Below are 60,948 nucleotides of genomic sequence, written 5' to 3'. Positions count from 1 at the left end.
GAATCGAACTTGCGATCCTCTGTTCCAAAGGCGTGTAGTTTAACCACTACGCTATCCAGCTGCTGGATATATATATATATATATATATATATATATATATATATATATATATATATATATATATATATATATATATATATATATATATATATATATATATATATATATATATATATATATATATATATATATATATATATATATATATATATATAAAAGACGGCCGTAGTGATCGATGTAGCGGTTCCCAATGACAGCAATATCAGGAAGAAGGAACACGAGAAGCTGGAGAAATACCAAGGGCTCAGAGAAGAGCTCGAGAGGATGTGGAGGGTGAAGGTAACGGTGGTCCCCGTGGTAATCGGAGCACTAGGTGCGGTGACTCCCAAGCTAGGCGAGTGGCTCCAGCAGATCCCGGGAACAACATCGGAGATCTCTGTCCAGAAGAGCGCAGTCCTGGGAACAGCTAAGATACTGCGCAGGACCCTCAAGCTCCCAGGCCTCTGGTAGAGGACCCGAGCTTGAAGGATAAACCGCCCGCAGGGGCGTGCTGGGTGTTTTATATATATATATATATATATATGGCATAAATTGTCTAGTCTGTGATATATCTTCATATCCCAACAGTTATTATTTTGATTTCCATTACCACTACAAAGAAGCTGACATTTGCTGTTTCAGATTAAATGTCTCATTATGAACAACAAAACACTGTCATTACTTATTTAATGAAAATTAAGCCAAAATGCTCCCCGTGCAGCTTTTTCGGTGTGGTTTCATCGGTCTCTCACATGATGAATTTTGTCTCACTCTTCTTTCCAGTGTTCCCTCAATTCTTTGTGGTTTGTGGGATTTCGTTTATCTACAGCTCTCCCAGCACAGCATTTCAGTCAAGTGGAAGTCTGGACTTTGGCTGGGTTATGGCAACATTGTAACATTGCTGCTGTTCTTGGGTTCATTGTCCTGATGCATGAAGAAGTTTCAACAAAACTTTAGCTGTCAGACAGATGGCTTCACATTTGACTCTAGAATACTATGTATACTGGTATGGAGAGGAGCTTATGGTCGACTCAAAGAGTACAAGGTGCCCAGGTCCTGTGGCTGCACACAAACCCAAATCAACCCCCCTCTACCACTGTGCTTCACATAAGATGTTTGTGATGATATGCTGTATATGGTTTTCTCCAAATGTGGTGCTGTGCTTTGTGTCCAGCTTCACTTTGGCCTTGTTTATCCAACAGACATTGTTCCAAAAATCTTGTGGTTTGCTCTTGTCTTGATTGTGCTTTCATGAGTCTCAGACCTATAGCTTTTGAGTTTTTTGCAGTTTCTCTGAATATTGCATGGTCTGACCTTAGGGTAAATTTGCTGAAAGGTCCAATCATAGCGTGATTGTGACATTGTCTTGAACATTTTCCTCTTGTTAATTCTCTTAAAAATTGTCTTCAAATTGTTTGGAAGCAACCTTATAACCTTTCCCATACTGATGAGGAAAAAAACAGTTGCGAGAAGGATTACTCTAAGATTACTGCTCCTTCCTTGGCATTGTGTTCACGAACACCTGAATGCTCCAGACCTGCAAACTGTCAAAACTTATGCTTTCATACAGGTAAATCAAGTGCATTTTGTTAGCAATATCTTGCTGCTACTTAACCTCTTAATTCATATGGAAACAGCAAGGGTAATACCTCAATTTCTTACATGCATTTTGGCTGAAGTTTTGTCAAATAAATGACCAGATCTTTTTTCTTTTCTTTTTTTTTATCATGTCCTTAAAACTTTAGAGGATTTACTTTACTCTTATTCATTTGATTTGCAGGCAAATTTTCAACAGTGACATCAAAATAACACACTTCATCCCGCTTGATGGCTGATTTAACTATATATTAACTCATGGGCAATCTAGATCCACTTATGAAGGCTGGGTGTAGGGCTTGCTGGAGGAGGAAGCTATGATAAATATAGACTGAGACAGTTCATATCCTGGTCGTGCTTGAATACTGGGTAGAATATGAGCCCTCAGCTTAGGATAATCTGTTTGCCCAGGTCCTGAAGTGAACACCTCATTGACCATTGTCTACCAACCCACTTGAAAGTCTTATGGGGAAAACACTGGATGAAAAATAAAATTTTCCTGTTGGCCTTTTCGAGTGTGTGTCCCTTTTACATTCTAAGCACACACAAAAAACAACAACAAAGATGCTTTTCTTTCTACCTTTGATGTTTTTTTCCCCCTTTTTGTTGTTGTCGTTGTTGTTTCAGACAGCCATGAATTAATAATTCTGAGAGTTCCACATGAGCAAAGATGGAGATGGAAGTCTAACTTTCAGTGGGGGGGAACAGCTTTTTTAAAACCTTATTCTGGGTCCAAATCAGCAAATCTTCAATCTATGCAAAGGATTCTGTAGAAAGTGAGTTACAGCATTTAGCTTCTAGCTCTCATATTGATCATCAGCACATTATCCTGGGATTAAACACTGTACATAGGCTTACAGGAATATTATTATTAATGTTTAATGTTGTTGTTTGTTATTGTATTATTATGTGTTGTAATTGTATGTATTTGTTGTTTGGACTACATTGTTGTACATTGTGTGCTAAATTGCTTATTTATCATTTTTGTCTGACCTGTCACGGGCTTCAGATGAAAAGTAGCCTTCTGGCTAAATCTAGCATATTTACATTGAGACATAGCTCTGTCCCCTTTAAATACATGTATTCAAGTTCCAAAATACAGATGTTCATCACCCGAACTGCTGCCTGACTCTGTGCATTTCATTCTGTGAGATACTGTGAGAACCAAACAGAAAATTTTGCTTCATTTTTTCTTTTCAGCACAACCTTCAAATGCCCCTCATAAAATCAAACGCAAACATTTAGAGCACTTCACTTGGCAGTGGTCTCAGGCTTAGCTACAAAAACTGGATCCCTAAACTATGTCCTCCCTTAAATAGCCTGCTGCCCTAATTATGAAGGGCAACATCTTAGTTGTTGTCCATCCAAAGATGAGATTTAATTGTAAAATAAAATAAAATGTAAAAAAATTCCCTAGATCAGGGGTCTCAAACAGGTCCCATGTCCTACTGATTAACCCTTCCCCCACAGTTGTTCATAGTATAGTAATAAAGTCAAAGATAAACAATTAAATGGCAGAGTGGTTCCTGTCCCCCCCCCCCCCCCCCCCCCCCCCCCCACTATCTACTATATAAATGTGTGTTTTTCTGTTTATAAAATGTCCAGGATAAAAATAAATTAAAAACGTAATAAATAAAAAGGGGGATTTTTCATGAATTAACACAAACTTTCCACTTTATAACTACAGTGTAAGCAATGAACCACTAAATCTTTTTCTGTAAGTTTACACATTTCTTATCATTTAAACCCAAAGAATCACACCGACAGCTGTAGCTCATTTACTACAGCAAAATCTTTATGATGTAGGAAAACTGAGATGTAATGTTGAAATTGCTCTTCTTATATTGAGATATCTCAGGGGTAAAATGTGCAGCTAGGGGTCTTCCACAAGCCAGGGCCACTTAAGATAGGGGGCTGTATGTGGCCCACGATGTAAAATGAGTTTGACATCCCTGCCCAAGACCCTTGCCCTCAACGTGACCATCACAGACATAAATAAAAGCCTTATACTACCCCCAGACCTAATTTCAACATTAAGCCCCACAGCGGAAAAGCAGCAGCTGCGTTAAATTTCCGCACACCCTATTTAAACTTAAATAGGTCCTCAGAAAGATATATGTACAAACAGACACGCATATAAAGCCCCCCTCACCCCCCACCACCACCCGTGGATCCAAGCATCCCACTACCCTGTGATGTAAGACTCGCCCTGCCTTTAAAAGTCCTGGCGCAGAGCCCAAATCGCATAACACCACTGGTGGCACAAGAGTCTCCGCTACGAGCGCGGATTACAGCCAGTCTAAAAGTGGTAACTTGAAGACGAGAGAAATAAACTGCTGTGGAAAGTAACTTGATAACTGGGATGAATTTTGTTAGATTGCCCAAATTATATGTAATAGCGCGTACTGTCAAGCTGGTTCGCGGAGAGACGCGGTGAAAGCGGAGGAGGCGTTGTGTTAAAGTCACGTTAAGGTGACACTTTTTGGTTACAATGTATTTTTTAACATTCCTGCCAGTTCTCTAAGAGTCGGCAGCCAGGTGATCGCTCTCAGGATCAGCGGAGGAATACGCGTTTGTTGCACATGAGCATGGAGTAAGATGGAAGCTACACGCGCAAACTTTACAGATGCGCGATGTGACCAGCGCTGCCGAGTGAAGCAAGCTCCAGAGTGAAGAGAAACTGATGGACTGAATGGACGGCGGCATGTTTTCTGGTCAGGTTGGTCTGAATTACAGCTTCAACCTGAGCGATGACCGAGATTTGCTGGACGCGCCGGCGGGCTCGGCGAAGCTCTCCCCGGCGGGCTTTGTGGTGCTGTCCGTGGTGCTGGGCTTCATCATGACTTTCGGCTTCCTGAACAACTTCATTGTGTTGCTGCTGTTTTGCAAATTCAAAAAGCTGCGGACACCGGTGAACATGCTGCTGCTGAACATCAGCGTGAGCGACATGCTGGTGTGTTTGTTCGGCACCACTCTCAGCTTCGCCTCCAGCATCCGCGGAAAGTGGCTGCTGGGGCGCAGCGGCTGCAGCTGGTACGGCTTCATCAACTCTTGCTTTGGTAAGTTCTGCTTTTTTGAACAGCTCAAAGTTTGGGATGTTGTGGTATTTGTCAACTCATGCACCGTTTTACATTTCTGGAAATAAAACTGTGCGAAATATCTGCTGTTTTTGCAAAATGTATTATAATAAGTCACTGAGACACTGAAGTCAAAGTTGTGGCAAATATGCTTTATTTCACATCGTCAAATTTAATTAGTTATTAGTTCGCTCTGTTGTGTTTGTCTGCGTAAGAGTCATCGGGGCTGATGGGGATGGATTAATAATATTTTCAATAGACCATGATACTCCCTCTTTAAATTACTTCGCTTTAATAAAGCCATTGGTATTCATTAACTTGGATTGTTTGCACAATGGTTAGTTTCTGTCATTATTCCAAGTAGCAGCTTTCACAATAATAATGCATAATAATAAGAATCTGTACATATAATGATAGCTGAGCCTGATAGATAATCAAACAAGCGCTCTTTGGATGGATCCAGATTCTTCTTCTTTTTTTTTTTCTTATCAAAGAATTGTGACCCAAAGTCTGTCCACTGAACAAAGAGAAGTACATTTGACGGTTGATGTCTTTCGGTAAACAAATTATGTAACGGTGACACTGGTTCTGACCTCAGACCTGCGGGTTTCATGTCTGTACAGCCCATCGCGTTTCTTTTTAAGTCTGCTTATCGACAGACACTGCCCGCTCCGTATCTCCAATCACACTGGCCAGTTGGTCCAGCGCTGCACTCTGACCTTCTCTTCCTCTGTCTCCAGAGGGAACGGGGATTGCAGTCAGATTTGAGTATTATTGTACTACATTGTTCATGAGCCCTCCATCCCCTCTCGTATTAAACTAAAACATCATGAGCTTTCCAGCGTTTCTTAACATCTGGCTGGTTTGAGCTCAAGGAAGAGTGAAAAAACGAGTTTGTATTTTACAGTTTGTCACACAATGCATTGCATACTGATTTATTTAATGACGTTTAAGTCCGTGCCCCCACACGGACTTATTTTTTATTTTTTGCACTTTTACTGTGTAGTTCATCCACCAGGAGGTGGCAGTGTCACAACCTGGATGCACTGACCCTCATCGCATTTATCAGAGGATATGAACTCTGGAACTGTAGCCATTTGTATTTATTTCTGTCTGACAGATTTAGGGCAATCTCGTGTTTTCATGTTAGGAGGGGAAACGTTTTTCCTACATTTGGCTTGCCCAGTGTTGATTGCTTTTTGGGGTCAGGCTCATGTCTTTGCCACAGTTTGGTAAGGAAAGTTAATTCTGACACAATTGCTGGAACGTAACTCACCCACTTTAGTCTTTTACAGTGTGGTTAATAAACTCAAATCAAAGTGCAAACTGCTTGTGCTATGCTAATAAGCATGATCCATTGTATGTGATTCGTTTCCTGTTTATCACAATGGAAACACAAAGCCTATAAATGTCACTGGACTCTCATGCTACTATAGCTGTGTGTAGGAAAAAGGAAATGATCATTTATGAGACTCCTATAACTCAGGTTGAGTTATAGGAGTCTCATAAATGATCAGACTTCAGTACACACTCAGTAGCTGCCGAGACCTTGTACAGTGTAGGTCTCATTTTCATTCTTGTTGTGGCTTTTTAGATGATCTAGTGCTTTTATGCGTTTACTTTATGCTTGTTGATATTCAAACTTTTGTCATTACACATTCTTGACCCTGATGAAGGCCACAAGCTGAAACGCGTTGATCAATTATTAAAGTTGTTCATCTTCCCTCAAGTGTTGACTTCCTGCTTTGTGATTTCATTACACATTCACAGTTGAATTAATAAAATTATATACACCGAGTTGTTCTCATGCTAGTAAAATTACTTTTCATTTCAGTTGCATTTTTTTTTATTATACTTTTACAGATTTTCATCTGACCTCACAAATGATATTTAGACTCTTATCATGAATACAGAAATATGTATTATTTTAACTTATCTCTGTTTCCATATCCTCTGACGGTGGTGTTTTCCTTCTGCCGGTGCTTGTGTGCTGGTTTACATCTGTTCATTTACCTTCTGTGTATTGTAAAACCGGATATGTCAGCAGGATATGTTGAGGCGGTGAATTTTCATTTGTCTTCACGCTATGTTTTAAAGTCAGCAGCGTGCTTTGACTTTATTCTCCCCTGGGCTTCTGCATTTTTAAAACTTGAACCAGCATGGTAACAGCTCACTGCTTATTTTACTGGTGTCAAGAGAGAAGATGCTGGAAAGCTGACAGAAGTCGGTAGATACAAAATATTTGCCACATAAAGTTTGCCAATATGAATGCAAAGAGCAGCCATACTGTTAGTCAAACTCCCAGCACCCCCCACCCCACCTACCCACCCACTCACCTCTACACAGACACATGCATGCATGCAAGCACGCACAGATAGAGGAATTACAATTTTGTAAACACATTTTAACACGGGGAGCATAGAGAAAGTTGGTTTAAATGACTTTAAACATGGCGTGGTTGTTTGTTCGAGATGACTCGGAGTATTTCTGATCTACTGGGAGTTTCCCACAAAACCATTTCTATGCAGAGATGAACTGAGACAAAGAAGATGTCCAGTGAAAACACGCGTCTCACTCCTGTCAGCTAAGAACAGGAAACTGAGGCTACAGTTCACATGGATTCAGCAAAAGGGGGCAATAGATGATTGAAAAACACTGCCTGTTCTAAGCATTTCTGCTGCAGCGTTCGGATAGTGGGGCCAAAAATTTGTATAAACAATATCAAAGCATGGATCCATCCTGACTTCTATCAGTGGTTCAGCCTGGTAGGGTAATGCTATTTTCTTAGCACACTTGGGTCCCTTAATACCAACTGATGGTTTAAACCCCACAGTCTGCCTGAGCATTGTTGCTGACCGTGGTCATCCCTTTATGACTAAAGTGTATCCATCTTCTGATGGCTGCTTCCAGCAGGTTAATGCACCATGTCACAAAGTTCAAGTTATCTCCAACAGGTTTCTTGAACATAACAGCGAGTTCACTATACTCAAATGGCCTCCACAGTCATCAGATCCCAATCCAATAGAGCCCCTCTGGGATGAGGTGTAACAGAAGATTCATATCATGAAGGTGCAGCTAGCAAATCTGCAGCAACTGTGTGATGCAGTCATGTCACAATGAACCAACATCTCAGGAATGTTTCCAACACCTTGTTAAAATCTATGCCACAAATAAATAGGGTAGTTGTGAAGGCAAAATTAGGTCCAACCTGGTACAAGTTGTACCTAATAAAGTCTCTGATGTGGGTCTTATGCTTCTTTGTTAAACATTTCTTAATATGTTGTTGTAAGAAATCGTATTCACAAGCAACCTGTATGCTCTTTCACACCATACATTGTTCCTATACTTATATGACATGTGTGCAGGATGTTAATATGTTTGTACCAATGATCAAACACTCTTACCTCGTCCAGTACATCCTGTTCTCCCAAGTCGCTGTTTTGTTAAAAGACCATTACCGTCAGTGTCACATAGTGTGCGCTTGAAGATGGTAGAACGCTTTGAGTGTCAGCAACCATAATACACTGATTGTTCATTTCTCTCTTTCTATATATATCGTTGCCATTATCATCTCCCTGTTATTCCTTCATCATATGAGGCAGCATAAGGGCTGATTCAATATATATAACTGCCAGAGAGTCGCACAACATAACAGATCACAGTTTTTCTTGGCCTGAGGCTAGTTTCAAACACGGGTAAAATTAAAAACAGGGCTAGGCAAACCATCATATACAGATAGAGAAAGCAATCAAGACATAGACAGTCATGCTGTCTTTTTGTACAGAAAGTATAAAGAAAACAGAAATGTTGAAATAATACATTTTATTATTTTTTCCAAAGCATCATTATGACCACATTACAAGAACTTACAGTATTCCTAAAGACTTTTGAAGTATAGTTGTTTCGGTGTTCTGACTCCTGTCTTGTACTTACGCTACACGAGTGGGAAGGTGGGTGACAACAAAGAGTAGGAAGAATGTTTTACTTTTAAAAGTCCGGTGATCTGCACACACTCAAGTAAACAGCTGATAAGAAGAAAGGACAATACACAGGGTGTAGTCTGTTTATTGTTCAAGGGCCTGACATTCACTTAACCTGACTTCTTAAAGCTTTTAAGCGACCCTACAAATCACTGGCTTACACCACTTGAGTAAGAACCTTGTAAGAATAATGATGTTACTGATGCTTTTGTTGCAAGCTGTAAGTGCTGTATATCATGATTAGGTATATGCTGCATGTGTGTGTGTGTGTGTGTGTGTGTGTGCAAATGCATCACATGGGAGTAAATGAGGCAGTGTGTTTAAGAAAACAATGGCTGTAATGAAGATCAACGATCTACATCCCAGAATGAAGATAAAGCAACTTGTGTCAAGAGACACCCAAACATAAAGATTTTGATAGTCAAAGTCAAATTTATTTCTATGGCACATTTAAAGACAAGCTCTATATATAAAATAATCAAATGACACAAAAATGTAGAACAAAATGACAGAATTTAATGAAGGAAAAAAAAAGAGAAAACCCGAAGAAGAAGTAGCACTAAGAAAAATAGTCAAAACTAATTTGGATTTAAAAGCCAGAGAATAAAAGTTTTATTCTGAGTTTTAGAGTTAAATCAAGAGTTAAAGGAGTTTTGCTTTTCGTAATCATTGTTTTCTTTTTAGCTTAAAAGCAGTAAGTGGGGATTGATGTTTCCTTCTCTCTACACATTGTAAAGTAGCTAACAAAGTCATATAACTTACTAACAGTTTTACCTCAAAACTACTGCATTTTCTTTGATTTTAATCACATGTGAACAGAATTTTCCGGAAAAATAAATACATTTATGACAGAAAACAGCATGTTTGGGAGGATCATTAATGAATTATTAACTGGGATTTACATATTGGTTTATCAAGTGAAAGATCTCTGCTCTGATATAAAGAGGAGACACAAATCCCTTTCGGGAAGAGCATCCAGTGTACAAATCTGCCAAATTAAACATGTGGTGACCTGCCGTCAATAAGAGAGCAGCTGAAAGTAGCTCTATTAATTTCATGACCTTTCTTTCATGACTAATGAAAGGAAGATTCTTTTTTTTAAACAAGACTATTATCTCAAAAACCTGGTGGTAGATATCCTTGTAGATGCCAGGGAGGGAACAGAAATAGGAAAAAACAGAAATGGGAAAAACAACAACGGAAATAGGAAGAAACAGATTTCCTAAAGCACAAGGAAAGTGTTTCTGGGGAGACAATAACCTGACGGACCAGTTGCAGGAACCCAAAACATGGTAGGTGTGTTTTTATCATGATTCATATATTACTGATGACGGATTTTAAGGCTAATAGTTAGACTAACACACTTCTCATCTTTTCTTTCCTCACAAAACCGATAAATCCTCCACTTTTAAGTGTCTTTTAAGTGCAATTCTTAGCATATTTTGGTTTCTGCAACTGGTCCGTCGGGTTATTGTCTCCTCAGAAACACTTCCCTTGTGCTTTTGGAAATCTGTTTTTTCCCATTTCTGTTTTTGTTTTTCCTATTTCCGTTGTGTTTTGTGTGCTTTTGCAGCGTTTTTCTTATTGCTGGTGTTTTCTTAAGTTGCAGTCTGTTTGGCTTCTCAGGGCCACCGTACTAATCACGGTAAACACATAAAAGTTAGCTGAACTTAAAAGTTCATTAGAAAAGTGTTTTCTTGGATTCCAGCAATAACACATTGCACTGTTAATATTCATGAAATACTAAAAAGAATTCATTTTAAAATAAATGTTAATACCTAAGGGCAATATGTACTTTTGAATATCTGAATATCAGATTTGATTAATTATCCTGCAAACTGTTGAAACTCTAAAATGCTAAAATGTGCAAACACTGTACCACTGATTGGATTCTATTAGTTTTTCTGTATATGTTTGGTTAACATTCACATTGAAAACAGTGACTGGCAGGAACTAAGTTGACATATGTTACGGAAATTTTAACAGTAACCTGCAACACAGCCAGTGAGCGTTTTGAAACGGTTTAATAACATATTGCAATATGGAGAGAAACCTCCCAGCCAAAACACTAGCATCATCTCTGAAATTTGACGTCTTATATACACCATCACAGACACTCTCAACCAAAGAACATTCCACAGCACATCACGTCTCCCTATAGCTTCAGTCCAGCTCAACCTGGACCCTTTCCCACCCTAAGAAAAGTTACGACCACCCATCACCTCCCTTAAAGCAAGATGTCTGGAGATCTTCCAGTCTACAATGGGTCCTCTGTGAAGGTGCAATAAAACTTGGGGCCTTGTGATAACATTCTACATGCATGCAAACTGTCGACAGTACTCTTACAATACTAAAGAGAGAAAGTGATATTACTATTACTATGTGATATGATTAAAATATGTGATTAATACATGAGAAAAGAAATCTGCCACCACACATGATTTTTATTCCAAAAAGAATCAAATAAACCTGAAATATTAATCATTAAATATGGTATTTATTTTTTGCAACCATCTACTATGCCTAAAGGAGACACTTAACCACCGCAGCGCTGTCTTTCTGTGTTACTTTTGTGGATGTTAGCAAGTTTTACAGGGACTGACACTGACCCAAACATTATTTGATGTCCTCATAACAGAAGGGGCTATGGCTGTCTTATACTTTATAGTAGCTAAAGCCTGTAAGCTGCAGAACCTTAATAACAGAAGATATCAGTGAGGATGAGGTCAGAACAACAGATTGATTGCATGTCTGTTGTATTTCTTTTTTACTTAGCCTTAGCAAGAGTGACACAAAAAGGCAGGGAAAAAAGCCACAGTTGGAGGGTGGCAGTGCATCTGTTATATTTGGGTTTTTCATCTGAAGGTGATGGTTCAGCCACAAAAAAAGCTAAAAACAACACGATAGAATGAGGGGTTGCTTAATGGATGTCTTAACGTTGTTTTAATTGCACTGGCAATTGAAAATATTTGTATTTTCCCAGGAAAATGAGACATCCAAATATACATGGAATACAGTATATAAGGCAGAAAGAGTGCAACTGTATTATTGTAGGGTCAGTACCTTATGCGCCTTGAGGCAACTCTAATTGTGATTTGGCACTATGTTAATCAAATTGAATTCAATTGTACAAGCTTGGATGTCAATATTTGATATGACACTTATTCTTCAACACAGCCTGAAACCTCTTAGGCAAGCTGACTGATTTCGTCTTCTTCTTCTTAGCCTTCAGAGAGACTTTATCCAAGGACAAATCTCAAAGCTGTTCTTTAGATTTTGACTGCCTTTTGTTCTGTTTTCTGCCAAGATGATCTGACTTCACTGAGGTGTGGGGAGGTGAGTCTATGACAGATAATTGCAGGTCTCTCTGGGAAATGAGATTTAAATCTCAATAGATGAATAAAGGATAATAATCAAAATCTTACAGTACTTTTCTGTGTTTACAATTCCCTTAATTTTGACAAGATCCCAAACGTCACTGGCTGAAATGACGTCCCAAATCATGAAGAGCCTCCACCGTTTTTTACTGATGTCTATACATGTTCACTGTTCCTCCAAACACACTAATGGTTTGGATTCATCATTCCACAAGACCCCTTGCCACTGAATTTCAGTGCAATTCTTGTGTAATTTGCCATAAATCAGGCTGTTTCCCTTCCTTAATAATGGCATCTTGACATCCATCTTTCTACCAGAACATATCTGTTGAGGCTTCAGTGGATAATTGAAAAGCCATATGCATCCCCCAGGTCCTATGTCAGGTCTTTGCTAGTTGTTTTCCTGTTTAAGGACAGGACTTTCAGATATTGTTCAACAGCTATAGATTCATAGTCCTTACACTTCTTTTGTCCTCCACTTGTTCACTTTTGCCAGTTTTTGAACGATACGCTGCACAAAATGCTGAGCTATACTCCTTGGGAATCGCCTTGTTGTTGCAGAAATGCTATTTTATGCCTTTCAAGCCGTGTTATCTTTGGCATTTTTTCATATATTCAGGTAAAGAAAGTGGAACTAATTGTGTTTCTGTGCAAGCAATGTAAAGTCCTATCCCATTTCTTTAATATGAGATTACAGAAGCTCATTTTGTCAGTCTGGTACTAATAAGTGGAGCAGGACTTCATTGGTTTTTAAGCATAAGGTCTGGCAAGGATCTTATCCCCTTACCTAATGGCAGTAAGGGTGTCGTTGCCTAGCCTGTAGAGGACCATCCATGGATATGCCTCCATGGTTTGCCACTAAACATGTTGAATGCTGTTAGAGGCAGCATAATGTTCTCCACGGTTCTTCTAGACCAGGGCTGCCCAATCCCAGTCCTCAAGAGCTACTATCCTGCAGCTTTTAGATGCATCCCTATCCAACACAGCTGAATCAAATGGTTTGATTACCTCTTCAGCATGCCATCATGTTTGGCAAAGGGCTGATAACAAGCCATTCATTTGATTCGGGTGTGTGGGAACAAGGATGCATCTAAAAGCTGCAGGACGGTAGCTCTCGAGGACTGGGATTGGGCACCCCTGTTCTAGACCATAGGTGTCAAACTCTGGCCCGCGGGCCAAATTTGGCCCGCAGCCTAATTACATTTGGCCCGCGAAGCCATACCAAATTACTATTAGCGCTGGCCTACTGGTATTATACAGCTAATATATATATTGTTTAGTATTAAGCTTTGCTTGTTCCATATTCAGTTTTTCAGCAAAACTTGTTTGAGTCCATAAGAAAAGATTAATTCTTATATATAGAGGAAAAATTTTTTTTTCAATAAATATTAGCGTTAGCCCGCGACTTTGTTCCAGTTTTGAATTTTGGCCCACTGTGTATTTGAGTTTGACACCCCTGTTCTAGACCCTTTGACATCTTTCACATGTGCTCTTTCACAATTGCAAAAACTGGTGAAAAAAAAAAACAGTCAGAAAAGCATTTCCCATGTCACCGACTTGCAAGTGTTGCAATTGCATAAGTATAAATTTGGATGTGTTAGGATTAAAATACAGTGTACTGAAAATATAACACATGCATTTAATATGGGTTTATAAGTGTAATTACAGAAAATAGTTTGCCCAGGCAGAGGATGAGATGACATCTCCTAATTTGTTCAGTTTTTGGGGGCTCGATTAAGTGTTAATATTAAGTGTCATGTTCAATATACAAGTAAGAGGCTGACATGAATTCTAATTACACCAGACACTTATAATTACATTATCTCTGACATGACATAAACACAGCCTTGGGGTGAATGTTGGAGACTTCAGTAGCAGTCCTGTAACTTGCAGCTTCATAATGGTTTAAGCATTAAAGGACTGATATGAATAGAAGATATTAACATATTGTACTTTAAAAAGGAATTTCCACAAACGTGCCACTCTATAATTTTTGGCACACACAATAGTAGAAGGTACTGAGATAAAGTGGCAGTTGAGAAACTCAAGAAAATCATTATATGTGATAACCAAATCTGCCAGACTGAAGCTTTGTTGACCACGTTTAAATCTGTAATGGTAGATTGATAAGCATCTGCACCATTTATTCAAAAATGGAATGGTTTGACTGAAAAAAAGGTTTCAAATATTTGATTTATCAGCTGGTATGTCTTTCTGGTTTCAGTGCTGCATATTTTGCATCTCTGGAATTTCAAGAGAAAATGTCTCCTAACAGTTCATTTCTTAAATGCCAGGTTTGTTTGAGCAATGAGGTCTTGCATGGTAGCTTTATTCAGCTAGCTACATAAACTTTATTAAGTGGATGTAGTTGCGTTACTTCCCTGATGTTGCTTGCTTTTAAAATTCAACCAAAATGTGTTTATGTATTTGTAGAGCACTATACAAATACATAAGCCGAAGCTATGCAGAGGGATAGAAAGATGGAGAGAGATAGAACATGTAAAACATATGAATACATATCATTGTGTATGGCATTTACACATAATTATTATGGAAATGGAACAAACAACAATTAGAAGCAAAAAACAAACAAGAGAAGAGTTGTTTCCCATGTTCACAGCTGTGTTGTTACATACAGTGGCTTGCAAAAGTATTCGACCCCCTTGAACTGGCAAGCTTTAATTGCAGCAAAGTATTGACTCAGGGGGCTGAATAATTACGCACACCCCACTTTTTAGTTATTTATTTGTAAAAAATGTTTGGAAACATGTATGATTTTCGTTCCACTTCTCACGTGTACACCACTTTGTGTTGGTCTTTCACGTGAAATTCCAATAAAATTGATTCATGGACCAGACTTTGTCAAAACAGAGGTAAAACTGTGGGAGTGAACTCTTTTATTCTGTTCTGCAATGACTAATCTTTAGACAATATGTTAAACCAGGGAACAACCCACTTGAAATATAAATAAACAAAAGGTTAAGAGGATCCTGCAGACATTGTTTGTTGATAATAAAAAGTTTTAGGCACTGTAATTTAAAGGAAATAACAGATGTGTCTCATCTTGGCACAGCTGTCCAGGAAGCTTGTTCCACAGGTGAGTACCATAAAAACTGCTTCACTTTTGTTTCGTTCTAAATATGGGAATGTACATAAATGGTACGTTCCCTTTAACCTGAGCGTTCTGGGTGTTTTGTGAGGCACGAGTAGATTAAATGCTTCGTAAACTTGTACCAGTATTTTTAGGATCTGTCCTTTGACACACAAAAAAACCAGTGCAGAGATTTGAAAATAGAGTAATGTGCTCAAGATCAATAAAGATACTCTTATAATATTCTCATCTGTATCTACTTCAAACATGCATCCATTTTAAAAAAATATTTTTTAATTTTTTTTATCTAGCTGTGAAAATCTAGGCCATAGTCCAGAATTATGCTAAGATTTCTGGTCTGGATTTAAGACTTAAGCATCTTTTATAGACAGGCTTTTATAGACTTTCGTTCTTTTTTTTTTCTTTTTCAATAAAAACAATTTCAGTCTTTTCTGAGTTCATTTTCAGGAATTTTTGGCATATCTACTCAATAATTTGTTTACTGCAACTTTTGTGAAAGTGTAGGGGACCATAGTCCTGAGGTAGCACCGATAGTTGTGTGTCATTGGGTGTTAGGACTTTTTGACCTGTCACTATTTAGATGAATATTGTTTATTACTTTAAAGACATCTAAACTGAACATACTGCACAAAGTGACATCGGAATGATGTGTTGTTGTTGGGGTGTCGTTTTTCCGGTGTACAATTTTGGTCCAATGAAGAGGTTGTTTTGTAACGCCAGGTTACGTCTTTTTCTGACGTCTGCTTAACATCTAGTGTTGATATCCGTCCCTCTGTGTACAGGCTATTTATAGTCCAAATGCGGTCGTTGTCGATGTCTTTTCAATGTCAAACCTACTAATTTTTGACATCAATTTAATACTGCTTCTGGAGGCTCTGTAGTCCCATTTTTTAAGAGGCTGGAGGGCATGTTTTCTGTACAGTAACAGTAATGCACGAGGGAATAAGATAAGAGAGATAAGATAAGAACTTTATTAATCCCTCGGGTGGGTTCCTCTGGGAAATTCGATTTCCAAAAAAGCACAGCACCGACAGAAGTTACAGAGTTATACACACACACATATATATAAATACAGAGACAATATAAATAAAATATACGAAGGGGATAAATAGAATAAATAGGAATAAAAATAAAAATACAAGTGAATTGCACATTTCAAGTATTGAGTCTATTGCACTGTTGACTATTTACAAAAGTATTGCACAAAAGGTATTGCACAGTGAGGTGAAGAGGCACTACAGCTTAGTTGTTCCCTCCTTTGTCCTCCTGTTTCCCCTCCCTCTCCCCACCAGAGAGGAGTTAAACAGTCTGATGGCGTGTGGGACAAAGGAGTTTTTAAGTCTGTTAGTTCTTGTCTTTGGGAGAAGCAACCTGTCACTGAACAGACTCTTCTGATTGTTTATGGCCGTGTGCAGAGGATGCCTGGCATTGTCCATAATGTCCATCAGTATGCTGAGTGATCAGTGGATGTCCCCAGCTTCTCACAGCTAATTTGCAAAATGTGTGCATCAACAAAGACTGTCAAGCAGGTAGTCCAGTTCATACATGCATACTTGTACAAACTATTCGTACTTTCTGTTGCAACTTCTCTCTCAGTCCAGCTACCGATCACAACCACATTTATTTGCTCTTACAATCAGCTCTTCATAATAAAACAGGATACTTACAAAATGAACCATATATAATGCAAATGCTCTTTGAATCTTATTAAACACGTTGTAGTATGAATTCCAAAATTTATAATATTACATATATTAATCATATAAATTTCCTGTAGCTGTCATAGACGTCTACATGTCGACATTCAAACTAGGTCCACAATTTGGATGCCCAACCATGAATGTCGAATAGATGTCCAGAATAGCTCCTGGACCGACAGACCCAATATAGACATGAGCTGCATGTCTATCAGATGCCCAGTATTTATTGGGAAAGGTATTAAAAAGAGTGTTACCCATTAAAAAATGGGTAGACAAAAATGGGTAGACAATGTAATGTAATTTTTTTATTAAGAAAGCACCTTCTGATTCTACTGTCCGCAGAGATGGTCAAAAAAGACACCCTATTGTCAAAGAGAGCAGTATCGGCCACAGGCCTTTGGAAATAACTAGGTGTAGGATATGATACGAGTCTGAAATGATCCAGAATACACAAAAGTTCTTTGGTAATGCTATTGCTGTGTTGATCAATATGCATATTAAAAACACCAACTTAACAATGTTAAAGTCATGCCTAATGGCAATCTAGTCAATCCTTTGCACTTTATTTTGAGGGTCTATAAAACTGAAATTTGGAGGGGCTGTTTCAATAATAACCATTGTTTTTGTTTTACGAGGTTTTATTTAGGAACATAAAATCAAGATAATTTTTGGAAATAAAATCATTAAACAGGATGAGCTTGCCAGCCAGACTGGACCTTTAATAAAGCTAAATTTAGTTTAGTAGAAGCATTACCTAACACAGTCTGTGGCTGGCATATAATAGGAGTTATTAGATTAGATGTATTAGCTGTGTGCTTTGAGTACACTTGGTTTCTTCTATTGTTGTGTTTTTGCCATCAGCTATCTAGGTTCACCAGTATGTTTAGAGAAATAACATGGGGAATCTCATCAATGATACACTTCTGACTGCTGCCACGTGATGTATCTTTAATTTGGCATGTGTTAATAACATAGTAACACTGTGCAAACTGTGTAAATGAGAAAGGTAATAAACTGCAGAGAAAAAAATGAGACAATTTGATGGTCAGAGCAGTTTGAAGCAAATAGATGCTCTGCAAAATGCAGTAACATTCACTTAATCTAACTACTTTGTAATTTACAAACACATCAAACATCCCATGCAAATATCTATTTCTTTCATGTCTGATGCTTCATGTGTGCACTGTGTGTAAAGCAGTGAAATGCAGTATGTGGGATGGTAGGGCGATCAGGGCGATTGTGGCTCAAGAGTTAGCAGTTCGTCTTGTAATTGGAAAGAGCCCCGGCTCCGACAGTCTTGGTCGTTGCGTCCTTGGGCAAGACACTTCACCCGTTGCCTACTGGTGGTGGTCAGAGGGCGCGGTGGCGCCAGTGTCCAGCAGCCTCGCCTCTGTCAGTGCGCCCCAGGGTGGCTGTGGCTACAATGTAGCTTGCCATCACCAGTGTGTGAATGTGTGTGTGAATGGGTGAATGACTGGATGTGCACTTTGGGGTCCTTAGGCACTGGTAAAGCGCTATACAAACACAGGCCATTTACCAGGGTAAATCCAATCAGCCATAGTTCAAGGAGGTAGATGCATTAGTTTAGAGGAAAAATGCTGCACCACAAAAAGCACTGACAGATTGAGCTGAAATGAATAGTTATGGGATGGTGACTTTGCTAGACAGAAAAAAAATATCATGATGCTGGAAAGCATTACACTGTATACAGAGGGTGATCCCTCTGTATACAGTGTAATGCTTGGCTTTTTGGGAAAGACACCAATTTTACCACCAAGCTCTACATGAAATATTTTTTCCTCTGTGGCTGCAGACAGCTTTGGATCCTCTTGTGTTCTCGGTTATGCGTTTTTCTCATAAAGGTCAAATTAAATGACCTGGTAGCATTTCCGATGGATTCTTGAGGGTTTTTCTTCCTTGTGTCTTGGAAGCACTGGGTGCTGGTCATGCGTAGGGCAGAGATAGGACTTGTACACAGTATAGTCATAGCCTCAGGCTACTCTCTCCTTCTGGTACAACCATTCTAAGCAGATAATACATAGGAAACAAAAGTTATTTAGTAATTAAGCATTGATTATACTGTGCTGTACACACGGACAGATGAAGACTCAATGGCCAAGCAGTCACTTCTTAAAATTCCGTTGTCTCTACAGACAAGTCTGTGTCGTCACAAAAAATATTATAATTATTAAGATTATTATAAAATGGCAAGGTTTATAAGAACACAAAGCTTTATATTTGACAGTGATTATCCAAATGTAATTAATTTCTTCGTGAATGATATTAAATGAAGATGTGCACAGTCTTTGGTACACCTCAAAGAAATGTTTTTAATTAATTAGCACAATGAAGGTGGCTGTTTGTTGAATCACTTGTTGTGACAATCCATTAGCACAGTGTCTAAATCCTAACTGACTGCAGGTAAGATCAGACACAATGAGTCATTGTGATTGAGATTCATTCTCACAGATATTTCAGTTTGACTGAGGTGCATTTTGAAGCTAAGGTGAACAAGTGTTTCTCACTGATTGTAGTGAACATTTTGTTTGTTTTTAATTAAATCTTCCAATCTTTATTTCTTTTATACAGCAGCTCAATATTTTGTAAAGACCTGACCCAAAATCGATTAAAGCTATTGATTTGGTACTCTCGTGAATTTCCCACGAGTACCATGCTGTTGGCTTTTGTGATTCTGGTGGAAGTTTATTGGCTCAAAACTTCATGTACCTTGCAATCACCTTTAAGATTTCCTCACTTTTAAGTGAGTGTTTTTTCAAGAACAATCAGCATTAAAGACTAAGATCATATAATATTGTTTTCTGTACTTTTATGACTGCCCGTTGTTGCAATTTATTGTATTATAAACTGTATAAATGTTTATTGCCCTCTTGAGCCAGTTACATCCTACCCCCACTGCCTCACGCCTCCACATCTCTGTCTTTCTCAGGTATAGTTTCGCTGATCTCTCTGGTGATCCTCTCCTACGACCGCTACAGCACCCTTACTGTTTACAACAAGCGTGGGCCAGACTACCGTAAGCCCCTAATAGCCGTTGGGGGCTCTTGGCTGTACTCCTTGTTCTGGACAGTGCCCCCCCTACTGGGCTGGAGCAGCTATGGCATAGAGGGGGCAGGAACAAGCTGTTCTGTGTCCTGGACCGCTAACAGTGCCCAATCGCACGCCTACATCATCTGCCTCTTCATTTTCTGCTTGGGTCTGCCTGTCATAGTGATGATCTACTGCTACAGCAGATTGCTTTGGGCAGTCAAACAGGTACACACACTAGCTGTCAGACACTGACACTTAGTCACACATTAACTGCATACATGTGAATGTCTATGCTGTATTTTCTTTTAGGAATAAGGTGTCAAAAATAAAGCTACAAGTTGCTTAGAGTGATTTTGCACCTTTGAACACCAAACACTGCAGATGTCAAACATGGCCGAAAAGAGCTTTTTTGCTTTTTAATAACTGACAAAGGTGACAAAGCTTCAGAGCTTCATATGAACAGATCTCTGCTAAGATAAAACTAACATGTAAGACAGAGGAAGGGGTAGGTTTTGTGCACTGGACAACTGGATAGATTTTGAACTTTTAGCTTTTGACTGTATTATCATAAGTCTTTGTAGGGTTATCAACTTTTCTCCGAGGACCCACTGGGTCATCTAATCTGTCGTGTCCCAGCAGGGCTATTTTCAGAAATAAATGTCCCCAGCGTGAAATGCATGTAAGGTCAATAAAGTTGTTGTAATCAACCATCAAATATTCAGATCTGCCCATTCTTTTATTTTTGCTGACTTAAAGAAAGAAAAATAAAAGCTAGCTGATGTATTTACCCGTCAACAAAACTGTTTAGTTTTTCTGAACAGTATAAATTTCTAGTAAATTTAAAATAGAGCAGCACTGCAAACAAAAGTCTTCTGATTTTTACTGCACACTGATCTATTTGCATGAAACTTGCTGAAAATCTAGAATACACCTGAAAACATTTAGCCTTTCCCATTTGTTCTGTTCATGTGGTATCACATTGGAAAGGTAAACGTTTTTCTGTCAGTCCTATTTAAAATCCTGACATGTTCCACATCCATCCGAGATATCTCTCAGACAGAAGTTATAAAATCTGACAGATGACATAATCTGACATCAATGAGATTTTCTGCAAAGCTACAATGAAGTTTGATTGAAGAAGTTTCTGGCTAAATACATCAACAGTACATGTCAGATTTGGTTGACAGTCTATAAATCAAGGCGATATCTATCCCATCAAAGTTAAAGCTACTCCACTCAGCTAATGGAACAGAGCAGTGCTGCTAGAAGATACGTTCCCACCACAGTCATATTCATAGAACACAGATGTTTATGATGAGTTTACTGATGAATTGCAATATATTCATGCCTTCTGCTCATTTACATAAAAATAAAAGCAAAGAAACGTAACACGGTTTGCGGGGAATCAGTCAACCAATCACAGTTTCTTTGGTGATTGGTTCATGGGTATTTTTTTTTCTATTTTTAAGTGAGTGACTTCACTTGTCTTGGGTAAATAAATAAAAGATGTTCCACTCCCGTTGCTTTAGATTTATTCCTGAGAGCAACAGGAGGGTAGCAGAGGATTATCATTATTCACTTCAGGAACTCAGACTGACCCCCTGGTATCAATAAGCAGCTTTTTTTCAAATCCCCTCCAAGTATAATTATCTATGTTTGGATCATATGAGATAAACTGGTTTTATTTCAGTTTCATTACTTTTGTTTAACTTTAAATAAGCTGTTAAGTTCATAACATTTTACACACTGACCTTCCTTTGTCAGGACACCAGTTTCCAGCCTAATAAGTTCAGGTTGCATTAAATCAAAGAGTGCATCTAACTTTATACAGTTTGGCTGATGCTTTATTGCTGAACTAAACCAGGCAACTCTGTGTTGGTGCTGATAAGCTAGCCAATAGCGCAGAGTGACATTAAAGTTGTGTGAGCTGTGTCAGTCCAGTGACCAGACTGTGAACTTCAACAGGTAACAAACTGAGGAGCAGTTAGGCTGCAGCCTCCATCTCAGGATTATATTGTTAAATGGTAATTATGAGACACTCTTTTTCAGGTCATTTTACAGACAAAAGTAATGCAATGAGTAGTATAACTATTAACTATAGCATATTACTTTCTCCTAGCAGTAACTAACTGCATTAAAAAGTAAAACATACATCATTACTTTATGAAAAATATTCTGTGTAACATGTGTAACAAATTACTTTTTTGGAGTAATGACCCAACACTGATCACAACAAAGATGTGATCAGTGCATGTTGAAAAACCTCCAACATGCACAAATATTTGACTACAGAGCATGCAGTTCATTTGCACAAAAGTAATGTTTTAAAGTGGAGCCAATGAGAACTCACTGAGAATTGACAAGGAATCTAATCCATAAGTGATATTGATAATGGAATTGGAATCTCTAAATTCTTTTCAAGGCTCACGAAGACTTCAGAAATCTATCGTCACTGAACATAGTTCAACACAAATGAAAGCTTTGCCATGCAAAGAAAAAAACAAACAAACAAAAAACAAAGCCCATTTAGTGAAGCTGTAGTCAGATGAATTAAAATGTGATATTTTTTTTTATGGAAAAACATCAATACTCATCAATAGTGTTATCAAAAAAGGAGGTCGGGTACTGTCATGAAACTTACTCCTCCAGGCTTTTATTGTCCTTATGTCCTGCCAAAGTTTCAAGATTTTTTTGTGTTGTTGTGCATATTAAAGATTTCATGCAAAAAACACAAGGCTAAAATGACACATATTGGACAAAGGAATCAGTTAAAAGCTGAAACATACTGAGGGGAAAGCAGGTGGGCATCAGGCGGAAGCACAAGACACTCTAGCTCCTTGTTGATATAATTTCCTAATCGCATCCAGAAGACAGATGTTAACATTGGATCAGTAAAACTAGACAGACCCCAGAGCTGTTTCACTATATAAGAGGAAAAAAATCACAAACATATACTAAATGTTCCTAACTAGTAGTCATCATATGGTGTACAGTGGGGTGGCCAAGCAGTTTGGCAATACCAACTATAGTTTCTTCTAAAGTTGCTGCTCAGTAGTACACAATTTCCTCACTGTGTTAACTGTTTGGTATGCAATCCTCACAGCAGGTTTCTGGCAGAGGTAGAAAGCTAGCTAACACTTTGATATTTCAATAAAACTATAAGTCCTTGATTACTTTGAAACTTTACAATGTTTAATGAAGAATTACCACAAAAATAAAACTGAATACAGAAAAAAAACCCACATATTACTATATGTACACTGTAATAGAATGTTAATGATACTAATAAAAACTTGTGAGTGCTCTACTTTTTCAGTAACAGTTAACAGGCTAGCTTACCAAGGATAGCACCTTCAAATTAGCTTTGTTAAATTAGACAAAAATAAAAACATCAGAAAACTGCCAAACACTATAAAATACACTCAAAACTAGACAGAAATAATAAATGAACTACTTACTGAAATATGTGTCCAAGTCACAAGTGTTAAAAAAACACCATGTGCATCACTCCCTTTGCTCTAGCTAACTTCCTGCAAAGAGAAGCTACATTTCAGCACATATAAATCTAGTCACATAATCACGAATTCAAATTAGAATATGTTTCATTACACCTTTAACAATCGACCAGCAGCGTTGGAGTGATAAGGAGATATATGGCTTTTTCACTTACACAGTGCTTGTGCCAGTGCCCAATCTAGACTTCCGTGCATTTCCACTAAAAAACGACTGGCAGACAGCTAAATAATCCTCAGTTGTCAAACCTGTCAAAGTTTGCATGGTTCTCACCACTCAATAAGGAGGAACTAGGTCCACACCAGTACTGACATTGTGTTGGTGGAAAAGAGGTATATGAGTACTCACCCTTGCTATTAATTTTAATCAGTGGGCTCTCATGGGATTGAAAATTAAATGGTTGCACCCAGAAAACTATAATTATAAAAGAGACATTTTCAAATACTTGCCAATATATCTAAAAATATGTCAGGATAATTCACCAGTCTATCACATAGAGACAAACAACCATTTGCACTCACATTCACAGGTAATTTAGAATCACCAATTAACCTAACTAAACTCTAATGACTGTATGACTTTTAACTGTGGGAGGGAGAATACCCAGATTGTGGATTTGAACCCAGGACCTTCTTGCTGTGAGGTAACAGCACTAATCACCATGCCACCAATCCAAGGCTAACAAAACTAGGAAAGCTATGATTTCTAAGGCTTGATGCAGAATTTTTTGTATGTTTTTGTCCATGACAGGTTAAACCACAATAAATAGCAAAAGCATACACGTGGGTGTGTGTGTAGTTGTCTGCCTCTTATAACTCCAGTGATTTTCCTGCAGTTTGAAATCTCCTGCGATCTTGTGAATTTCATGAGTCCAGCAACTAACCACTCTTACTAGATTGTATCATGTCATCTCAACAAGAACAAATTAAGTTGTTGAATTTCATACAGATCCACGATTTAATTACGTTCAAGATAGAAACATGAAATTTTTGTGTTCAAATTACAAGGTAGACTTTATTAATGTAACAACCACCCAATTTACTTTTTTCGGTATACCGAGCATGAGGCAATTGTGTTAAATACACGCAAGATGTTTACATAAACCCAAGAGATGGCCAGTCACTTTTTTTCAGTGTAAGATTTGTGATGACTCATGAGCCAGGTGAGCTACTGCTGCATTTTGTTTGTGATTACTACATGAGAGCAGTGAAAAAGAAGTAATTTTAACGTTTCTTAGATATAAGACACACTTCAGGAAATTCAAATCAAAATTTTCCAGAAATATTTTTTTTCCTCTCTCTCCTGTTCCGTTATTCGCAGGTGGGTAAGATCCGAAAGACTGCAGCCCGGAGGAGAGAGTACCACATTCTGTTCATGGTGCTGACCACTGCAGCCTGCTACCTGCTGTGCTGGATGCCTTATGGTGTCGTGGCAATGATGGCAACATTTGGCCCACCCAACATCATTAGCCCCGTGGCCAGTGTAGTTCCCTCACTGCTCGCCAAGAGCAGTACCGTCATCAACCCCCTCATCTATATACTTATGAACAAACAGGTAAGTCGCTATTATGTGCATGTGCGTGTCTTACCTAAAATCAAGAGTTATAATTCTGAAAAACAGATTTGAACATGTACAACAGCTTTATTTACACAGTAGAAAAAGACAAACAACAGCTGAAATCATAGAACTGCTTGATTTAAATATCAATTCAAGTGTAATATCAAGAGATTTCACTGACCAAAGAGAAATAAAAAAAAAATCAAGAACAATGCCCTAAGGCTCTTAAAAGGGAAACAGAACAATCACTCTCATTACTCACTCCTTTCCTCTTCCTCATCTAAAGAATACTGCAAAAAGGTAGTTATAGAAAGAACAAATGTTAAACAATTCTTCAGAGGCAGTGTGGTACAGAAATCCCCACAACACTTGTTAAAAACTCGACATGAAAAATAGGCCTCGAGAGTAAAGAGCAGACAGAAAGAGGCTCGAAGTGGTAAATGTTACACGCATGTCTTCAAACATATTTTTCAACTCACTACTTCACAACCAAAGAACGTTAATGTCAAGTTTGACTACAATGTCCCATCTTAAAAAGAATACAAAATTCAGTTAAGCTCGACTTTTGCAGAAAGAAGCACCTAAGAAGTCCTACTGTTACTCTGAGTCCTCATCCCATGAATAACCCACCCAAACTGGAACACAATTAAAGATGGGATTTGGCACAATATTAAAGATGCAAAGATGAAGTAGCCAGAAGGCATTGCACCTGATCAAGCACTTCCATGGAGCGGCTGATAGCCGCACTGCAGATGAATGTGATCCACAAGCATGCAATAAAATCTGCAAAACATCACTTCAGTAAAAGAAAACCTTGCAAGCACGAATGCCTTTCACAACATTAAAGACAATGGTGCCTACTTGCATCACAGTACAGCACAGACAGTTTAAGACTTAGCCCTGCTCCTGAATTGCATGCTCTGTGCATTGGAAAGTAACCTGTTACTACAATGCACACGTACAATACGTTCAGGGCTTTCACACCTTCAGTGTGCTACAATCACAAGCACATTTTATCGTTTATCGCAATTATAAGACGTATAGCAGAGCGAAAAAACCTGCATTGTTTAAAATGAATCATAAGTCCTTTATTAAGCATCTAAACTACCTCCTCTATACATTAAAATCTCTGTTACAGTCAAGATTGGGTGTACTGCAGAGTACAAAGTTATGCGTTACTGCAATCGCATTACATTTGTCACTATTGCTGTAATGTTTGGCATTACTGAGCTAATTCAGTAATAACATTACAAATAAAACAACAAGTTGTTAATCACATTACAAACGTTCTTCATTTTTTTGAGCAAATAGGGGGAAAAACCCAACAAAAACGACAAAAATGCCTTTTCACGTGTGCTCATGTGTGGGAACAAAAACGGCAGAGTGTAGAGGTGTGGGCAGATTTCCCAAATTATTGCACAAAGGGACATGGATGTGATGGTGAAGGGCAAACTGTGGCCAGGCTAGAGACCGATATCCACTGCTGCAAACACGGAATCAAACCCCAACAAGCACCTGCAAAGGCAAACATGCTAACACAAAGATAACAGTGAACGGTGCTTCCGGAGTGTAAACGGCGACCTGGACGGAGCAACTAAGACTCGATTTCTAGCAGGCACAGATGAACACACTCGTAGCATCGCACAAAGAAATGTTGCTTGTTTCTACAGAACAATCACTGGCGCCTCATTTATTTGTGCTCGGTTGATATTCACCAACTCTGTCAGCTTCGGAGCTCTAAGAGAAAGATCACGTCCTCCATATAGTAATCACGTGTAGTTGTTAGGTATGTGGGCGTAAGATTTTATGTTACATTGTTAACTAGAAATTAGGGGGATATTGTGCATCAACTCAAAATTAAAGTGGGAGATTTGAAAAAAATAAAATACATAACATTTTTGCAAAATGATCCAAATATTTGTCATACACCTGCTACAGCTACTAATTTAATTAATTGAAAAGTCAAATGACTTGTCTGGACAAAAAGCAAGTACTTATGGGGGTTTGGAAAAGAAATGTGTCCACAGCAAAACTTCAAAATATTTTTATAAAACTTCAACTGAGTCAGCTACACGAGTGCAAGAAAAAGCTCTTGTGAGAATGAGCAAATTCTTGATTTTTTGATTTCCCTTTATGTGAAGCAGTACGTTTGTCATCCATGTAATTTACTGAATTGCCATCTGATTATTAAATCTGGTAAACATAAATGCATAATATCAAAATTTACAGTACATAAATACTTTAATTTAAAAAAAAACACCAGTGGTAGTAACTGGTCTTAAACATGGTTAAAATAAGGATCCATGTTCATGTCTTTAGCTGTCTAAGTCGTAAATGTTTTTTTCAGGAGGGGGTTAAAAAAAGCTTATGTCCTTTGGTAAATACTGACAAATTCCAGATATTATCCAGCTCCTGTTAACACCAGCTATTATCTAAATGATACTATGCTCTAGTGTTTCTACTGAAGAGCGACATCATTCTATTTAAAGCAACATTTCTATTGTGTTTTCATATCTTTCAACAAACCACAACGAACGGCACAAGATCAATCTGTTACAAAGAAAAAAAGATGCTCTCATTCCCACAGACCGAATACCTCGAGCTCGCTGAAGACACGGCACTCTGTAAACATAAAATCCCCCCTACCTTGGAGACAAAGTAAATCCGAGGTTAGTACAGGTCCAAATTCCTTTTTCATAATTGTCTCTACTCTGAGCTGCGGGTAGGCACAGACTAATACCAGAGGATTCAGAAAATATGAGACATTTATAGTTGTAGGGAATGCACTTCATGCTGTTACGCAATAAAGAAATAACCCCACAGAGATGAGCTCCAGCAAGGGTTTGGCCACAACACGCAGTGTTAAAATTACATTCAATAGAGAGTGAACTGACCGTCACAAACAGGGGCTGGTGATTGCTGAGGCAGAGCGGAGGATCCCCTGATGTTCATCACTTCGGAAAGTCTACTGCTCCACACATCGAACTGATTGGTACTGCAGTCCTGCTAGAGTGTGTACTGCATGTGTCTGAACAGTCACAAGGCAACCCGAGGAAAGTGTTCAGCTGACTGCTAGGCACAGGGTCACGGCTGTTCTGAGTACCTGTTTGTTCTGTTTTGGCCCCGTTTACTCTGATTTAAGTACACAAATGCCCCCCCCCCAAACAAAACGTGACAAACTGGTGGTTATCAGTCAGCGTGCACAGAACAATAATTCAGTAATAAGCTCAGTAGTATGAAATCAACCCCTCATTATGATGATTTTGCAGGAATATGTACAGTAACGTGATAGCTTTGACAGCTCCTCTCATCTTTCTTTTAGTTTGCATTCTTCTGCATGTACTTTTGTGTCGAGTTTGTGTACCTATGACATTCAACATGGATGATTTGTTTATTCACAACCCTTTGGACCAGTATATATATATATATATATATAAAAAATAATTATACAATTCGCCGTTATAAAGAGTGACAGTTCCTTAAAGTGGAAAACCATCCATAGTACTGAGAAACACAGATTTTACATCACTGGAAACACACCCAGTTATTAAAAACTCACTTGCCTACCTAAAACAAGATCAGTTGCTACCCTAGTCAGCTCCACAGCTAACGTGGCTCAGCTAAAGCAGAGAGAAATTTGATATTATATTTTATTTTTTTCAGCTCCACCCTGGAGACTCTAATTTCCAGCCTCTGGTCAAGTATACCATCGTAATAAAGACAAGGTCTTTCAGAAACCTCTATGTTTAGCCGTCCCTGGAGGGCTATGGCTTATGCTCTTCACGGGTTTTATTTGAAACTTGCAAGCTTCAACCTCCTTGTCCATAGGGGCATTATTGCACCTCTCCCATGGTCAGCCTGAAAAGGCCAGAAGTGTGTGCGTGTTCGTGTGTGTGACGTCCGGGCTCATGAGGCCAGGCTTCATATATCAGATGTCACAGTTCACGGTGCTGAAGCCTGGAAGAGTGACCTTTCCTTTCCTCTCGAGGTCACTCACGGGGCCCATGTTGATTCGCTGGATCAGGCTTTTCTCATAGAGGAGAGGATGGTAGGCACCCAGTGTGCACGCAGCGTCATAGTAGGTCTCGTGGTAGTGGCACAGGTCCGTCTGCCTCATGGAGGGAATGTACTCGTACACGTGCACCTGCTCGCACAGCGCCATCATCAGGAGGATACCTGCAATGTCAGCATACAGGAGAAAATAAATATTTTCACACAACACTTGCCAACTAAATTAGAGTTCAACTTTTTAGCCAAACATTTGAGGTCCAAACATTACAAAATTATTAGAACATAAAAACAACACATATACTTATAAAATACAACGCTAAAACCTTCTGTTCCTGTCTTTTATTCTCTCTTTTTTTTCAAGGCAATAGTCCCCCAGGACCACTGTCAAAACACACATTCACACCTGGAAGCAATCTGGTAAAACCAAAATCTAAACTTATGGCCAAAGAGAAGTTAATGACATCCATTTTATTTTATCTGCTCCGGGGATCAAAGTAGAGACGTTACAAACCCGTCGTGACATTCACAAAACGGGAACTCTTAAAGCCGGGAGATAAGGTAAATCCTTTCAGTTTTCGTAAAGGTCGCTATCAGCGTGGGCCGATAATAAATACACGGCCTGGTGGGAAACATCTGATTATCAAAGGTGTGCGAGCCTTTCGGGCATTCGATACGTCTTCGGAAAAGGAATTTAGCACAAACTTGACAAATTTCTATTAGATCTGAAAATGTGCAAAGAGACTAAATGTGAAGCTCAACTGTGCTGAAAGAGGGGAGGAGAAAACTATAACACTGTGAATAATATATGAAGACTTCGACTTTGCCTGCTTCAGCAAGTTCTGGATTTTTCTGTGAAATGCAACTAAAACAAAAAACAGTGACCTCACACATATATTTTAACAAGGACTCTTCAGTCAGAGAGAATAATTATCCCTTCCACAGTAATTATATTTGTTGGTATGGCTGATGATATGTTCTGAGACCTCTCCACTCCCCCATTGTGCAAAACCTGAAGTGGGGAGAGCTGCAGCAAGACCTCCAACAGTAAGGTACCAACAGATGAGCTGCCACCATGACTGAGGGCTAAGTTTGACTCCGTGGTCTGTGGCATTATTAGAATTCTATATTCCCCCTAACAACTGTATTCCACTAATATGAAGGCAAAGCTGAAAAACACGAGTTACTGATGACAGATTTGTAATTTGGATGGATGAGTCACTTCCACAAGATCCTAAGGATGTCATAAGACCCTAACAAGTTCTGTGCTATAGACCTCCAAAGAAATGAAGCGCCAAGTGCTGGAGGTAACCTGCTTTACCACGACAACAGATCCTTTTCTTTTCCCAAGCATCACTTCGTTTTCAATTTGGGAACATTAAAGGAATTATTTACAGTTAGATTACACATAGAGTTTATGTAAAGGCATATTTGTGCAGCAAAAAAAGAAGGAGAATGCTTGGAGAAAATTTGGCAACATCATAAATGAGTTCTCAATCATACTGAAGTTCTCCTTCTAGTGGCTCTCTGGTATAGTGTTTTAGAAAAAGTCCAAAGGGGGTTACAACTAGTGTACTCCTGCTGTCAGTCCCCAGCCTGGATAAATAAGGCGGTTGTTGTCAGGAAGAGTATGAAAGGATATAAAATCTTTGCCAAATCAAAATATGCAGATCCAGTCGCCATGGAGATTCTTTGGGAAATAAGAGAGCAGCTAAAAGTGCCTTCTTCTATTTGCAGTTTTGCTTCTGGTGTTGGCTAAAAAATATTTGCGGTTTCCAAAAAGCAAACCAACAGTTTCGGTGAGTCTGAACACACCATTAGGCCATTTTCATTTGCATATGCACTCCAGTCTTGAACTGTTCAAGACCTTAAAACAATGGAGAACACAGATATCTAACAGACTGAGAGCAAACGCTGAATGCTCTTTAACCTGAAACTGACCCAGAGTGCAAAGCAGAAAAAAGTCCGATGTTCGATTTCACCCCTGACAGAATACTGTGGCCAATAAATTTACAGCCACCAAGTGAACTTTTGTATACACTACCCTGCATACTTATCCAGACAGCACCATTTCCCTATGCAAATAATTTTTTCTTTACTATATGTGAGAAATGCTTCAGTTCAGTTTACTGTTTGTAAAACACCTTCACCTGCTTGTGAGTGTGCAGTGATTCCACTATTTTCCTCTCCCTCTCAGTTTTACAGGTGTTTCCTGATTCTGTTTCACTGCGATCGCTGGTCATCGGAGAAAGGCGACACCTCGATGCCGTCCAAGACTACGGTAATCCACCTTAACCGGCGCGTCTACAGCAACACGGTGGCCTGCACCGCCCAGATCTCCACCGAAGCTCTCAACCAGTGCTACAGCACCGCAGACACCAAGCACACAAACCCTCCAGAGGTCACCCCCTGAACATGAGCATTAATCAGACAGGAATCACCGCCATCACAATGAAGCACGAATAACCCAGAATGTGAACTCCGGTGGACTGTGGACAAGAGCTTTCAGAAAGTAGATGTGCTTTTTCGTGTTATGTGTAAACTTGTATTTGTAGACCATAAATGTGCCCTTTTAAACCTTTTTTTCTTTTACTATACATAACACAAAAGTGCTAAACGACCACAGAAATGCATGTAAAGTATGCAAATGCACACATACATGTACACCCATGTGTGATGCAACCAGACATGTTGGTATCAATCAGTTTTATCATCCACCACGCACCTTCTCCTGTTCAGTACATGCAAAAAAAAAAAGGTAAGAACTTCATTCAAACTTATTTCTACGTTTTTGCGTCTATTAAAAATATGTATTTTTTAATAAAGGGCACCGTCACTGTGGTGGGTTCAAGGTTTTAGTCTGTTTCCGAACTGATGTGTATGCATTACATTCATTTCAGTATATATTATATATATTTCAGTATATTACATATTCTTAGTTTTCATCCTACAGTTTAAAAGGCCAAATTTATTTTTTGAACTACAGGATCTTTTTTTAAATTTACATTTTAAACAAAGAGTTAAAAAAAAACCCAGTAAAACAGCGCCTGTTCCTTGCTGCTTTTCAGTCGCTGTGTCACTGTAAATGGGGAGGTCACTGCGCAGACTTGTGATTTGATCAGCAAGGATCATTTAAAGCATCATTTAACTCTGCTTTTCCTCTTTCCCTCCTGCTGCTTTGGCTTTAAATGTTGAAGAATTCGAAAGGTTAAACCCCCAGAACCTTTATCATGCGTGTACTTCAGTTTTGTTCTGCATGAAGGCGTTTATTTGAATTGTGTTCGTTTTTGTGTTTGTGCTGTGCTTTCTTTGGTTATGATTTAGTTGGTCTTACAAAGTTGTTTCTTTGCAGGAGTTTTTGCAGGTATGATTTCATCTTCTTTCCGGAATAAAAGGGCCAGTGTTTCAAAATGATTATCCAGTACGGCCAGCCACAGAAAAAGGATTCCAGTCTGATGACTGATGGACATTACGGGCATATCTGGGAAACACAATGCACAAATTTAGGGAAACTGATTACATTTAGCTGGCCTTACTTAAATGACAACTGCAAGACATAAAGCAGATATCAGTATTTTACTGCTTTTGTAGATCTAGAACTATAATGGACCAGGACCTGCTCAAGATTAAGGGAGTTATAAGTGAGGTCAGAGTGCTCAGACCTCAACCCACTGACATAGAGTTGCAGAAAATATTGATGAGTCATTTTCCTCCTCACTTTTGTGCGGTGCCATTCAGGACCTTCAGAAAATGTGTGATTGAGGTTGGTGCTTCTTCAAGAGGCTGCAAGCAAAAAAATAAGCCACAACAAAAGCTTTGCTTACTCTTTCCAGTCTGCGATGCAGCTGACTGCTCAGTGTATTCAATAAAAACAAGAAAAGCACTGTGTTATTAGTTAAGTCAAATTGTGTTTGTAATTGTGACTCGGATGAAATTAATTTTAAGAGTAGTCTGTTCAGAAATGCTGGGTATTACAAATAACATTATCGTCACCAGTTTAATTGTATTTTATTGCTGGATTCAAATGATTTAATAAAAATGTCTGCTGCTGAAAAAGGAACGTATCATGCATCGTAAATTAGGTTGGAGGATGGTGTGACATTGTGAATATTATAAAAAGCAAAAGGAACCTTTTCTTGTATTTCCTAAATGAAAGAGGTGCAAATGAGGACAAAACAGAAAATAATACGTTTTTCTTAATCACTTTTGACAAAACGCCAATGTCTAAAACCAAAAAGAATGGAAACACATCCTGTAACAGCAACAGATGGGTGACGGCTTTTCATTTTCCCCTGAAGGTCAAAATCTCAGCTGAGTGGAAAACAGTCTAATTTAAAGTAACATGACAAATATAAACAACAGAGTCCTCCAAGGAACATTGTGACATTTTAAATACAGGCAGTCATGCCTAACACTTCAGCAGGGTTTTGTTTCTCCAGTGTAAAGCTCTTTTGCCTTCCATTTAAGCTGTGTAATCAGCGACTGATTCACAGATTATCAAGTGCAGTCACAATGAAAACCAGCTGTAACGTGGGTCGCCCGATGCACGGCAAACCAAAGCGCAGATTCCTGGGTTGTGATGCAGCAGAGCTGCTGGATTAAGCTAAAAGAAAAGTGTAATTAGATTAAAGAGTGACCAGTTTCTCCTCTGCGCTCATGTGCAACCCTCTGCAGTCCGCTGAATTTGAATTGACTTATTTTTTTTAATATGCTGTTTAGATATTTTATAGCTGATGCTTTATTTATGCTTTTGCAAGTTTTTCCCTTTGTACACCAAATATCTGCTCACTAGCGTGAATGCTACTTAGATTTCGTGTTCTTGTGGAGTCTTTGTTGCTTTCCTGTTTCAAAAAATGTGGGGTTTTTTTCTCTAGCAGAATCTTTTCAGACGAATCTGGAAAATGCCAGTTTGACAAGCATAATATAGTATGTTTCCCACTAAGGTGATTCTCAAAGAGCTTTTAGCTGAAAAATAGCCATATCTCAGCATGGTGTGCGGTGTTTCCTTGAGATATTTGAGGAAACTTGATAGGTGGAGGACAAAACAAGAATTGGCAGGCCTAAAAAAATACAACATCCAAAAAAGAGCTTTGAAAATCTTTCAAGAAGCCTGGACAACAATTCAATGAAGACTACTTAAAGAAATTTCAGGAAAGTTTCCCCTAGCAAGTTCAGGATGTGTGCAGCTTTTCAAGAATAAGACAACCGAACCAATTTCCCGTTTTCCTAGCATCATGTATAAGAATGCACAGTGCAACAGGACAGGAAGGTGAAGTGCATATCTTCATTCCTGTCTGTTTAAATATATTGGTTTCGAGTGTGTTGGTATTTTGCATAATCCTGCCACTTGCTGATGGTGTCACTGTGCATTCAGTGACACCATCAGCAAACAAGCGTGCGTGTGTTTGTGTGCATATATATCTGCTATAGGAGCGGGCAACAATCTGCAAAGATAACAACAAAGAAGCAGCTGAAGGGACAGACGTGCATCACATGTGCAACCACTGCACGCATGCAAGACATGCGTGAGTGTGCACTCACCTATGAAGCCAGATGATGGGGGGTTGGGTTGGATGTCCTCCTCTGTGTTGCCCTGAATCACGTCCCAGAGCTGCCACACATAGCTAGGGTGAAGGATGTAGAAGGGCTGGTCAGGATGCAGCTTGCGGTGCTCCATGTATGGACCGAACAGGTTGTAGTCCGGACTAGTGTACCACTGACGAGAGATAACACAGCAGACAGATTTAATCTCAAATCATGAGTCAGATAAGAATAAGACAACGTGATTTTTTTTCCAATAATTAAAAATGTTTCTGATATTTAGAGGATTTTCTACTATTCAAAACAATGAAGACTGCAGTCAATACAAAAATAGCAACAGTAGTATCGCTCACTGGGTTGAGCAGGTGGCCCAAATGCCATAAGGCTATTGCAGAGGCCTGAGTTTGAATCGACTCATGGCTGTGTGTTTCCTGTCTTCTTTCCACCACCCTATCTCAAAGGCTAAAAAAGCCCCCCTTAAGCAAAAGATAAGAAGGAAAAGATGTTTAAAGATAGAGTGCAGCCCTTTGCAAACATCTGTCAGTCTCTAACGTTTGGACGTTTTATGCTTTCTTTCACAGTTTAGATGATTATGTTTTATTCATGTGAGGTTTGTGTTGTTACCCAGGGACATAAATAATGTATGGCTTACAGGGTATGCATTTAACAAAATAGAACTAAAGCATATTAAATGTAATTTCCTGAAATAACATCATAGCGGAGGAACAAATCGATGTAGCTGCACTAAATGCTCAGACAGGAAGTGTGTGCATGTGCAGAACAAATCCTGGTTTAGGTGAGGACCTTTTGCAGATATAAGCCTAGTGCATACTGATAATTTCCCACCAACAAGTCAGCCTCTCAACAGAAAAGTCAGTGAGCTGCTGTCTTATAGTAGCGTGGCTGTTATGCTAAAAACTTTAGAGTCATTGAAACTATGTAAGAGACTATTTCCGGTCAGGAAATTGAAGGGCTCTGGAGTCAATCAGGTGGTTTGACTGAAATTTTAAGCTGTCAAAACATCCAAGAAAATGTTAAGTGTCTTAGACGAACGGTGCAGCACAGCTGTGTAGAGAACAATACTGTGATTGAAGACAGCAAGTGCACTGTAGGGATACATCACAGTTGGACAAATGAAATCATAAGAAAACTGATGTAATCGGTGTGCCAAGTACTCATAATGGATTCGTGGGAGTGTGCATGTCCATTTTCATCAGTTGTACCATCTCCAGTTTGACCGCAGAAATAAAGGAGAGCATGAAATCATTGTTCATAATTTGTAGTTTATCATTAAAAGCCAAATTAAATAACAGTTGTTCCACTAATTCATGAGAGCTGAATATTATGAATTAATGGCTTTTAATGTAAATCTTTGTAAGGGCTTTGAAATAAAGACCCGACTACTGGGAATGTATATTTTGAGAAACTATATAACACACAATGCAAGTTACTGCATCCATGCATTGGATAATAATTAGTAACTGCACTTATAATATGTATGTGTGTATATATATATATATATATATATATATATATATATATACATATATATATGCATGCTGTTTTTTGGTATACTATCAGGGGAGCCTCCAGATTTTTTTTCATAGGGGTGGCCATATGGGGGCCACTAAAATATCGGGGTGGCACACCAAAAACAGAATGTCCAGGTTTATTATGCTCTTGTGAACTGCAGGTTAGTTGAAAAATAAGGGGGAAAGGAGAAAGAAAATAATTATATGCCTAGTTAATTTCCTGCTATATCACTGAAAATATATATCACCACTAGCACCCCTAATGAACTCACTGTAACATTCACAAAACCAGATGTAATCCATCTGGGCAAGGCTTGACATGTTGTGTGTTCTTCTGCATACCTTGATTATAAACAGTCTCTATTTGAAGGCATTTTCACCCAGAGAACTGCCAAACTGGATATTTGCTCTTTTCCTGACCATTCTCTGCAAACCCTAGAGATGGTTGTTGGTTGTGTCGGAAATCCCAGTAGCTCAGCAATTTCTGAAATAGTCAGACCAGACCATCTGCCACCAACAACCACATATTCAAAACCCCAGCTTTCTTCTTCATTTTTACACTATGTTTGAACTTCAAGTAGGTCGTGTTGATCATGTCTACATGCATAAATGCACTGACCTGCTGCCATGTGATTGGCTGGTTAGATATTTGCATTAACAAGCAGTTTACTTATATCTAAGTTAAATAAAGTTAAGAAATGTAACACATTTAATCATTTGGCGAGTGTCATGGGATACAAAGTAAAAATAAACGGAACAAACTTATATACGAGAAGGAAAGCTACATGACAGACACACTGCGAGGTGCTAAAAGCTACAAGAAACTGGACAACAGCAACAACACCTTCCAGTATTTCCAAAGGTTAACTACTGACAATGAGCGAGGATAGAATTGAAAACACGGATGTAGAGACAAAGGTCAAGTGTCAGTGGAGCATCGTGTTCTTTATTAAAACCCCATCAGTCCACATCCAGTAATCCTGTTCTTTACCGTGCTGTCTACTGGCTATGTGAGCAGTTGGGTGAGCAGTATGGCAAATACTGTAGCTATATAACAATGCACTGCACGCACGCTTGAACTCTATTTGCATGGATAGTAATAAACTAACAAATCAGCCATTTTTTAAATCTTTACTTAATCTGATATATTCTGACGTAAGGACCTAATCTAGCAGCACAACACTGATTAAAAGGATTAAAGGTTAATGCAGGAATATAAATGATCTTGTTTGTTTTGGTGATGTCCTTCAGAAAATTAATTAAAGCGTTAAAAAAAATAAATAATAATAATAATAATGATGATGAAAAAAAGAAATTTCATGTAATTCACCAGATAAATGAAATCACTGAAAGCAGAGGCTGCATGCAAATATAATTTAACCTCAAACAATCAGGCCATTCACCGAATAACAATTAACGGGAAGCATGGAGAGGAGGATAAGGGGAAAGGAGCCTCGGAATAAAATCTTGTTTTGGACACATTTGCTAACATGAACCAAACCTTTTAAAGGGCAGGTGGAAGTCAGAGATAGACGAGATGACATCATGGCAACAAGCTTCTTTTCCTACATGTGTTTGTGGCTACATACACAACAATAACTGTGTTTACTTTCCTAAGACGACCCGCTTTAATATTCCTATACTCCTGAAAATGATCTGCTGAAACTGCTAAAGTGAAAACACATATACCTTGTGTAAGTTGACAGCATAAGGTGCGGGGTCCCAGGCCACCAGAGTTATATTCTTGTAGATAGAGCTCGTATTGAACCGATGCCTAGGATTTGCCAAAATCTGTAACACAGCACATGAAATGTAAGTCTTACTTTCAAATGTAAAGCACAATCATTCAGATGCATGGTCACTATTTTGCCAAAATACAAATAAAAACACAGAGAGAACCTCTTTATATGCCTACTATAAATTAGACTAGGAGGCAGATACCAACATAAAGCCTGTCCAGTAAATATGATTACACAAATATGTTTTTTTGGCCAGGCAAAGCAAACGTTTAAACATCTCCAGACAGACTACACAAAACAAAGACTAAAGAAGCTGTTGGTGTTTTTTTTCCAAAGAACTAATCTATCTGCTAATGACAGTTCATACCATTGAGTTCAGATTATTTAAGTACAATGAACTCATCGTCATTTGGATGAAACACTTGACCATTTATACACTTCTAAAGGCATTACTTTGCTACATAAATAGTGAGTTGAAAATATAAATGACTGTATTTTTTTTAAATCTGTTTCTTTTAAGGATTCACTGTCATTTAAGGCCTCATCCTAACTCACCTGCGAGTTGATGATGCGGATAGTGGTTTTGTTTCCCACGTCTCTCTCGTAGCCTTCTGTAGGTGCAGCATTGAAACGTAAAACTGCATCATGAGCATCTGAAAGGGAAACCATGGAGTCTTTCAAAGCAAGGTAACAAACTGGCCTTGAGTTGCATCTGTTATCATGGAAATATACAGACAATTTCCCTCCATAAAAAGTCTTCTTCATAGCGATATAAAAAAAAACTTAAAGGGTGAAGCCAGGCTTTGAAGATGTACAAACAAATATCAGATGTCTCTTCCAAATGTTACCAGCTCATGTTTTCAAGGTCTTAAAGCAATTACCATCATCTTTCAGAATTTCTACTTAGTCCAAATTTATTTAGAGGAGAAAACACAGGCAAACATCTCAATAACCAAGCACCTCAACCAAAGTCAGTGACGACACACTGACTACAGGGATGAAAATCACACTTGCACTAATTGTTGACAACAATATCCGACAGGCTCGGGGATGTAACCGGTGGTTGGCTCAGGTAAACAAAGAGCCATGGCTCACATAAGGAGTTTACTGGGTTTTTTTGTTCACATGTCCTTCACGGTCCTCAACAACTTGAAATCCTCACCTTGATGGATGGCTGCTGTAACAATTACAAATTAATTCCTGCCTGTCTGCTGATCGATCTGTCAGTTTCCGGCGTCCTCCTCCTGCATTGAACTAACACCAAAATGGATGATCCCTCAGCTTGTGATCTGATACCCCTTCATCACTGCCACCAGCAGGTTTACAACTCAGAGCAGCTTCACAACAGCAAACAAGGCCCTAATAAAACACAGTAAACATGTCCATTCTCTACAGAGCTCAAGCAGAAGGATGGCTTTAAAGAAGAGTCCTTCAAGCAGCGATCAGCCTCTGTCTTGATGGAGGCCAAACGCCTATTTAACATCTTCAGAAGAAAGAAAGGATAAAAAAAAAGGATTATTTAGTAAAGGCATAGCACATAATAATAAAATTAATGAGAGCAGAACTGAGTCTAACTGAGTGGTGCGGCCCAGTTTCTCATGGGGTTCCTGGAAAAAATTCATTGCTCACTCCTGACTCACTCAGAATTCTTAGAAAAAATCTTCTTCTTCTGAGAAAAAAGTCAGAATTCTGAGATTAAAGTACTAGTAGTACTGTAGTAGTAGAAGAAAAAGAAGTTTTTTGCCATAACTATTCACTAAAGTAAAATGGAGTTACATGAATAACTGCTTATTATTTTGTCTCTTGTTACTATCATGGCCAATATCCCCCTTACACAAACAGGGACAGGTATATATGACTTGGTTCAAGTTTAAAAAACTGTCCGTATTATTCTGGAAAAACAAGTTCAGGAAAAACGCCTTGCATTTCAGTAACATATTTAATACTGCCATTGGACGGTACCAATCCAGACTTCCCCAAAAGTTGATTCTGTTCATCTGGACGTAGCGTTTTCAGTGGGAGTGACTTCTTCTGTTGCAGCTGACTGCAGGTTTCCCCAATCTTTTAAAAAGCCCATTTGCATAATGACTGACTCCAGCCCCACTGAAAGAACAACGGGCTGGAGTCAGTTCCTTGATCCTTAATATGCAAATTCTCATAACTCTTATTTCTCTCTCATAATTCACCTGGATAATAGAGCATGCATCAAGACAATCCATACTTAAGAGTTGCAAGGAAAATGAGACAGTTTCTAGAGAGCACTGATATTCAAGCATATTTACTTATCTCGCATGATAAATTTGAAAGATAAATGACACTAGAGTTGTGTCTAAACACTGATAAATAAAACAAACCTCTGAATTGAGTGTTTTACTGCAGCATCAAACTGAATAACCCTGCCAAAGACGAATCTTCTCCATACCGTGTTTGGAATGAGGATGCAGTTTGCCGTGTTCACCATATGATGGCAGGCACACATCACCACACTTACTATGAACCAAGTCCTGACCAACAAACTCTCACAGCATGGCCTCAGTGGTGTATAGACACTTAGGAACATTACAATCCAAAAGTCAGTCAACCTGCCTCTGGTATTCTCAAAATTTAGAGCGATCGTCATATTCAAGTCCGGACAGGTTAACTGAATGAATGAATGACTCACTGTTCATACCTGCAAAATACAGGTTCTGGCACAGAGAAGCCTTTCAGGGGGTACAACAGGGTGAGAATGAGTAGACAGAGTGAGATCAATGCCATCTGATTTCCTGCTGAAGCTAAGCCTGAGAATTAATGTAGCAAATACATGCTGTTTCTTTTAAAGCACTGTGACGCTGTTCAATAAATAATCAGCTTCATAACAACGGTCCCATTTATCAAGACACTACAGCACATCAGTTAAACATCTCTTAACTGAATACGTAGATGATTACACACTGAACGGGTATCCTGCAGCTGTTTTTACACTGAGATGTGGGTGACCTCAGAAATCATCAACAGCAGCTTTCTATAAGAAGGTTTGTGTGTAATCATACCAACTCAGGATACTGTTTAGAACAGCTCTTTATTTAATTCGTGACTAAAGTACCGTATAACACTGGTAGAATTTATTATTATTATTTTTTGTATGCGAGCACATGCATATGGGACACATGACTGGCCAGGCATCAAAATCAAACACGGGAGATGATGATACAGAAAGATTTCGATTTGGTGCCTGAAACTGAAAACTCATTCCCATCTCAGTCACCTGTTTCTCGTATACCAAGTCACGTGTTCATGCACTAACAATGGGAGGTGGCTTGTATGTTTTTCAAATTGTAGGAAATGATGTTGCTGCTGATTTCCAAGTAGCACACAACAGAGTAGCGCGCTAAAGACTGAAGGCTTGTGGCATCGATGTTTTCACTGATAACCAAAGGGTCACCTGCAGAAGTCTGTTTCCATTGCCCGCATGTACCCATTTCTCTGTGTGGTGTACTTTCTTGTCTTTCTTGTAAAACGTGTTCTGTAGGGCTGAACGATATATCGCATTTGCGATAATATCGCGACATGATCAAGTGCAATTTTCTAACCGCAAAGGCTGCGATTATACTCTGGACATGTCCAAATTCATGGGCTGCATCCTCCTGAGGCCGCATTTGTAGACCGATTACGTCACAGCGACGCGCCGAAGGCTGTCCAAATTACTACCATATCCCAGAATTCATAGCGCGGCCCAGCCAAACTCCAGTTTCCAGCAATGGCGGCCGCTACTAAGTTTTAAAATTACTCATACTAATCTTTCAGGGTCACAAAATAAACTTTTAACATATTTTCAGGCGAGAAAGTAGTTGTGTAAACATCAAATATCTGCTCGGTTTATCAAGATATCCCATATTTGCAAAAGTGCTTCGACGTTTTCAGAGGCGTCTGCTACCCACCAGCTCGACAGCTAGCCGGGAGCTCGAGGGTTACTGATGCGGCCGAGAACGGCACAACTCCCGGCACATCATTTTCAGATCACCGCGGAGTTTCGCTGCTCGGGTTAAACGTAATATATAAGTCACTTAGACAACCTAAAAATGTTATTGTTGGGCTTTTTTCAGTGTTTTGTTTGTTCGTGAGTAAATCGGTTTGGCTGAGATTAAAGTTATTAGATTAGATAAAATAAAACTTTATTAATCCCCCGGGTGGGTTCCTCCTTGGTTTTCACACAGCTGACTAAACGTCAAACAGAAAACTTATTAAACAGAAGTATGAGACAGTCGAGAATTTACACCAGTGTCTGGTTATATTTTAGATAGCAAGAAGCAGACGGCCGAGTTTAATAAACTCCACCGAGACAGCGGTGACGCAGATCAGAAGGCTAGACCGTCCAATTTCACGCCTTTAAATTTTAAAGGCGTGTTTGTGTGTGTGTTTATACAATTGCTATTATGTTTGCACTTTATGTGTAATGTTACTGACTGCAGAGATCAGTAAGATGTGTGTATTTTTTATTTATTAGTTTTATTTATTTAATATTATTTTTTAATTGAATGACTGTCTAGTAGTTCACAGATGTCGAAAAACTGAGTGTGGTAAAGCCACTGATTTTTTTTAATGTATATTTCTGCAATCTGCACATTGTACTGACTTTCATTTTAATGTTTACACCAGGGTTCCTTGTCAGCACTTTATGCTCAGATGTTTGTAAGCTAAAAATAAACTATTGTGTATGTTCAAATATACTGTTGTGATTGAAGAAGTTAAATAAAAATGTCAGTCATCAATTCATGCATCACCTCATGTCATCATAACAGAGGTCTGTCTTCCAGGAAAGAACAGTTTAAAATTAATGTAATATAGTATTGGCCATACTATATGATGTATTGCTTGTCTTTGTTTAATAATACAGAAGACAAAGACCTTAAAAAATAATCGCATATCGCATCGCAATCGCAATATTGGGGCAAAAAATCGCAATTAGATTATTTTCCATAATCGTTCAGCCCTAGTGTTCTGTGGCAGTGACATCTGTATACCCGTATCAGTCTATAGAGATGTAAAAAAAAAAATTCAAGCCACAAAGCTGAAGACCTTCTTATTAATTCTAGCGCTTGCCCTGAACAGCTGAATTCAGAGAGAAATGCAAGGAAGCTATATGTGATGTGAAGAGGCCTGATTGGTTACCAGAGGGGGTTCTGTTTTTTCTGCGGAGCCATCTGTCACTGAATTCACACTCTCCCCACTTACCGGAGAGCTGCCAAAAGTCTCTAAACCAAGAACGCACACATTCAAATGCAAAGATATCTAGCTTACTAGGCACGCACTCAACGCTGCGCACAATCAGCTTGACAAGTTAATCAGCAAAAGCCACACAAAAACCTGAGCAAATGCTAATCTCTGCAGGCACAAAGTGGAAATGTGCTGACCTTCAGACTACCACTCCTGAGTGGGACACTTAGAGAACAGGCGAGTCTTTTGTGCAGCAATCAAACAATCTAATGAATCATTTAATGGTAATTTATTATTAGGTACAGGGGACACCTTTATTTGGCAGCAGTAACATGTCCAACCTGTTATTGTTCCTACTTAATTCCGAGTATTGCTGTTTCTCCATAAAACACTTCAGTGAAATTCTACATCCTGTGACTTGATGCTAGTTTCAGTCAGCTGCACTCACCTGCAGTCAACTGAGACCAAGACTGAGACTAAGACTTCTTCACAGACTAATTTCTGTGAAATTTACTACTGTTGAATAGGATTGAATTCCACTTTAGCCTTTACTGTCAGAGACACACAAAGCCTTCTAATTGCAGCACCGGCCCCACTTTGTCTCATAATTTGTTATAAAGAATTTCATGGAAATTATTTAGATTACATAATTATTATAGTGCTGTATTTAAGACATTCGGGGAAAAGTATCTGTAATTGCACAAGTTTCAACAGAATACACGTTTGCAGTAGACTTTTTCTGGAAAATGCCAGAAAGTGACTTATTTGGTGCTTACCAATCTCTTTGCCTAATCGTGAGCGAAGGATGGCCCCAGCAGAGGTGACCACAGCACAGGTCTTGAAGCTTCTCCTGTTCTCCTTTTTGTACAGCTGCTCCAGGGGAAGGGATGGCACCAGACGAGCCCAGCCAAGTGAAGAGAAGGGTTGCTCCAACCCGTCTACTGTCCTCAGCCGGGCCTGATTCTTCAATTCACAAAGCAGCTCCTTGGCACTCTGAGCGGGCTTGCGATTCCCCTTGTAGGAAACATGGTGTTTGTTGGAGTTGACGTATTCCTTCATGGCACGCTGCAGTCGAAGACTCAGCATGCCTGCCGACACTCGACCCTTCCAGAGCCGCTTTATTAGCGAGATGGATTTGGAGAAATAGAATTCCTCCAGATCAGAGAAGTCATCGCCGGCCATACTGTGTACTCTGTTCTTCCTTCTGTTTCCCAGATCTTCATTTTCTTTTTCATCACCTTCCTCCCTGCCACCTTGGTATTGAGTGTTGCTGAAGTGGTTCTGATAGTCTGCAGTCTGTGACTGTCGCTCACGACTCTGGACTACAGGATCTGAGTGAGAACCCACATTTTCTGTACCAAAGGAAGACCAGGCTGCCAGGCTCTGTGGGTCAAGATAGTCCTGGCGACTTACTTCCTGGCTGCCATAAACAGCGTAAGGAAGATTGTTTGGGTTCTGGCTCATCTCCAGGCTGGTCTCTGGGGTCCCGGACTTGACAAGAGGCTCCAGCTCCGGTTTATCTCTGGGATACGTTGTAGTTAATGGTAAAGTCAGCTTTACCACGGCATGCTGTTGATGGGAGGCCTGTATGGAGGCCAGACGGCGTGTGTCTGGGTGCTGGGAGAGTAAAGCACCAGCAGAAGTAAGGGGCTCATCCACACGAGCATCCAGGAAATATGACAGGAGGGCGAGAAAGAAGAGAGCCCAGGCCAGTATTCCCACCAGCATCAGCCTCCGCCAGTGCCTCATACTGGACTTCATTGCCTCTTTCTCACATGCACGCCAGCTCTGTGGGCCCACCAACATCAAGTCCCACAGCTAGGACTTACCCCAGAGGTCAGGTGGAGGGCCTGTAAAGGAAGTACAGTTAAAAACCGATAGGAAGCCCAAAAGAGGCAGCGAGAGGTTTGAAATACTCACCTGAACTGACGGTTTTATTTCTCCCTGTCCATGTGTCTGCCAGGATATAACAGGACCCTGCGAAAAAGAGAGGTACTAATTAGTTGAGGCAGCGTGCACATGCATGCATGAGGGGATGTGAGCGTGAAACCATACGGCTCACACAGGAAACCACTGTCTGCGCACAAGAACTTGGCCGCTTTCCATTTGCAACTAAAGAGAATTTTTAAAGACTGGCCCCATTTATTAGTCGTAATCAAACTTCCCTCATGTAAGACTGAAAGCTCCAGACGCAACTTTAAAACTAAAGCTGCTCCGGCTGTGTTTAAAGGCAACATCAGACAAAGATGAAATACAATTTGGATCATTGGATGAATTCCCCAATTTAATAAACAAAAACAACCCAAGTTTTCCCATGGAAGCTTGTTAACGTGAGGTTTGAAGGTTTGAACAACAGGTTTTGAAGGAAACTTTAAGCCTCCACACAAAAGCTTCAAAGGAAGCCTTTCACGTGGAAGCTTTGTTTAAATAGTAGCTTTCAAAATGACTTTAACGGCAACCGCAATGTTGTGGGGGTTTTCTGTTGCTGTGTCACAGAACGGCAGTTGAATATCGTGATTTTATCTTTAAAGTACTTTCCCCAAGATGTACACAGTGATGAACCAAATGGCTGATCAATTAGTAATGCTTTACATCACTGCTACCTGCTGCTAAATGAACATTTAATTGATTCATGAGATGATATAACCCATAAAGAGGCATGAGGACATTAAAAGTTTATGACTCTGCCTCTAAAGAAGTTTGCATCTGTTTCATATTATGATGGCTTTTACTCTTTATGTGTATTCATAAAGAAACATGTAGCAACTTACTGACACAATTTTAGAAGTGGAATAGATTAATACCTTATTGTGCACAAGTCCTGAGTGACTTTTGCATTTTTTCTAAAGTGGTCTTGAGCAGGGTTTTTGAATTTCTTTGAAATTTGTCTTTGTGCATTGGCTATTTTTTCATTCCTTATTAAGTCCAGTTCTTGTACCTGAACATTGATGAAACAATGGTTCCTATAATCAAGAATCTGCCATTATCCTACTATTTACTCAAAATGATAGTTAAATTTTGATTAATTTCCTTCTTTTTTACTTTTCAAAAAAAGAAAAATTGCGGTATAGTCTTGTTTTTTTATGACACACCCACACACTTTTTTTTTTCTTAGTGAGGACATCTAATTGATATAATGCTTTCCCTAGCCACTTACCCCAACAATCACAAATGAATATCTAACTCTCAGCCTAAAACGTAACCATAACCTCATCCTAACCCTGATACTACAATCACATTTTGAGCCGCAAAAATGCCTTCAAACTCGTGGGGTCGGGCAATTTGCCCCTATAAGTGACTGTTGGTCCTCACAACTATAGTGGCGTGCAAATTGTCTGTCCACACACACACACACACCTTAAGTCAGTGGTTCAAAACTTTTTTGCTGGGCCCCCTTTGTTTTACAAGAAAAATGTTCGCCCCCCGTGCGTGCACGCGCACAGGCACACGCACAAACACATCCTCCAACCACACACACCCATACTTTGCTCTGTTGTGGTTTATTTCACACCTCAAACATTTAGTAAACAATTAAGCAAATACAAGTAATCTGCAATAAATTACAGATAGTAAGAAAATAAACTACCAACTCTTTTACGCTATGTCTGCACCTACACGGGTATTTTTGAAAACGCAGCTGTTTCGTCTACACGTAAACGGCGTTTCGAATCACTGAAAACTGTGATTTTTTTAAACCTCCTTTTTTGGATTTTCCTGTGGACGAGGAATACAGAGTTCCTCACGCAATGTCAAAGGGATGTGCCTTTTTCACGTCACGCTGTGCGCCACGTTGTTTACATGAGATGAATTGCAGAATGGCAGATAGAGACGAAATACTGTTAATCTGACTGGCAGGTATTACACGCAGTTACTGTTCCTCCATTTACAAAGGCAAAGGCATCACGGTGTAATTCTTTTACTTGTAGTTGGTTTTTTTGGGGGTTTTTTCCTGTGTGATAATATTCAACAATAATATTCAAAAGCATTCGTTGTTACATTACTTTGCAAATCTGACAACATAACACCTTTGTTTACTTCACTTTTTTGCACGCCCCCCCCTACAGCTTTGATAATACTCTGGTGTACAAAACGTTGGGCTCACTGATGGATTAAGGCATGAAATATACAGCAATGAAGGTGAATAAATGAAGCATTAAATTGCCTCACATCAGAGGATTACAATCACATGTAATTGCGAGTTTTGGTCTCCTAATGTGGAAGCATTTCTCTCTCTAGAGAGAGAAAGAGAGCAAGAATGGAAGACTGGCAGGAAGGGAAAAAAATGGCTCTGAGTATTAAGCCTCTTCTAGTCCTAATTACAGCTTCCTGTCTCTGCAGCTGCTGGGTCCTGCAGAGTACAGCACAACTGATCTCGGGTGCCCCTGTGGCCTTCCGCCCCTATGCGTTCACGCAGCTTCCAAGCTGTTCGCTCAGGGGCCACACAGGAGGTCAAAGCTCATCTGCTGACCCCAGTCAAGCAGGAGGAAAGCAGCAGGGAGAAACTAGGCTAGAGGGAGCAGAAACGGCATGAGAGAAAGAAAATACACTGTGGAAACACACATCTGATTCCTCTGAGAACATTTAAAACCACAGTCAGGTGGGATTTTCCTTCTAGGAGTTTTGACATGTCTACCACACTGGAGGTCAAATGTTCCTAAATGGAAAATGCGCCATTTAACACCTGAAAACAACAGCTGCAGTATGCCCGACACACAAAAAGCAAAGACAAAGTGCAAAACACAAACCTAGCCAGTGGCAATGTTATCACCAAGCAAATGTCATCTAAATGCACCACTGAACCACTGCAGACTGTATGTGTGTGCTCCAACGCATGTCATGCAAGCATGTGTGTGCATTTGTAGTTTGCCTCACCTGGTAGCAATCAGGATGTGTGCTTCAGTAACTGTGAAACAACACAAGTGTGTGGCACAGATGGAGAGGCGGGGGCGGAGTAGAGAGCTATCTTCTGAGGGATACACAAAGAAACAACAAAACGGGAAACATGTAAGAGAGACGTTGCCAGACAGCAAAAGAAGACAAAATGACTTGGCAGGAGGCTGTGATGGACAAAGGAGGCAAACAGAATATAAAGCGCGGATCTTGTAAAGAATAAGACCGAAATCGAAAGTGGGTGTATGAAAGTGAAGCAGCTGAAGCTTGTGCAGCAGGAAAGAGGAGAGTGGTTAGCTGCTTGAATGTTATGGAATGCAAATGACAAAGCAAACATGTTCAGAAACGGGAAAACACCTGCACGTCTCTAAGAGATCTAACACAGTCAAATATGAAAATAACAAACATTCAAGCAACACAGACAACAGCAGATAAGAGTTCTCCCAAGGGATGCTGAAAAGGGCTTGTCACTGTTGCTACAGTTTGACTTAAGTTAACCGAGTCACGTTGCTGTCAAACAGCCATTGAATGAGCTAAAATATGTTTTTAGTTATTTAGCATTCTGTGGTTTATATATTATTGCAGATATGTGCGATGTTTCTGTTTAGCCATGGCCTTTTCCTCAATGTGTTTTTAATTTCCTCTGAAAGTCCACTGAACCTTCAGAATTACTGGACATTTGGCCTGAGAACCACATAGCATCAGTCTAAAAGTCTTACAATGCTTTGTTCTAACTTATTCTGACCTTAAGCTCGAAGTCAAGGTCACTGAGATTTGAACGTGTGCCAAGATATTTAGTGGACAACCTGTTGTACCAATTTTAAAATCCCACTTTGTCTCATTCTTAAAACTTGCGTGTCCACACCACCCTATAGGTAGCTGTCAAAAGCTGGTCTCCTTATTTCCCAGATATTTACAGACTCTTATTTAAAGAAGAGGGGATGACACACAGAGGTAAGCATGACCCTGTCCTGACTTTTTAAAAATGTGTTGCTGCCATCACTCTCAGAATGACATTTTTGCCCTTCTTAAAATGTTACGTTTTCTTGATTTAAATATTTGATTTGTGTGCTTTGCTCTACTGCGAATACAAAATGAGTTTATGACATTTGCAAATCATCACATCCTATTTTCAGTTTCAGTGTTATACACAGCTTCCCAGTTAGAGATATCGCCTGTAGTTATAAACAGTTCTAAATGCAATAACGCAAAAACGAATCAACCATTTCTTATTTTTATTTTTTTTACTTTATTTTGTTCTACCCATGTACCCCCCGAGATTTTCTGAAGCACGGCTGGATGAAAGATGAGCTCAAAAGCTGATGTGCTCAGCTTTTGCAGGTACCTCATAAGGGAGTAAAAAAGTATTTTTGTAGCTTGTCTGCCGGTCCTCTGCCAGGCGTTCGTGTTTAAATTTTCTGGGAGGAGTGATTGATTGTCCTAAAGCAGTCAGAGAACGCCCTTGTGTTGCTTCCTCCTTAGTTCACAAAATCATTTATCCTTTCTCTCTTTATCTTCCATTAGCTTGAACTTCAGTTACTTATCAGATTAAGATGTGCAACAGTGAGTGTAAATGCAGGTAACCACCATCACATAACTGCAGTCAAACTGGCCTGTTGACTTGATAGCTATAGTAAAATATTATTTACCTGTGTTAGAGAGTTTGAGTGAAAAACAATGACCGAACAAGAACAAGTAAGTGCCATATTCACGTGAAACATTCACATTTGTGACATCTAACAACAGGATATTACATGCATTTGAAGGTCCTGGAGTGGCCTAGCCAGTCTCCAGACCTCAACCCCATAGAAAATCTGTGGCGGGAGTTGAAAGTCCGTGTTGCTCGGCGACAGCCCCAAAACATCACTGCTCTCGAGAAGATCTGCATGGAGGAATGGGCCAAAATACCAGCTTCTGTGTGTGCAAACCTGGTAAAGACCTATAGTAAACGTTTGACCTCTGTTATTGCCAACAAAGGATCTTTACAAATCCTACCATGTGGATTCATGGATTTTTTTTTTCACATTCTGTCTCTCACAGTTGAAGTGTACCTCTGGTGCAAATTACTGACCTCTGTCATCATTTTCGGTGGGGGAACTTGCACAATCGGTGGTGAAAAAGGCCCGACAGCGTCTCTACCACCTCAGACGCTTGAGAGACTTCCAACTGCCCTCCAAGGTGCTCAGGAACTTTTACTCCTGCACCATAGAGAGCATCCTGGCGGGAAACATCTTAACCTGGTTCGGGAACAGCACCATGCAGGACAGACGAGCTCTACAGAGGGTTGTGCGGTCAGCTGAGCGCACCATCCGCTCCGAGCTCCCTGACCTGCACTCAATCTACAGCAGGCGGTGCTGGACCAAGGCCAGGAAGATCGTGAAGGACCTCAGCCATCCCAACAACAGACTGTTCTCTCTGTTGAGGTCAGGAAAGCGATTCCGCTCCCTGAAGACCAACACAGAGAGACTGAGGAGGAGCTTCTTCCCGCAGGCGATACGGTCTCTCAATCACACCACCACACAGTACTGACCCACACATATGGTTCTTACACACACACTGGACTTTCTGGACTTTGGTTTTGCACAACACTGGTCACTATATTCTTCATTTCCGGTTAATACTTGTACAGCTGCTGTTATTGTGTATATATTTATTTATATTTAGATTTCTTCATACATTCTTATATATTTCTATATTGTGTATTGTGTATTTTGTTGTACAGTTATTTTATTTTCAACTTTAATTTATATATTTATCTTTATCTTATTCTTCCCAGTTAAATTTACCCTTCATTCTAATTTGTGTTGTACAGTTATTTCATTTTTAATCTTAATTTATATTTTATTCCTTCCTAGTTAAATTTACCCTTTTTAATTTTTCATATTTATTTCCTATCTTATTCATAGCCTTTTCCTTTTTTGTTTTCTTTTGGTCACGAGCAGTTGTCCAAGCATTTCACTACATATCGTACTGTGTATGACTGTGTACGTGACAAATAAAATTTGAATTTGAATTTGAATTTGAATTTGACTAAATACGACTATGCTACAACTGTGTGATTAGCATAATGCAGCACTGTTAGGCCCCCTAACGTCTCCCTTGACAAAGAGTTCCTGGTTTGTGGTCTCGTGCACGTAGGTGGAAACTCTGATAAGAATCACTGGGCTGCTTTTCATACACCAATCTTTTATCTTCACTTAGTTAAAAAAAACAAAATCAGGATGACTTTTCAAACAGCGGGGCCGACGTCATTTCCTCCTGCATGAATTGCATTTAAACCTGCTGAGATCAATATGATGTAGTTGCTCTGGGACTCTACAGCAGTTTAAATGTCTGTATATGGTCCGATGATGGTGTCGATTTGTGTAGCTCTTCGCCAAATTAGATATGATTATGGAAATTCTGCCTACAGGGAGACTATAGTAGCATGTATACCTCCAGCAAGCCAGGAGCACATTGCTTACACATGCACCATATTTTTTCCAAGGCAGGGGCAAAGCATGAACAACAGTAGCAGACATGTCCAGTTGTTATACATATTATTAAAACTGTCACCTGGGTAGTTAAAGACAGCTCTGCAAAGCTCTGCATAGCACCAACACTGAACCACAGTCGAGCCATAAAACTGCAATGTGACTCCACAAGAGAGGCAAGAAAGAGTACAATATAGAGAATATATTTATAGTTACATTTCTTTTCCATTTCTTTTACATAACCACATTCCTTGAGCATGCCTTGCAGCTCCCTGCTGTAATATTCTCAGCACGCTGAACTCCAGCCAGTATCTGGCTGCCAGGTAAGAAGAGCCCTCGGGGGATCCAGCTGCACACCATCTCAGAGAATCCACTTTACAGCACCCTGCTGAGGAACTGGTGAGGGGCAGCCACGATACGAATACTTTTATCATGGACGCCTTGAAAAATTTCTCCTGCAAGTTAACATAAGTCTCTGAAGAGGTTCTGGCTTTGGCTTATGAAGCAAGAGCCACATAACATTTACAGAAAATAAAAATGGAAATTCTGAAGATGGATCATAGGAACATGTTTGTGAGGCTCGCTGAATTTAAGAAGAGTTATTCAGTGAGTGGGCCGACAAAGATTAATATTCGATGTTTAACACATCATCAGAAAACAAAAGACAAGCCATAAAAGAGTCCTATAAAAGATACGGTTGAACCGAAAGCACACAGAGTAATTATCGCAGGCTTGCTCTGAAGCAGTGCTTTCTTTCGGTCCCAATTTTTCCGCACGGCATTACAATAGACGGCTGCACATTTTCTGAACTACTACACGAACCAAAGGACTTGTTCCTAATAAAATATTGAGCACTCAAGAGCGGAGTTCTTTTCCATGTGAAAGAGTTTTTAAAAAATAAATAACGCTGAATTTCTTTAATATTTGCCTCGCAATGGTTCGAACTGCCTCTAGTAGCTGTAAACTAATACATCACCGCGAGGTAAAAAGAAAAAAACAAAAAGGAAAAGGCAACAAGATGAGGTTCACTAAGAATTTGTGGACCAACAAATCGAAGAGTGAACCGTGTGGTCAGCTATTGTAGATACTCGAATTCATTTATGAACAGGTTAGAATTTTCCAAGCCAAGTCTCCCAGGATTATGGGAAGAGAGCATAGTGTAGTATAAATGCAAATGCAGTATGTGCTCCACATAGTGTGGGAAATAGATTTTCCAGTGATGTATTACATGAGGGAGACTGTTAGAAATAGGCTGAAGCAGGAGGGGCTGCTGGATGGGTGAATGCACCCTCACTGCTGGGACCCAGAGTTATTTATGAACTTGAACTTAAAGAGTGTATTTTGGGTTTTTTGGAGAAGTTTTCACACCCAAATTGTATTTTGATCTCAAGCATGCTTTGGATTTATGCTCCATCCAAAATTTATTTTAGCTGGCCACAAGGCTGCTCACCCCACATCTGATGCCAACACCAACCATAATCTTTTAAAATAGATCTGACATTCACACCCACTTAACCATGTGAATGGCCGGCCCTCCGCAGGTGAGCGAGCAGAGAGGTATTGTACTCCTCTCCTGTGGACCTTTTCACATTCACAAGCTTGTGTAAGATGATGGGATGCATTCCAATCCGAGTGTGGCCGATGGGGATGGCTATGAACGCATTTGATGTCTGACTTGGTTGGACAGCATATCTGAAGAGCTAGTTCAGAGAAACTACGCACTGGCCCCTAACACTGAAGTGCCTGTCAGCGTGCATGGGAGCTTCCAAAGTCTGCCCCATATACTCATTTTCCAGAGTTCAAAAACTGTGCATTTGGAACTGCCATTTATTATAAATAAATAGAGTTTATTCATAATAAATGGCAGCTTGTCTTATCCCAGGAATTTGTGTCTATTGGGATGTGACCGAATGTCTTTCTGGAGGCAGATGAGAGCTGCATGAAGTGGCGTGCAAGAACGGAGGGTGTTTTAATCTGCCTTCAGCTTAGACTATTCTAACGGGTACAAACATCTTTAGACACATCCAACTACTACGACGCTCAACCACAATAAAGCCTTAATAGCTGCGTAATGTGCAGCAGCGTGAGGCGAAACAGAGACTGGTGAAGACCCTGCCGGTGCCCCAGACCCCGTTTCAGAAGCCAGGTTTTAATTCATGCTGCAAACTCTGAGTTTCTCTCCAACTCGTTTCTTCTGACAGCATCTGAATCAGTTCTTCTTTCACTCAATTTAACTTCTTCAATCATACAAAGTGGAGCGAATTAGGTTCCAGGAGTTTATGTTTCTACAAACACTGAAATTACAGTTAGACATTAGTTCATTTTTTTAGTAACATGACTGCTTTGACATGATTGCAATTGCTGTTTAAATATAATTGATCTGCATAAAGCTTTAGACACACAACACATCAACAATCAATCATTTGTCACGTTGCAGTCAGTCACACTGAAGAAAAGCTGGCTGTGACATTTGAGAAGCTGAAGATGAAGCGAGTAATACCAATAAAGATTAGCCTGAGATGACTAAATGTTTAAACTACGTTTTTAAAAGCTAGTTGGAGACAGTGGGACATTTTCAAATATGTTGACATGCCTAACTATATTTACAGTTGGGGCTTGGCAATAAAAAGACAAAGACATGGTCACATAAAGTCAATAAAACTAAAAGGGAGACGACACAAAAGCACAGCGTCGAACCAAATATCATGGTGAGTTAGAGTCATGTCAGATTAGGTAAATGCACACAGCATAGAAGCAGCGGCTGGCAGCAGCAACACGTGCTGAATTAGAACGTGCAATACTGCAGATTTTGGTATAGAGTCGATACGAAATAAATACAGGGTCTGTTCTGTATATACAGATACACATAAAGCTTATATAGGGCAGAGCAGCGTGTCATGATTTATGAGGTAAATCATCATCAATATGCAAATTCTGAATACATTTTAATGACCAATAAATCACTTTTACTTTTCACAGTAGTGATTTAATATGATCAAACACGCCTTTTGGCTTTTCCATTTTGAAACTGGGGTTTTTGGAGACCTGGAGTGTAAACGTGCCCGTCTCTAAAGCTCTTTGGGTCAACTTCTGTTGTTTAAATGTGCAATAGGCTATAAATAAAACATCGTGACAGTCAAACACAAAAAGGTTCAGACATTTGTCACGGTGCATGTTACAGGAAAAAAATTAATAAAATTGAAAATAAAATTTATTTAACACAATTCAGTGGGTTACACACAGAAGCGGACAGAAACAAAGCATTGCTAATGTGCTGGTATCAACCTAATGCAAATACCAGCATTGGTAATTATACTATCAATATTTGCCCATATCTGCCCACCTCTAGTGCTAATGTACCTATACACACAAGTTTATTAGGAGTGTGAGTGAGACAAAAAGACAATGGAAAATGTTAACAAGCCTTCAGAACAAGACCTCCCAATGAACACTGATGAAAAGAAGGGTTTGTTATATACAGGTGATGCTGCGATGTTTGGGGCGAAGACACAATTCTTGTAGTTTTGCCTTTTGCACACCACCATAGTGGATCGCAAATCAAGCAATCTAAGTTTAATTGAAGTGCAGACTTTCCGCTTTCATTCAAGGGATTTTACAAAAACTGAATGAACTTTGCATCAAAATGTCAGATTTTAAGTGGCTGATTCTTGGTTTTTTTTTTAAGCAGACAATAAGAACTGAGTGGTTTTGTTTATGTTCTCCTTTTTTGTTCATCTTCCTCTTTTCTTGAATTCCATATACAGTGGGGCAAAAAAGTATTTAGTCAGCCACCGATTGTGCAAGTTCCTCCACTTAAAATGCTGACAGAGGTCAGTAATTTGCACCAGAGGTACACTTCAACTGTGAGAGACAGAATGTGAAAAAAAAATCCATGAATTCACATGGTAGGATTTGTAAAGAATTTATTCGTAAATTAGGGTGGAAAATAAGTATTTGGTCACCTCAAACAAGGAAAATCTCTGGCTCTCACAGACCTGTAACGTCTTCTGTAAGAAGATTTCTGTCCCCCACTCGTTACCTGTATGAATGGCACCTGTTTGAACTCATCATCTGTATAAAAGACACCTGTCCACAGCCTCAAACAGTCAGACTCCAAACTCCGCCATGGCCAAGACCAAAGAGCTTTCGAAGGACACCAGGAAAAGTATTGTAGACCTGCACCAGACTGGGAAGAGTGAATCTACAATAGGCAAGCAGCTTGGTGTGAAAAAATCAACTGTGGGAGCAATCATCAGAAAATGGAAGACATACAAGACCACTGATAATCTCCCTCGATCTGGGGCTCCACGCAAGATCTCATCCCGTGGGGTCAAAATGATCATGAGAACGGTGAGCAAAGATCCCAGAACCACACGGGGGGACCTGGTGAATGACCTGCAGAGAGCTGGGACCAAAGTAACAAAGGTCACCATCAGTAACACACAACAACGGCAGGGAATCAAATCCCGCAGTGCCAGACGTGTTCCACTGCTGAAGCCAGTGCATGTCCAGGCCCGTCTGAAGTTTGCCAGAGAGCACATGGATGATACAGCAGAGGATTGGGAGAATGTCATGTGGTCAGATGAAACCAAAGTAGAACTTTTTGGTATAAACTCAACTCGTCGTGTTTGGAGGAAGAAGAATACTGAGTTGCATCCCAAGAACACCATACCTACTGTGAAGCATGGGGGTGGAAACATCATGCTATGGGGCTGTTTTTCTGCCAAGGGGACAGGACGACTGATCCGTGTTAAGGACAGAATGAATGGGGCCATGTATCGTGAGATTTTGAGCCAAAACCTCCTTCCATCAGTGAGAACTTTGAAGATGAAACGAGGCTGGGTCTTCCAACATGACAATGATCCAAAACACACCGCCCGGGCAACAAAGGAGTGGCTCCGTAAGAAGCATTTGAAGGTCCTGGAGTGGCCTAGCCAGTCTCCAGACCTCAACCCCATAGAAAATCTGTGGCGGGAGTTGAAAGTCCGTGTTGCTCGGCGACAGCCCCAAAACATCACTGCTCTCGAGAAGATCTGCATGGAGGAATGGGCCAAAATACCAGCTACTGTGTGTGCAAACCTGGTAAAGACCTATAGTAAACGTTTGACCTCTGTTATTGCCAACAAAGGATCTTTACAAATCCTACCATGTGGATTCATGGATTTTTTTTTTCACATTCTGTCTCTCACAGTTGAAGTGTACCTCTTGTGCAAATTACTGACCTCTGTCATCATTTTCGGTGGGGGAACTTGCACAATCGGTGGCTGACTAAATACTTTTTTGCGCCACTGTACATGTTTTTGTTGTTTAACACTTTAAGTCTATACAGAAGAACTGATATAATTTGAGATTATATTTTGTATTATTGTGGACATTATTTATTTGGAACTGACTAATGAATTAACTTTTCCATTTTGTTTGTGTTATTCTGTAGGACTAGTAGCTTTTGACTGATTAGATTTAGGATTTTCTACACCTTTGTTATTTATTTAAAACACATTTTTATAAGCTTCTGACAGAAAAGAAATATTTCAACCCAACTTATCTCTTCACTTTGGAATAAATATTAACCTTTAAGCTTGACAGCAATATGTATGTATGTATGTAAACCACCTGAATCAGTCACATGACAGAGGATGTGGATTCTACCTGTTGAAAATTCAAACTAGGTAAAAGAAATTAGCCATGTTAGCACATAGCAAAAGATAAAAAAGACACTACAAAAAAATGATATCCTCTTTTTAAAAATGTAACAGTGTTTATTATGCCGGTAGCGTGGTTCAAGCTAACTAAACTGACTCTGTTCTGTTCTTTGAGATCAACCTCATGGTCCACGGTGACACACATTCATATTCCTCGGTCAACTGGACTCAAATGGAAACTTTGCTCTTTATTTACCGGTTGCCATGGTGCATCCCGAAGCTCTGCTGATGATCGCTTTTTCCCCCTCTACTCATGCACACACTTAACTCGGGGTGAACGCACTCAGAGCAGACTGAACTTATTCTGATCAGCCTTCACGGAACTAAAAGCTACGAGTTGAACATCTCTGAGTTAATCTGCTCTGATATGTTTATGGCTAAAGTCAGAGCTTGTTGGAACAGAGCCCTTTCCTATTCATTGCTTATTCACATCACCTAGTTCAAAGTCAAGGAGAATGTTGTTTTGGTGCAATTCCACCAACTAATCTGCATTTCAGATTTCACGCTTCACTCCCCTTCACATGAGCAGAACTTTTCCAGAAGAAGAGATTAAATAAATTACTCCAAAAGGCAAAAGAATAAAGTGTAAAAGTGATGAAACAGCTACACAGCCTTTGATCTCACCAATTAAACTGCTCTATATGAGACAGAGATGGAAATTACCCATGTTAGCAACATACCAAATACAGACTCTGGAAATCAGAATCAATGCGTCCAACGTTTTTGGTCTGCAGACATGATTCAAGCTGTAAGTGTCATTGAGACAGACACACTTCCAGAGCCGGGGCCATCACTGGAACGGCTTCTTTTTTCTTTTTCTTTTTTTTAAATAACAGGGTTGGGCGGTGCATTTGTCCAATCGTCCAAAGTTAATGGATATCATTCAAACTTAGCCCGTCCAGTGCATAACATTTCACTGTACTGTACATGCTGCACTTTCTCATCTAATCTGGGGAAACTTGGGTGGTTCTGGATCTGACAAGGAACAAATGAGACACCGAAAATGAGAAGCAAGACATCAGAGGTCACTTGATATACGTGAGCTGAAGTGAGAAATTGAACATAAAGACGAAGCGCATGCAAAGATTAAATGAGGAGAGTCTCTCCTTCCTCGCTTCATAAGTGCCCTGCTGCAAAGTCCAGCGTACTTTTAGCCTCAGGAGGCGATGGAGTTATTACCATGTGGTACAGAACACTTCATCCTGTGTAATTACACTGGCAGTATCTGAGCTCTCCAAAGGGCCTGCTACAGTTCATCACATCTTCCAACTTCAAAGAGCAGCTGATAAGAATAGCAAATAGACTGAAGCCCACATAAATGAGAAAGTGGAGACAGGATAATGTCAAAGCTGAAATGTTTTCTTGTGCTGGGAAAAAAACCTCCAAAAAAAGAGCAAAACAAGTGAGCAGAAGTCATTTATCTAATGCAGGTAGTTGTTTTCTGGCCCTGTCAGAGAGGAACAAGACGGGCCTGCTGACATATTGCATCTTTGTTTTTGCGGACATGTAGAAGAATTATTACTTTAATTCTTAAAACCTCCCTGTACATCTTATTCTAGTCCTGTCACTGAAACTCCAACACAATGACATAATGAAGGGCTTCCTCTTCCCTTCACTTCCACTTCCAATGCCCACCCCCACCACCACTACCACTGCCTTCATCTGTGACCTACATTCAGTTGTGGTGCTGTGCATGCAGATGTAAGCGCAGACACCGCTTGGCTGGCTGTGATCACATCTGCGTGGCTTTGCTCTGACGTCGGTCATTTTAATATTGTACTGTACACATACAGAGAACTGACTGAATATTCCTCGTTGCTTGCTTGTAGTTATTGTAATCTTGTTTTGACTGTCAGTCTTTTTGTGGAAATGTGAATTTATACTGGCATTAGAGAAACCGGCTCCGCACAAATGACACCTTTCACATGCACAATACAGCTAGTTCCAGCCAATCAACTGCCTGCCAGTCACATACGCTAATAATCACATGACTGCAGCTAAGCACGGTTTTAAAAAAACATTTCCAACAGCTACACAAACAATGAAATTATTTAAATCTCAGAAGCTAAATAAGGACTCTACAACAAAAAGGGTGGAAAAAATATGTAAACAGATACACAGAAGGCTAACTACAAGAGTAACTACAAGAGTAACTGCAAGAGTATTGTTTTGACACTAGAGTCCAAGTCCTCTTTGTTTTCACTCCGAGTTGTGTCCATTTCTTCTTGGTATTTTTTAGTCAGCACAATAACCGATAATAAAACAGCAAATGAAATTCAGATTCTCAAATGCTGATTGGTTTTTGGTCTTCTTTTTCTTCCTAGTAATTAAAAAGTGAACAGCTTTGGATTTTGGACTGACAAAAATCAAGAGACCCCAATTGAGAATCACTGCTTTAATGTCAGCCATTCATTAAGAAAGTAAACACCAGAGTCATTAATCCTTACTTATTAGTTATGGTGCACTACTTGAATTGCATTGCTCAGCCCTTTATGTATACAGAGGGCTAGTTTATGCAAGAACAACGATAGTGAAACAGCACAGACAGCCCCCCGCCTAGTAGTCTTTATTTTTTAAATGCACACAATTAATTTTAAAAAACTCAAATAACTTTTCAAAAACTATGACCCAAAACTGGTCAACACATGTTAAAAAAAAAAAAAAAAAGACAGTTTCTAAATACTTTTAGACTTAATTTCCTAAAAACATGCAAATCTTCAAATAATTGGTCAGTTGAGGCAAGTTCCAAAAACTACTGGATCATAAAAGGGCCTCTCACGATAATGTCCCACCAGACTTTTGTATCATTAGTTCACAGACTGTTCAACATTTCCATTCACCGCCTGAAGTACACATCTGTCTCAACGCAAACAAATATCTGTCTGTAACATCTAGGCCTTCAAACCAAACTGTGGCTTAGGGATGAACCAAAACACTACAATTAATTTCCATAAAAACAAAACAGCAAAGTGAACGATGCAACACACACCTACTAAACAACACTGACAAGATCTAAATTATGGGTGAATGTTAGCACCATGTGACTAGTTAATAGACTTATTGGTTTAACCAGAACAACAGTGTGTCTAGTTTTGTTTTCCTGTGATGCCTGGCACCACCACTTTCCTGTAAAAAGAAAACGTAATCATGAGTTACGTGTAAAAACGCGTCCGTTTTTGTGTTGATACAATGACACAACCCACAGAACAAAGAAGTTACAGACAGGCTCATCAATTATAGGAAATACCGAGAAAGAGACGTCGTTCATCTGGATTCCCACTTGGTGGTAACAGGATCAGACTCATGAGAGATGGCTTCATGCTGCTGTAATATCAGGTCCAGCAAGGTCAGAGCAAAAAGCACCAACTCCATTAAAGACCGATCCCACTGAGGGAGATTAGGTCTGTCCTGTCCCCTTCTATCCTCCTTCAACTACAGCGCTGATTACATCACTTGAGCAAAAATGTCTATTTTTGCAAAGGCATGCTCAGAAACTCATTAATCTTGCTTCGAAGAAGCAGCTACACCTAATAATGGCTAAGAGGTGCAGGGGAGCGGAAGTCTCTCACACACAAAACACACACACAGACACAAGCACACCTGTCACAGTCCATCTGTTACAGAAAACCCACAACTGATTTTTAGCACAGAGGAAACAACAGAGTCTTCACTCTGCAGAAAGGAGAGAAAAAACCATAATAGTGAGACAACACCTGGACACACACATATGTGGACAAGGTCACTGCACTGCCAATTAGCCCCTTTCTATCAGAACTCTGGGAGAGCTGTTTGTGCACCTTGTAATTACCAGAGGAGAGGACGTGTTTTATTTGAGACTAGTGCTACTGACACAGCCAATGGGAAAAAA

At 39.5% G+C, this 60,948-nt stretch overlaps 2 protein-coding genes across 2 annotated transcripts; one reads left to right on the top strand and one right to left on the bottom strand.

The window, feature by feature from the left end:
- The first annotated feature begins 4,327 nt into the window (after nucleotides 1–4,327).
- Nucleotides 4,328–31,420, top strand: tmtops2b (teleost multiple tissue opsin 2b). The gene is made up of 4 exons (XM_085375204.1): nucleotides 4,328–4,694; nucleotides 19,829–20,154; nucleotides 24,763–24,996; nucleotides 31,205–31,420. The coding sequence occupies exons 1-4, from the start codon at nucleotides 4,328–4,330 to the stop codon at nucleotides 31,418–31,420; spliced, it is 1,143 nt and encodes a 380-aa protein (XP_085231330.1).
- On the bottom strand, nucleotides 28,928–44,821 carry st6gal2a (ST6 beta-galactosamide alpha-2,6-sialyltranferase 2a). The gene is made up of 5 exons (XM_085375203.1): nucleotides 43,792–44,821; nucleotides 38,375–38,472; nucleotides 37,770–37,871; nucleotides 34,549–34,723; nucleotides 28,928–29,175 (listed from the first exon to the last, which is right to left on the bottom strand). Exons 1-5 carry the CDS (start codon nucleotides 44,819–44,821, stop codon nucleotides 28,928–28,930), a joined length of 1,653 nt encoding a protein of 550 aa, XP_085231329.1.
- Between the last annotated feature and the right edge of the window lie 16,127 nt (nucleotides 44,822–60,948).

The sequence above is a fragment of the Diplotaxodon limnothrissa genome, linkage group LG16, assembly GCF_057381915.1.
Source record: "Diplotaxodon limnothrissa isolate DT_005_m linkage group LG16, D_limnothrissa_male_GT1.1, whole genome shotgun sequence".
NCBI lineage: Eukaryota > Metazoa > Chordata > Actinopteri > Cichliformes > Cichlidae > Diplotaxodon > Diplotaxodon limnothrissa.
The sequence above is the reverse complement of the archived record's forward strand: the minus strand, read 5'-3'. Positions and strand labels throughout refer to the sequence as shown.

Excerpts from the sequence above, each read along its gene's own strand:
- tmtops2b (XM_085375204.1), top strand. The coding sequence starts at position 4,328 with ATGGACGGCGGCATGTTTTCTGGTCAGGTTGGTCTGAATTACAGCTTC. Across the intron at positions 20,155-24,762 it reads TGCTTTGGGCAGTCAAACAG|GTGGGTAAGATCCGAAAGAC; the intron begins GTACACACACTA and ends CGTTATTCGCAG. Across the intron at positions 24,997-31,204 it reads ATATACTTATGAACAAACAG|TTTTACAGGTGTTTCCTGAT; the intron begins GTAAGTCGCTAT and ends TCTCCCTCTCAG.
- st6gal2a (XM_085375203.1), bottom strand. The coding sequence starts at position 44,821 with ATGTTGGTGGGCCCACAGAGCTGGCGTGCATGTGAGAAAGAGGCAATG. Across the intron at positions 37,872-38,374 it reads TCCGCATCATCAACTCGCAG|ATTTTGGCAAATCCTAGGCA; the intron begins GTGAGTTAGGAT and ends GCTGTGTTACAG. Across the intron at positions 34,724-37,769 it reads ATGCTGTCAACTTACACAAG|TGGTACACTAGTCCGGACTA; the intron begins GTATATGTGTTT and ends ATCTCTCGTCAG.